Source organism: Dipteris shenzhenensis, chromosome 22 (assembly GCF_047967505.1).
Source record: "Dipteris shenzhenensis isolate YYH24624 ecotype China chromosome 22, Dip_SZ_1.0, whole genome shotgun sequence".
NCBI classification, from domain to species: Eukaryota; Viridiplantae; Streptophyta; class Polypodiopsida; order Gleicheniales; family Dipteridaceae; genus Dipteris; species Dipteris shenzhenensis.
Window position 1 is genome coordinate 4,593,551 of NC_141617.1, and position 72,089 is coordinate 4,665,639.

General features: G+C 42.8%; 1 protein-coding gene across 2 annotated transcripts; it reads left to right on the forward strand.

Moving 5' to 3' along the window:
- Positions 1-1,039: 1,039 nt before the first annotated feature.
- Positions 1,040-17,935, forward strand: LOC147887639 (RING/FYVE/PHD-type zinc finger family protein). 2 transcript variants are annotated; one of them, XM_087393630.1, is made up of 5 exons: positions 1,040-1,283; positions 2,160-3,128; positions 3,234-3,434; positions 17,206-17,404; positions 17,529-17,935. In XM_087393630.1, the coding sequence occupies exons 2-5, from the start codon at positions 2,286-2,288 to the stop codon at positions 17,711-17,713; spliced, it is 1,428 nt and encodes a 475-aa protein (XP_087249756.1). In that variant the 5' UTR covers positions 1,040-1,283; positions 2,160-2,285; the 3' UTR covers positions 17,714-17,935. The 2 variants fall into 2 exon arrangements, with proteins under 2 accessions (XP_087249756.1, XP_087249757.1); XM_087393631.1 differs by having other exon boundaries at positions 1,054-1,283; positions 17,209-17,404; positions 17,529-17,929.
- The last annotated feature ends 54,154 nt before the right edge of the window (positions 17,936-72,089 follow it).

The following is a 72,089-nucleotide window of genomic DNA, read 5'->3' on the forward strand; positions in this document are numbered from 1 at the left end:
CCACATGGTGCTAGCTCCTCCTTGCAATCTAGGGTTCCTTGGCTAACATGCTACCTCTTTCAGAATCTATGACTTGCTCAATTCGCAACGTTTGCTCCCTCACATCCTAGGTTGCTTGGCTAACACGAGGAAGGTTTGCTCCCTCACGTCCTAGGTTCCTTGGCTAACACGAGGAAGGTACCTCTTGCTAGGTTCCTTGGCTAGCAAGGTTTGCTCCCTTACCTCTTGGGTTCCTTGGCTACCTCTTTCGGAATTTATGGCTTCCTCAATGCATGAGGCTGGTTTGCTCCCTCACCTCCTCTGTTGCCTTTCCTTCTTCTTTAGAGTGCCAAGTGGCACTTCCGAGGCTTGCATTGTGAATCCCTTCCTACATCTTGAATCGCTTAGGCATCCCAAGCCCCATCCTAGATCCCATCCCAAGTCACATCATGAGGAGAGAGAGAGAGAGAGAGAGAGAGAGAGAGAGAGAGAGGTGTATACTTACATGTATGTATGTATGTTGGTATTTATGCATATGTTTTTCCCAAAATTTTAAAAAATGCCTTGAAGTTTGAGATTTATAAATGAAACCTTAAATTTTATTCTTCGAAACTAAAGGCAATCTATGATTCCAACTTTGAGACCCAGCGGAGCAGGTATATATAGAGAGAGAGAGAGAGAGAGAGAGAGAGAGAGAGGTGGGAGAACACTAATACAACAACTATTTGTGCATACATAAGACATTTTTGCAACACCTTCCCTCAATTGACGTCATGAAATTCATAAGAATTCAAGATAGTCTAGAAAGTATATTAACATTACTCCTTGTTAAGTTAATGCCAGTCTTGTCCATGAAACCAAGACCATAACTATGTTACTTAAGCATCTTTTGTAAAAATTTACACACTAAAGGTTGTCTGCTCATGCCCTTTGAGCTAGACCAACGAAAATCGGCAAAAGGAAATCTTGCGTAACACACTGCCGAACTACATATTTCAAGAATTGCCATTGTGGAGTCCACGTCCTGCTCGTCCAGAGCCTTTGCATGGGCAGGGAAGCGTGGCTGGCCAAGTTTGGGCGCTTAAAGCTCCAATACACAAGCGCTTACACCATGATGAAGCGCTGAATACACCATGCGCCTCGGCAATTTGTGCTCAAAAGCACTTTACCTTCGGTTAAGCATGATTGGTGTTCGAGTCAACGTGTTCCCGAGGATTCAGCTTGCCATGAACGTCTCAGTTTGATCCTCTAGTGTTTGAAATTTGTAGCTCAGTTGATGATTCCATCGTCGCCTTTAATCTCAGGTTTTTCTCTGATTTGCTTTTCTTCTGTTCATCGAGCATGCTTTGATTTCTCATGAAACATCGGTATTTCTGTTCTTCTCCACGGAAACTTCTGCTTTTTTCGTTGGGTGTTCTCCGATTTGTACGGACCGCGAAGCGAGCACCACTTTCGCTTAGACTTGATCGCTTTCTCACGGGCAGACACTATGGTTTTGTCCGTCTGCGTACTTTGAAATGGCGACCTTTTGAACGGACAGCGATGAATAACTCAATCTGTGGTCGTTCACGATATTGGGCTGTGATGAATCTCTGTGGTTGTTGACGGATGTGCCGCAGCCATAGCTGGCTCTTTTGTTAAGGGGGAAAAGGGGTTTGGTTTGGTAGGTTCAGTGTCTGGAATCACGTTGCATACACGCGACTTCTAAGAAATCTGTATGCAAATAATGTTCAATATACACGCAAGCAATTCCAGGAACTGTCAAACACGCAAGCAATTCCAGGAACTGTCAACTCCTGAATTCCTATGCACTTACCAACGTCAGTGAAGAAAATTGCCTGATTAGCATCAGAAAAGCAACTGCTTTGCTGGCCAATCTAAATATATATCTCTGAATGCTTAAGCTGGTAGGGAAGCGATTCACAGAATGTAATTGGAAATACTATGTGCACTTCTTACATGGAAAATTATTGGGACAATCTTCGCTAGCAAGTGGTCATAGTCAAGTCCTGAATGCCTTCATGTGGTGATAATGGTTGTCCAAGAGTTTGTGTATATGCCATGTATGTGGGCTAGGTTGGGTGAATGCCTCAGGTTTTGTTCAAATTTATTTTTGTGTTGTCGCTCTGGTTGGGTGATAGACCTCTTTACGATATGCACTGAAACGTTCTTGAAATCAGGTACACTTGCATGCTGCCGTACACTTTGTCAAACTCCTTTTGATGCAGAACTGAAAGTGGGGCTGAATTTGAACTTCAAAGGTGGATTGGAGAAGTTTGAGTTTGCATCATTAGAGCCAGCCAGGTATGCTGGAGAAGGATGTAATGGCTGGTCACCATCCTGCAGAGAGCAATCAACCCTTTGTGCCTTACAATTCCAGCCCGTATGAGGAAATGAGTTCCTGGACGTCTGTGGTGTCACCTCCAGAAGATGGAATAGATCGGTCAACACATGTAATAAATGCATTTCAATGTGATGGAAGGAATCAGGTTGAAGGCAATGGTTTTGAATTGGTGGGTAGTTCACAGCCTGGAATAGGCTTTTGGAACCTACTGAGTAGAATGTTGGCAAATATATCTGGAGGGATGCGACACACTGCAGAACAGGAGAGTTCCCATGATAACGCACTTTATTCAGAATATTCTGCTGGTTTAGATTGGGAAGCAAAGCAAGAGTTTGGAAATTTATGGGCTAGTGTGTATCTTCCTAGTGCACCGCCTCTTCTGTCAGGACCAGGGGAGGATGTCAGTGCCCTGAGAGCCACTCTGGAGGCTGAGCCACCACAGTGGCTTCCAGATAGTGCAAGTAGCAGTTGTATGCAGTGCAATGCAAAGTTTCAGCCCCTGACAAGAGGAAGGCACCACTGTCGGTTCTGTGGAGGAATTTTCTGCAGATCTTGTTCAATGGGCAGATGCTTGCTGCCAGGTAAATTCATGGAAAGAGATCCTCAGAGGGTGTGTGACGTTTGCTATGAGATGTTGGAACCTATACAATCGTTTTTGATCCACCATGTCAGTAATGCAGCACAGGTTGCAATTCATGATGTAACTGACTTTACATGCGTAAGGGGCTGGCTGAATAATCCACTTGGTCTAGATATGCAGCAAGACATCTACAAAGCAACCACCACTTTAAGGTGCTTCTGCAAGGTAAAGGAAACTTTAAAGAGCTCTGCCATTTTTTGTCACCTAGTATGCTGATATGCATTTTCTGAACGACCTGACAGAGCAATTGTTTAAAATTTTGTGATGCAGATAGGCAGAATGAAACCAGAAAAATCAATACCAGATGCTATTCTCCGAGGAGCTAAAGGGCTCGCCATCTTGACAGTAGCCAAAATTGGGATGGTATTGACATATAAGCTGGGGACTGGTTTAATTATTGCACGAAAGGATGATGGTACCTGGTCACCTCCATCAGCCATTGTTTCCTGTGGTGTAGGATGGGGGCTTCAAGTATGTGTACGCTTTTTGTTCTTTATTTTTGAAGTGTGTGATGGCTAGTATTACACTAGTTTGAGGCTTTGTACAAAAAAGCACATAAAGCACATAAACAGAAGACCTGACTTTTCAATTTTTAATATTTACTTTCAAGGTCTAGAAAGAGCTATACATATCTAGCAGGGGAAAAAGCCTGGCCCACACCTTAGGCTGCTAGTTGTACCAGGTAGGTATAGGAAGGGGCTTGGGAAGAAGAGGGATAGGATAGCAGAGAAAGAAAGAAAAGATCTAGATAGATTTATTAATGTCTACAGGAGGCCTCACAGGCCTATGAGAAATACACAATCCAAAATGAGTAGCTGCTACTTCTGAAAAACGAAAGGGTAGAGGGAGTGCATATTGTTGGGTGCGGGAAGCAATGGAATGAGAATGAATTGCAAAGGGAGCAAACAACAGACTGAAGCAAGGATGAAGTACTGCTCAAAAGCATAAGAATAAAATACAAAGGGTGGCCTATATGGCCCCCAAGTTAACCATATGGTTGACCAAAGAAGTCAACTCATAGGGTTGACCTGACCTACAAGGCTCATACCAAGGCTAAGTGCTAACAAACCCCCCTCCATGGTATTGCTGAAGTATCCTGGAAATATCTTAGGAATACTTGGAACTTCATCATGGTTGCACATATTTGTCCAAGAGGATAGAGCAACCTATGATATGTGCAGAGTGATCCCTCACGTAACAAAAGGAGCCAAGTGTAAAGCATGTCAAAATGACTCAAACTTGGGCCGTGGTAAAGCTTTCGTGAAAAGATCTGCCAAGTTGTCCTTGGTGGGAACATAGGACAACTGGATGTCTCCACCAAACAATTGCTCTCAAACATAGTGATAGTGGACCTCAATATGCTTTTTGCGCGCATGAAAGACTGGGTTTCTAGCAACTGCCAAAGCACTCTGATTGTCGGTGTAGATCGTAGTAGAGTCGGGCTGAATGATATCAAGATATGCAAGTAACTTGCAAAGCCAAACACACTCTACTGTAGCTGTGAAAGCTGCTCTGGGGGCCTTTGAACCATAGAGTAAACCCAAATGCTGTGTGGCCTTCAAGTATCGGAAGACCCGCTTCACTGCTTGCCAGTGCTGCGTACTAGGCTTGTGCATGTACCTGCTGAGCTGGGAAATGGCCTACTGAAGATCAGGCCGGGTATAACAAAGGCATATGAGGCAACCAACAGCCTGCTGATAAAGGGATGCATCAAATGGCGGACTTCCATCCTTAGAGGAGAAACAAAAGCTAGGCTCCAATGGAGCAGAAATTGGCTTGCAATCCTTGAACTGGAAGCGATCAAGGAGCTGTCCAATATATTTGGACTGACTCATCATTATACCCCCCTCAACATATGCAAACTGTATGCCCAAATAATAGTGCAACCGGCCCATATCTGTCATGGCAAAAGACTGCTGTAAATTAGCCTTGAAATCTGCAATTTATTCCATATGTGGCCCAGCGATAAGCATGTCATCCACATATAAAATCAGAATTAAAAATTTTGATGCACTCTTTAGGACATAAAGAGTGGCCTCGGTTGGGATGTTCTTTTTTTTTTTCCCAAAAAGTATGAATGAAAACTGCAAGAGCAAGCTCTAATGCGGGAGTACATTCTGGCCTAGGCCAGTGGCGCAGTGCCACGTGGTTAGGCGGGTACTGATGGGCCAGCAAGGAGAACCCTTGTAGGGCTGGTTGGGCTGAGCCAACCAGGTTGGTTGGTACAAGGGGGCCTTGTGCCCTATATAAAGGGACCTTGTGGGGCTCCATAAATCATCTTCTGGAGCAGCACTTCAGGGAGCAGAAAGGAGAAGCAGAGCAGCACCAGTTGGGCCTTTGACGAGGAGGTGAACTGGGCTGAGGAGCTGCAGACTTAGCTCAGAGAGGGCTGCCTAACTAGGCTGACACACAGGGCAGCAAGGTTGAGAAGATCATTCTGGACAAAAAGTCTACAGACGCTTGAGGTGGAGCATGCGGGCTCGAGTCTAGAGATAACCGGCAGATAGGAGGACCTTGTGGTAAGATCAGAGGAACACACCATTGGTGGGACTCTAGATCTCTCTCTTTTGTATTAGCTTTGGGCAGAAATATATTATTTTGGTGTCTTCTATATCTGGCTGGTTCATTGTCTATTAATGAGTCTGCACATCTATTCTATGCACATAAGTTTAAGAAGTTTGTGATTCCACACCCCACACCACACTGTGTGAGCTCCTGGGCTATTCTCTCAGTCTTCCGTAGTGCGTACCCTCTGTTGGGTCATTTCTAACAAACGTATTAGAGGAAGAAGAATCATCAAGAGGAGCCATCTGAGCCATGATTGGCTGAGATTCAGGAATGGAAGGAAAGAGAGCATTGGATTGAGAAAAGGTCGAAGGAGACACTATGTTCGAAGCTTTGTCATGAGAGTGAACCCGTCTCCATTCTTTTTTATGCTTTGGTTGCCCTAACTCAGCCGACTGGAGAGGAGTACAAACCGTAGGGAGAGGTAAAGTGCCCTTCACATTATTAGATTGATGTGAGAATGAGGGGCTGCTCCGAGCAAAGTGACCAATTTGCCTGCTCTTGTAACATGCATTCAGAAAGGAAGCAAAATGTAAAGGAATGCGAAATGGATAAGCCAAGCCATAATTAACATCCAAAGACAAAGGTATAGGCTGCTCCATATCCTTGAGAATGCAGATTCGAATGTCCTACTCATGAGCAAGAAATCCTGCTTGGGAAGATGCAAAACTCCCCCCAAAAGAGCTGCAAAAGAGGAAATATACTGAAGTAAAGGTACTGGCAAAGCCTTCAAGGTGACCTAGACATGACAAAAGCGCATGAGATTCTTGGTTGGGTCGAAGAGGGAATCTCATGGCATAGCATACACAAAATAGCTCACACCATGTACCCCTGCCATACTAACAAATTGATATACTGTGTCCAGAGCAGTGCAATGAGCATAATAAAATCCTTTGCCAAGAAAAACAAAAGATTCGATTTTGTCTATACCAACTGCTATTGTTGACTATGCTCTCACATAGAGGCACTCATTATTCTCCCCATGAAATAGAGGCACACCCCATGCTATTGTGCCTGATAAATACTTTGAAGGAGGAACTCAAGAGGAGGGAAACAAGACATATTCAAAGAAAACGAATCCTAATCCTTCACAACAGATTCTTCACAGAGACGCTGCAGCAACAAGTTTAGTGGCAGAGATGATGAAGGACAATTGGAAAAATCAAATTCGGGCATCTTGTTAGGCTGAGTGGAGGCAGCATAGTGAAACGGTTGCTTCTTCCTCCTTGAATCTTCAAGGGTGCAGATGGAATTCCTTTCAATAGACCGAAACGTGAAAGTGGGTTGTGGGTCAACAAGAGCAGACGATGCCTGTTGCAACAAAGGACAAGCTGCGCCACGAAATTGCGACAGGGTCCAACGAAATTGAGGACGCTTGCTTCAACGAAGGAGAAAGTGAGTGGAAGGTAACATCAGCGTGAAAGTTCGACGGAGGAGGCGACGAAGCTGTACAAGTTGAAGGAGTCAACAAGACATGAGAAGCCAGAGTTGTAGGAGGAACCTTTGCAGACAGCTGATCAGCATCGAGGATGGAAGGAGCGTCATTCTCCTTCTCGAAACCTCTGAAATAACACACACACACACACACACACACTTTTTTTTTGTGTGGAATCTTTGAGTCATTATATTACAAAAAAAGCTATCCCAGAAAGGGAGAGCTATAATACATCAAGAGAAAATCTCACTGTAGGACAAATATACATCATGATCAAAGACCCCCCACACACACACAAGAGCCTGTCCCCAATATGGAGACTAGCAAATACAAGATTAGAAAACTTAAGTAGAGAGCGTTATCTATCTATAGAACAGACATGCAATCATAAAAGAATTGCCTGAGCAACATCCGAAATTAGTAGTACATGGAAGTAGGCTCTCTAAAGACTCGTAGGTTCATCTTTCCAGAGTCCAAAGTGCCCAATATCTAAACCACGTGAAAGAAAGGTCAAACTTCTCCCTCCATGGGTGAATGTCAAAGATCCAAAAAAGCTTGCCAAAGCAAGAATTGCTTGGAGGCTTTGTTGAAGAAATACAATGCAATTCCAAACACACTTTTTTTCGGGTGAAAATTTAGATGCTTTATATCACAGAGTAACTGTCCTAAAATGGGATGTGCCAAAATACATCAAGAGAAGATCTTTGTATAGACAAGTATACATGAGAGTCTTTGGAATGAGTTTGCAGACAATCATAAAAAGATTGCTGCAAGGAGTGCCTAAAAAAAGAGAAAGTTGAGAAAGTAGGATCACCAAACACTCTATGATTTCTGTCCTTCCAGAGAGTCTAGAGTGCCCAATAGTGAAAAATAAATCAAACTCTTGCCGAGGTGGGTGAATCCCAAAAAGCCAAAGAAACTTCCCAAAAGTAGCATTTGGAAAATTGGTCCTCAAACGCTGCCCAACGAAGTGCAAGAAATCGCGGGTGTGGGAGCAATGCCAAAGAAGATGAGGCATTGATTCCCGTGGAGCCACACAAACACGCGCGCGTGCGCGCATGTGCACCCAGTAACGTGCGGGCACACATGCGTGCGTGCACGGGCACACAATAACGTGCGGGGACTAGCTGAACGGAAACATAGATGAAAAGTAGAAGAGAGTGCAAGCATGAGAGACACCAGAGATCTTGCTAACTATAGTACACTATTTTATTCATACTGATGGCGTAATTGCCCTGACTATTGTTGCACATGGTTGCCAAATCGGCATACAAAACTGAGCAGAATACTCCTCCTAACTGCGACTGAGGGAGAGAGCTATGCTGCTGAAAGTATTGGCTGAAATGCACTGGAAGTTGACTGCTGAAATGATGGGCAAAGAGCCGCTGGTACATGGGCAGACTGGCTGGTCTGTTGACTAGCCTGTAGGGTGACCTCTTTGGGTCGGGTCAATTGACCCGACTTGGTTCCTCTTGAAGGCTGCCCTTGGACGATCCAATGGGCCTGCCAATTGGCCGCTCGACTGCCCCAAAAGGGCATGCAACTTTATTGCGATTTGACGGCTATGCAGTTAGTTGTAACTGCCACCTGTGCTTGGCACTGGTGCATGTGAGATTTCCCTCTTTTGAACTTGTCGTCAGGTGGATACCTCGAAATACTTGGCCCTGGTGACCTGAACTGCTCCGCCGTGGCTTGTGACTTTGGGAACTGCAAATGGACCCCTGTAGCTACTCAGCTGACAACAAGGTCACGATGTACGACAAATGGGTCAGGCTATATGTCACAATGCTCCATAATGTAGGAGTGCATATGTTATGCTCTAGCGAGATAGCATGACCTCGGAAAGATCGGTGGGCATTTTCTCTTAGATGACCAACTGTTGTAATAATTAATGTGCGTAAATGAAATGGTCAAGAGAAGTAACTGCCAAGGTCCTAGGTGAGGGTGAAATGGCATTGACTAGGTGGTTCTGAGTGCTAAGGCCTAGGTGCACCTAAATGTGCAATAATGCCAAGGGGCAAGTGGTTTTAAATGTGCCCCAAGAGAGGGGTAAATGGTGCACCAAGTGGAAAGGCTAAAATGATGACATTTGGCAAGGGGAACCATCTAGGGAGATGAGGTCTCGTGGATATGCATAAGGAAGGAAAAAAAGGACGTATGAATGGAATATTATGCGATCTACGAGAGTAGGCTGGGAGGAAGATATAGATGCCATCGCCCGTGATCTGTGAGTGTTTTAGGGAATAGAGTTTCTATCAGTTGGTATCAGAGCCGAGGCTACGAAGTGGAGAGGAGAGAGCTGGATCGTTGAACGATCTGAGCGTCAAATTGACAGTCCGTGATCTATCAACGGGAAGCCCAGGCAGGTGACGAAAGGAAGGTTCGGAGCACAGAGGTGACGCTATCACGTGTTCGTGACGTGCGAGGGACGTGTGGATCGTTGGCGATGACGAAGGCTGTACGTGACGGGACCAGGTGGACGGGCATCTTCGGTTGATGTTCTGCTGCGACGGCTGGCGTAGGATTGACGCACATTTGCTGCAGGCCTCCCTCTATCAGAGTGTTGTCCATCTGTAAGCCTACAGAGATTCCGTGGGTTATTGAATTGTAGGCTTAGACGTCCTGGTGGATTGGCGACGTGCAGAGTAGCGGGCGATGACCTGGGCGCTACAACAGTCGTGACGTAATTTCTCACCTAGAAGCTGGTCACGGAGATTGCAAGATCTCTCACCTTTAGAAGAAACACCTCACGGTCAGGATAGGCGAATTTCCTTGCAACAGTTTTCGAAGGTCGTCGAACAGGACCTGTGGACGTTGCTACGAACATTGTGCACGTAAATCCCACGCATGTGCCTAGGTCTGAGTACTACTTTCAGGTGGAGGAAAAAGATCGTGGTTAGCCCAGGATGCTTAAAGCCCGATCGTTGAACTTGGGATCAATCGACATTTCGAGAAAGAAATCAGGGAGCACCTTCTTTCGATACAGTTTGTATATATGGTCCTGTTATTCCTGCACCATAAAAGGAACGTTCAGAGTATTATATAATTGGGAGTTTAGTGCGCGGGAGAAAGAAAAACAGGAAAGCAAAATAGAAAAGAGGTGTATATATATTTTATTTGGGTTCTAGAAAAGACTAAAAAAAAAAAACCATTTTACATTGTGAAACTATGGAGGCAGAAGGACAGAATTCTAGGGTGAATCCTAGTGAGTCCAGAGCACAGTCTACACAGCAAATGTCACATCACACAGCACCTACTTTGATCGGAAGGATTTCGATATTAGAAGATGCTTTACAGCAGATTATGAACCAGCAGCTTCAAGTGAATGCTGGTCAGAATGAGATCAGGGAGATGGTGCAAGCCTTGTCGGCTAGACCGTCTAGAATTGATAAGCGCAAGGGTCAAAGTGCCTAATATCGCTAATTATAGACCGGAGAAGTACGCTGGTCGGATGACCGAGCGCAGCTCTGATGTGATCGAGGTTTGGTTACACAAGTGGGAAGAAGCCTTCGCCATTTGTGAAATTAGATCTGATCTAAAGAAAATCCGTGAGGCCACACACCTGTTTATTGAGGCAGCGGATAGATGGTGGATAAAGCAACAGAAGGATCAAGTTGCTCCTACCACCTGGGAAGGGTTTAAAGCTGAATTCAAGAAACACTTTCTCCCACTTGATGAAGACTCCCGGGCTTGGGATGCTTACAGAAATCTTCGTCAGAGGAGTCTGTCGGTGGCAGAGTACACTGACAAATTCCGGAAATGTGTCATGAAAATAACAGACCCTCTCCCTATGTCGGTTCAGTTAAAAGACTATATCTATGGACTGAACGACAAGATCAAAATGGAAGTTTGGGCTAAGTATGTGACTACATTAGATGAATCTATTGCAGTAGCCCTGAACTATGAGGATGCCAGAGGCAGATCTGGTGGATTTGTGCAGGCAGGGACTCAGTATGAGTACCCGAAAAAAGGGGGATTTCAGAGGAAATGGACTTCAAAGACAAGTGTCTCGCAGGTGAAAAGAAAAATAACTCCAATGGCAGCCCGGGCTTGGTCAAAGTCCTCGATGACCCCTGAACAAAAAGATAAAGCTAGAAAAGAAGGATTGTGCTTCGGCTGCCTTCAGCGACATCAGTGGAAGGATTGTCCACTGAATAAAGACCGTCGCACGGCTAATATGATAATATCTGAATGCGACGTGGAAATGCAGGAGAGTCCCAATGTGGAACATATGCAGATGCAACTGGCGGGACCTTCTCAGAGGTTAGTACCTTGTTTGTTATGTGTGTCTGTTGCTAAGCTAGTGACGAGTGCACCTGATAACATCCTATCTAAGCCGCAGCAACGGGGTATACAGCCTTTAATGATACGGAGTTAATTAAAATGAAAGGACAAGTGGCCAATCATGATGTCATTGTGTTGTTTGACTCGGCGTCAACTCACAATGTGATTAACTCCAAGCTCGTGAAGAGGCTGAAATTAAAAACAAGCCCATCTGACTATGCGTATATAGTCAGAATGGCAAATGGAAGTTCAAATGAAGTATGGGACCAAAGGGTTACCCAGTTGGAGCTTCGGATTCAGGACTATGCTGAGAAGCTTGATTTTGAAATGACCAAGCTTGCTCATGCAGATATAGCCTTGGGTATGGCGTGGCATTCTAGGAAGAATCCAGCCATTGATTGGAAAAAGCACGTATATCAATTCAAGATGAATGATGTGCTTTATGTCTTGCGAGGTGAAAAAGATATATCTCAGGGACCGTTGGTTTCCGTGATGGAAATCAGAAAAGCTCAAGTAGAGTTTTTATTCCTTTGCATAGCATTGGTAGAGCCGGTTGATGATTCTTCGGCTAGCATTGATGTTATGCAAAGTGGGGAGATGGCAAGCTGGCTAATCTTATAACAGAGGAGTTCTCTGAATGTTTTAGGGATGAACTACCTTATGGGTTACCTCCAAAGCGGAAAGTTCAACATAAGATTGAACTGATTCCGGGGGCAGAACTTGTAAATAGACCTCCCTATAGAATGAGTTTTACTGAAGAGGCGGAGGTGCGTAGACAACTGGAAGAATACCTCAAGTTGGGGCAGATTCAACCAAGTTTCTCACCTTTTGCTTCGCCAGTGATATTAAAGAAGAAAAAGGATGATACGTTTCGCCTCTGTATAGATTACAGAGCATTGAATAATATCACTGTCAAGCACAGGTATCCGATGGCTCGGATTGATGATTTGCTAGATGCATTACATGGAGCCGTGATTTTCAGTAAGATAGATCTTAAGTGTGGCTACCATCAGATTTGGATTAGAGCCGAGGATGTGCATAAAACCGCTTTCAGAAGCAGGTTTGGTCATTATGAGTTTTTGGTAATGCCCTTCGGACTTACCAATGCTCCAGCGACCTTCGTCATGCTTATGAACGATTTACTACGTCCGTATATCGGAAAGTTCGTAGTACATTTTATTGACGATATCCTGATATTCAGTAAAAGTATTACTGAGCATCGTGAACACTTAAGAGTAGTGTTCAGTACTTTGAGGAAAACCAGTCTTTATGTAAATAAAAAGAAAACTATACTCTGTATGGTTAGGCTTGAATATTTAGGGTTCATAATTACTCCACAGGGGGTAGAAATGGATCCGAAGAAAGTGGCTGCGATACTAAGTTGGCCAATCTCTCAGAGTCTGACCGCGTTGCGATCATTCTTGGGATTTGTCCAGTTTTATAAAAGGCATATCAAAGGATATTTCGGAATAGTATCGCCATTGACTGATCTGACCTCAGATAAAGTACCTTTTATTTGGGGACAGAATCAACAAGAAAGTTTTAACACCATAAAACAAGCTGTGGTCTCAAGACCGGTGTTAAAAATAGTTGATCCCCAGAAATCGTTGTTCCTAGAAACCGATGCAAGTGGCATTGCGGTAGGAGCAGTTCTCCTTCAAGAGGGAAGGCCAGTAGCCTTTGAAAGCAAGAAGCTTTCTCCCTCTCAAAGGAATTGGCCAACTCATGAATTGGAGTTGTATGCTGTTATCCATGCTTTGAAAACATGGAGGCATTACTTGTATGGTTCAGAGTTTTATGTGGATGTGGATCATGATACTCTGAAACATTTTTGTAAACAGCCTGATTTGACGGGCTGCCAAGCTAGGTGGGCAGAGCTCATGCAGGAGTTTAATTTAACGATTCGGTACCGAAGAGGAAAAGATAATAAGGTAGCTGATGCGTTGTCTCGCATTATGCATAACCTGAGTTTCACGGTATTAGAGAGTGCTCTAATGACCGAGATCAGAGAAACTCAAAAGGTGGACGAGTTTGTCCAGAGCTTGTGGCCTAAGGCTCATGTGTTAAAACCCGGGGAAAGTGAAAAGGATGACCTGGCATCCATGAAAGGCCAAACTTATGCAAGATATACCATAAGGAATGGTATGCTAGTTAGAAATGGCAAGGTTGTAGTACCTAGTCAGAATGATCTCAGGCAGAGAGTCATTCGACAGTGCCATGATAGCCCGTGTGTGGGACATCCAGGGGTTGAGAAGACATATGATCTCGTGAAACGAGATTTCTTTTGGCCAAAGATGAAAAAGCATATTCATGAATATGTGACACGGTGTTTCTCGTGTCAGGTAAGCAAGGCCGAGCGGGTGAAGCCACCCGGACTTTTACAGCCCTTGGAAATACCACTAAGTAAGTGGGAGAGCATTTCCATGGACTTTATTGTAGGACTGCTTACGACGCAAGGAGGGTATGATTCTATTCTTGTGGTGGTTGATCGTCTAACCAAGATGGCTCACTTCATTCCGACTAGAGAGTCTGTTAGTGCCTACAAGTAGCGGATTTGTTCATTAGACATATATTTCCTCTGCATGGATTGCCTAGATCCATAGTGTCAGACAGAGATGTCAGATTTACCGGTCATTTTTGGACAGCGGTATTTGAGACACTAAGGACTGAGTTGGGAATGAGTAGTGGGGATCATCCTGAGACGGATGGTCAGACGGAGAGAGTCAACCAGACTTTAGAGGATATGCTGAGGGCATATGTGTCATTAAGGCAACATACGTGGGACAAGTGGTTGCCATTGTTGGAGTTTGCCTACAATGATAGAAAACATTCATCTACCGGGTTCAGTCCGTTTGAGCTGAACTATGGTTATAGACCAGTTAATCCAACTATAGTTGGAGTACCTCAGAAAGTGCCTAGTGCCGCGAACTTTGTAGTTCAGATGCGGGAGATGCTAGCACTTGCGAGAGCTAATATCCGCCAGGCTATGGATAGAGCCAAGGTGTATGCGGATGAGAACCGGTCTATAAGAGTATTTAAGGAAGGAGAAAAAGTTTTTCTCAGAGTTCCTTCGCACTCGAAGTCACTGACTTCAGGAGAGTGTGCTAAGTTATCACGTCGATACTGTGGGCCGTGGTTAATTCTAAAGAGAATAGGCAGTGTAGCCTATAAATTAGAATTGCCACAGGGGTGTAAGGTGCACCCAGTTTTTCATGTTTCGCGCTTAAAGAAATTTTTGCATACAGGTGACTCACTAATCGAAGGTGTGGTTTTGTTTCAGGAGATAGAGGATATTGCAAGGCGCAAGCCAACAAGAATCGTGGACCAAGGAACAATGCAAATACGAAATCGGAAGATACCCACGGTGTTGGTTGCATGGCATGGTCAGCCTCTATCAGAAGCTACCTGGGAATCCGTATACCAGTTACGGAGAGTGTTCCCAGATTTCATCATCGAGGACGCTGATGCTTGAAGAGGGAAGGAATGTTATGCTCCAGCGAGATAGCATGACCTCGGAAAGATCGGTGGGCATTTTCTCTTAGATGACCAACTGTTGTAATAATTAATGTGCGTAAATGAAATGGTCAAGAGAAGTAACTGCCAAGGTCCTAGGTGAGGGTGAAATGGCATTTACTAGGTGGTTCTGAGTGCTAAGGCCTAGGTGCACCTAAATGTGCAATAATGCCAAGGGGCAAGTGGTTTTAAATGTGCCCCAAGAGAGGGGTAAATGGTGCACCAAGTGGAAAGGCTAAAATGATGACATTTGGCAAGGGAACCATCTAGGGAGATGAGGGTCTCGTGGATATGCATAAGGAAGGAAAAAAAGGACGTATGAATGGAATATTATGCGATCTACGAGAGTAGGCTGGGAGGAAGATATAGATGCCATCGCCCGTGATCTGTGAGTGTTTTAGGGAATAGAGTTTCTATCAGCATATGAAATTCTCTCCTGCCTAAATTTTGGATGATGGTAGCTGCTGAGGGACTGACTGAATCTACCAAGTGAACGTGATCTTGATGACCACGAACGGCTGCTCGAAACTTGACTGTCCTCACATAGATCTGGGGAATAACAGTCTAGCACTGGGACTGATCTGGTATCGCCGCAAGAGGCCGAGGAACGAATGCTCTCTTATGCTGACACGACAGCTCAAGAAAAGCACATGAGGACCAGTACTGCTGCGAAGATTGGAAGCCGAACTGCTGAGGACAGTCATTCCACCTGCAAACTCCTAATCCTCGGGTGGTATGGCACTCTGATAGGCTTCTAGAAATATGAACTGCATGCTATCCTTGTGAATTATTGAGGATTGATCGGGCTGCTGATGTGGAGGCACTGCACTCTGGACATCCAATGCCATGAAACTGGCTACCACACCTGTTGGCATGTATTCTCCCCATTGCGAAAGATCCATGACATAGAAATGCTAGTGCTTCTCCAGGAACTGCTGGGGTGATGACAAAGCCACTGAGGCTAGGTAACCAAAACTGAAAACTTGGAAACTCCATAATACTCACCTGCACTCTTGGGCACTGTGGTACTGTTGTCTGCATGATTGCGGTGAGGGAAAGTTGAAATGCACCTGCCTCCTCTGCTGGTGCGATAATTGTTGAGGGTAAAAACAGTGTCTTTGGAACTCTGCAGTGTGGATGGAAATGTCTCCCGAAGAACCTGCATGATGCCAGGAGCGGCGGAAACTGTAGCTTTGTCTCTGAGAAACTCCGAGAGAGAAAATTGTGGATGTCTCTCCAAGGAGCTGAGCAGCGACGACTGGCATTGCAGAGCGCCCCTCAAAGAGAGTCTCCTTGTGAGAGTATTTGTAGATTGTCTTATTATGTAGTTCTATATTCATTAAATGTTCATCATACCTTGTATAGAGTAAGTCATGAATTCTATGAAAATAGGAATTCTTAAGCAAACAATCTTACTATCCACCCAAAGTCATAAATATTAATCTATAACAAATAAATATGCATCACAAAATCCATCTGGGATGCTGTCTGAAAGAACTGTGAGATGACCGGAAGTGCTGCGAACACCTCGTCTACCATGGACTGGCATGCCTCTCGAAAGTAGCGAGAGATGGCTGGCATAGCTTCTTCTTTGACGGGATATTGGAACTGAGCATGTTCTCTCAAGGTACTGAGGAAGTACTAAGGCTGATGAGCAAACCTCTGATGAATCGACCGAACTGCTGTCATCACCAAGGGAACTGCCGGTGTAGACACTGGTCACTGCTACTGCTGGTGGCTCGCGATCTAATGGAGAGGACACTGTATGACTAATCTCCCGAAGTGCAGGACACAAGAATGGGAAGGCCTCGTCACCCTTTGTGCTGACTGGTACTGCAACTGCTGCCGCCCTAAAGAATTGAGGACAGGGAGCTGCGGAGGGAACTGCATGACTATCCTCACGCATTGCCAAGGAATCAATTGCTTTGCACCTTGTAGCCTCACTTCTCTTTTGCCCCTCTAGTGCTTGCAGTTTGGATATGTTGGCCATAGTCATAGCCCATGTATGTCACGTGATGTGACAGGGAAGGACCTTTGCACTCATTTCTAATGTAGACTGAATTACTAGTTTAGTTCCATAAGGTCACATGGTGTTACTGATCTGTCATGATGGATATCTGAAAAGTTTTGGCATCATTCAAGAGTAATGAACATAATAAAAAAGGAAAGGTTTTTTTTTGAAAGGTTCAATTTTGTGGATTTTTAAAATTTTTTGATTGATTTATTCTTTTTTTGGTTTTTTTTTTTTTTTTTTGGGGGGGAGGGGGGGTGTTTGATGGTTGAAATATTCTTGGGTTGTTTATTTGCTGAAAACTTGACTTTGTGTGTTGGTGCCTTAGGCAGACCCAAGAACTTGCGCTTTGTGTTTTAGCATATAATTTGATTGTGTTAATTGTTCCAGTAAAACTTTGAACTGGGGTCATGTCATATGCTTTTCTGTTGAAGCAGGTGGGTGGAGAGCTAATTGATTTCATCATCATTCTTCGCACTTACAAAGCTGTGAAGGCTTTTAGTAGTCGTGTCCACCTTTCTATTGGAGCTGGAATAAGTGCAGCTGTGGGACCTCTTGGCAGACATGCAGGGGCAGATGTATGTGTTGGGGATGGAGGTGCTGCAGCTTGTTACACCTACAGTTGCAGCCAAGGTTAGAATTTTGTCTATTTTTTTTGCTTCTCTGTTTTGGAAGCTAGGCATTACGGCTTTCCAAGTAGTCTCTCTTGAAATCAGAGTACTATAGTTTTCAGCTACTTATAGAGGCCTAGTTGCAGGTGCTTTTGTGGGAGTATCATTTGAGGGTAACGTTGTTGCTGCCCGGGTTGACACGAATGCAAGATTCTATGGAGATGCATATTTGACACCCGAAGACATACTTTTTGGCTCTGTTCCAGCCCCAAAGGCTGCTGCTCCTTTATATGATGCTTTGCACGATCTATTTGCAAAGGTGGAACCTTAATGTCTTGAGCGGTCTACTTTTGATTGTAACATATAGACATCTTTACCATCATATTACTCTTGTAGTTTGTAGGTATTTTGTGAGGGAAATCACAGTTTACTAGGACTTAATATTTCTTATATTTGCTTAGAAGGATAATTTCCTTTTCTGTGTATGGCTACAAGTGCATTGTTAAGGCTACGAAAGTGTTGTGTACATCTTGTGTGCATAGAGTTTTATGCATATCTATGATTTTTTAAAGACTTGATAAGGGTGGTTGTCGGTCTTCAATATTACCAAGCTTAATAACTATACGAAAACTTGAAAACTAGCATTGTAAACGTGCTTAGTGTAGCACTTAGACATGGTCTACTAAAATAATCATGTTGACGGTCTAGTTGAAAGTATCGAACGAAGCCATGGTAATGAAGAGCGCAAAAGACTCGTAAAGAGGTGGGTTAAGGGCTTGATTGTAGTAGCAACAACATTAAAGGTAGATTGTACCATTGTTTGTGCATTCAATGAATGCCTAGGATCTCTTTGTGCTTTTTTGTGTACAATATGCCTTCTTGAATGAAAAGCACTTTTTATTAGGGGTTAGTTAGACCCAAAGCATAAGAATTTTAATGGCTATTTTGTCCGTCCACTCTCCCGTTGCTCTCGATCCTCTTGCCTGTGAGCCCTTGTGTAGGCTCTCTATGTACGACTTTGTCCACCTTCCCTCAATCTATATTGACATAGAAATTAAGGCAAGGTATTAGGCATTGCATACTCTTTGTAGTTGCAACTATTACAAGTGCAACTCCAACCTCTTGTGTTCTACTAGTTGTGTTCTACTAGTGTGGCTAGTGCATTGGGTACGAGATCTATAGGATGGTGTTCATCCCCAATTACAAGTCCTCATAAACCTTTGGCAACCAATGAGTTTAACCAGCGACATACATAAGGAGTAATTGGTACCATCAACCTTGTCCTCTTTAGACAAGGCTCCACCAAATAAGCTATCATTTTGAGCCATTGTAAAAAGAACTCCATAAATTGCTCCCAAAATTCACTTGAAATGAACGGTTTTTGCACCCAATGAATGCTCTCTATCACATCACCACAATCCAATGCTTGGCTAAGCAAGTGCAATCTGATTGTACCTATGGATAACTCTCCCTTGGCATGAGGGTCGATAATATAAGCAAAATTATGCAATAACCCCAAATTTTGAGGGCAAAGATAGTTTTTAAAAATGCACAAATTGGCCACAAATTTATTTGCTATGAATGGTTTTTGCAGAAATTGCCCACAAAATTCACTTGCTATGAATGGTTTTTGCACCAAATAAATTCTCTCTATCAAAATCACCACAAGCCAATGCTTGGCTAAACAAGGGTAATCTGCTTATACTTATAAATAACTTTCTCCTTGGCACGAGAGCAACAATACAAGCAAAATAGAGTGATAACCCCATCTTAGGGCAAAGATGCTCCAAATGCAAGAAAAAAAGAGAAAATCCTTACCAAAAAAACCCCTAAGTGAATGGATAGGGAAACTAAGGACAAACACTTTGAGGACTCTGAGGATTGAATGTATTGCAACCTAAATTGATAATATTGTCAAATTCTTGAGCATAAACATGATAGGGAAGAGGTCAAATCCACTCCTTTTTTATTGAATAGGTTGGGTTTGAGAGCATGCTTGAATACACCAAAAAATAAACAAAAAATAGAGATGTGTGATCAAATCATCAAAATCTAGGAAGAGCAAATCAGATACAGGTCAATATTGCAAGACAAAACAAGAATACGGGGAGTTGGACAGGATTCAAGAGTGAAAGAGGATTGGAGAGTAGAATCCAAGGTAGGATGATTCAGGAACAAAGTTCCGCAACAAAATTCAAGGCAAGAGGATCCAAGAGCAAGAGAATCGAGGTGTAGGAGGATCTGGGTGCAAGATGATCTCAGAGGAGGAGGATCTAGGTGCAAGAGTATTTTTGTGTAGAAAGATCCAAGACTAAGAAGGTATGAGAGCAAGAGGATCTAGGTGCAAGAGGATCTAGGGTAGGAAGACCCAAGACAAATTCCAGATGCAACATTTGCGTAGAATCAAGATACCTCCATTGTATGAAATTGAGTTGAAAAAGAGCACGAATAGTTCCAAAGAGGATGGCAACAAGAATAGCCACAAGAGGAACAAAAATGAGCCAAAATGGGTCCCTTTGTCTCCAAAAACAATTTCGTTTTTTTCCCCAAGAGAAATGAAACTTCTTTTAATGCTTTTAAAAACCATACAAACAGCTTTCGAAAGGAGCTGAGAATGGTAAGTATAGAAAAAAAAAACTCGTTGCCAGCTAGAGGAAAGCTAGCCCATTTCTCGATCTCCCAGTTCACTGCCTAAAGAGACAAGTGTACTAGATGATGGACGAGTTGATGGGACCTCATGGGATGGATCTGTGGCTTCCCCATGGTGCTTCAGCACACTTTCGGCTTGGCTCTACCCCATAGAAGCTGAGATAAGCCCAGGAAATAGGAGTGATTCGCCTGCCACCAAAGATTGCACTCATTCTGCCTCATTACTGGATGCTTTAGCAGTGCGCCGATCAGATCAGAGGGGTCTCTACCCATTATCCAGGCAGCTCTAGCCTAATGGTCATTGGGGGGCACACAAGACATGCCTTTCCTCCCTCTTTCTTTTTTAATGAGAAAGGGTAGCTTCTAGACTTTGAGTTTACAGATGATATGGCCCTGTACATAGAGGGTTCAACATATAGTCTGAAGAGGATCATAGGGGTTCTATCTACCTATTATGTAGCTTCCAGAGCTTGCATCAACTGGAAAAAATATATTGGTTTCTTCACACGCGCAGAGGAGGTCCAAGAGGTCCGATACTAGGGAGATGATTTTAGCTTCCCCTAGTGTCTCGAGAGGAGAGATAACGAGATACTTGGGTTGCTAGGTTGGCATTGATATCTCGGTAGAGCAGCAGTTTGCCCCCGTTTTAGAGAGTGTTTGGTGCAAGCACTTGTACTAGAGCTCAGCCATACTCTCCCTAGTAGGTAGAGTGCTGGTGGTAAACCACGTCCTCCTCGCCATGGGATGGTACATCGTCTATTGTTGGTGTTTCCACTAGGGTTGTATGGGGCATATGAGATGCCTAGTGTGTAATTTTGTGTGGGCAGGATCATATGGCACACACAACACTAGAGCTACAATAGCTTGGCAGATAGTGATGATGCTACAAGCATGTCTTGGACTAGGCATTATTCATCCAAAGATACCTATTGGGCAAGTTGGTGGTACGAGGCTCACCTTAGGAGTGGAACCCCTCCTTCTCCAGTGGTGGCTTCTTGGGAACACTCCCCGCATAGGAGGTAATTGGCAGCAATCTCACAGGTGGATCTTCTTCAAGGCTCCCTTGATAGGGAAAGGCTCTCCTTTGACGAGGAGCCTTTTAGAGTGTGGCAGAGATTAGCGAGGAGTCTCATTTGGGCTAGCCCATCCTGCAAAGGAGGAGTTTGAGAGATAGCTACTCAAATGGCACCCATAGGTCGGAGGTTGGACGAATGCATGCTAGGTCAACGGACACACATTGGATGTGCACAGTGGGGTAGTGGCCCAGCCACATCTCTCGAGGCTTAGAGATAGCTCCTAAGGGAGGCTAAGACCAAAAAGCAAGCCCTCTCTCATCTTAGGGGGACAAGCATCTAGATGGAAGAGATTGATGTTATGATCTTTGATTCCTAGTGGGAGCGATTATGGAGCCCCTGGACCCCACAGAATTGGTTGGGGCTATTTTCGTGAATAGGAATACCTCTCTCGATCCGCTTCTTTGGGAGTCTCTCGGGTCTTGTCGCTACAAATTCTATAGGGTTGGACCATGAGGCTCATTTCTAGGCAGAGACAGAGTCGGATGATGAGGCAAAGGTGACCTCGGAGGGGTTGGAGTGGCAGAGAATCAGGGTAGTGGTTCGCTTGGGTAGGACTTGGTACATAGACCCCGCCACAATTTAATCGACCTCGTAGGGAGCAGTGTTGCACTTGTGGCTCTAGGAGGGAAGACCTTTCTATGACATTTAGTGGGATTCGGGAGAGTGGTTCTGTCCAATCCGAATAGGGCGCTCAGAGAGGGTGGAGGAGGTCTCTTCCTTTTCTTACACGACTCGCATTGGGCACCGACTCTAGCTTGAGACAGTATTGTGGACCCCCTCGAGGGAACGACACTGGATTTGGCAGGATGTCCCAAGTGAGGTTATCTCTCACTTCTAACCTTTTCTCTAGACTAGTCTACAGCCACACAAGATCTCGTATTCTTCTGGTTGCTGGCGCATGGGGGTCTAGAGCCCTTGGCTAGAGCAAATGTGGGTAGATGGCAAATGTATTTGTAGTGGGCGGAGGGAGTTCTAGAGATGATTCCCCACTACCTTTGGGGATGCCAGGTCACATAAAGGATTTGGATGGCCTTCCTTAGGATCGTGGCCAGCACGCAGTGGATATAGAGGGACGTCACTTGGGGGATGGTAGCCTGGCTCAAGGAGGGAGGACATGCCTTCTCAATGGATCCAGACTCCTTGGCGTACATGATTCATGGACAATGAGTCTCCCAGATAGAGATTTACCATGCATGGCCGCCTTCCAAATCACGCCCATTGCCTTACCAAAGAATAGTGTTTGAGAGACAGTGTCCAACATTACTGCTTGGAACATTTGGGTCGCCGACTGCAATCGGGTGATGGCTGGACTCTTTGGCGGATACCCTAGTTGCCATTTGGCAGGACATCATTTTCACCTTGTGTGCCACTTGGGAGGATGGTATCTAAGATTAAGAGAGACCACCGAAAGGGGGAAGTGTTTCTGCAAGGCTTGGCTTGCATGAATATTTAATACCCTTTCCGAGAGGGGTATTCATTAGATGTATAAACCACTGCCCTAGTCCCTAGCTAAGAGATGGAGTCCACTTGTCCACACGTATGGAGGCAAAATAGAGAAACCTCTTGGGGAGAACCCAAGCTAAAAGTGTCTTAAAGCACCATGGGTGAGCCATAGATCCATCCCTTGTGGGCCCATCCACTTGTCCATCATTTGGTACACTTGATTCTCAATGATCATGTTGAAAAGAGACAGAGTCTACTTCTCCACGCTTTTGGAGGAAAACTAGAGGACCGTCATAGGGTCAGGTGCAGGATCCTACCACTCTTAGCCCCTTTTTGGGGATACAAGATCAAGATAGTCAGTCCGAGTAGCATGGGATAAGAATCTAGTATTTTTAGATAGTTCCATGGTCCTAACCTCCATAACTCTCTCGGCAAAGAAAGTTAGCTCTCAGGCGATGACCTGGAGGTTGAGAAGAGGCTCCCCCTTCCCTTGAGGCCTGCGAGGAGGCAGTGTCATGCAAGGGAGGGGAGCTAACCTGTTGTCGCATGGGGAACAGGTTAACAGGGTGGGCTCACAGCCTTGCCCTTGCTCGAGAGAGGGTATCTGAAAGAAGCATGTGAGGAAGAAGTGGTGAGCGAGCCTACTACCACAGGGGGATGAAACGAGAGGAGAGAAGGGGGGAGGGTGTGGGGGGGGGGGGCAGACTGAGGTGGGGGGAGGGTGAGAGAGATGAGGGGGTTCGGGGAGGAAGGGTCCAGTGGGGGTGGGGGGCGAGGCAAAGAAATGTCAATAGATGATGAAAGAGAAACTCTACTGCTTGGATGCATGGGGCCTCTGGGTCTCCTCCTCTACGACAAGAAAGAGTGGTCTAAGGAGGAGTGGTTTCTGAGGTGTTGAAAGCCTCCGAAGCCTACTACTACTGCTGGCACGGATGCCTAAGTAGTCAAAGTCTCGCCTTTGGGAGGGTCTGTGTGCATGTGTCCCAGTGAGTCTTAAAGTTGCCTAGTTGGGTCTGAAATAACTGGTCATCCTATCCCTGTTGGAACCATCTGGACTGGGAAGATTGATACAAGAACTCAACTCGACGGACCTCCATATCTTGTTCCAACTGCGTGCACTCCAAGTGGTCCTTGACCCATTGAGCACTTGGATCTTGCTCCCTGAGTCACTCTATGGATGCTAGATTGCGGATGAAGAGCTCTCTCCCAGTTATGAACATGATATCTCCATCTAGGCCTGGGACTGTGGAGCTCTTGGCTACTCCACTAAATTGCCTATGCCACCCATGTAGCCCAGTCTGGGTCCTTCCTTTAGTTTCCTCTGCCACCTCCTGTAGGAGATCATCTAGTATGCGGATCCCGCGACAAGGGTGCTTCAAATGAAGTACAGTAAGGGAGTGATCCGACATCATGGTGCTTGCTAGAATGCCCAAAGGTTCGCCTCTGAGTAGCTCCCAGTCCCCTACATAGAATCTCTCAAGATATTCCAATAGCCCATCATGCCTCCGCTGTCCAAAAGAAAACTATAGGCTATCGGGGAGTCTAGTAAACTCTGGCTCCCTCCATCGATCTCTGTCACTTATCACAAAGATGAACTCCCAGAAGCTCCTCTCCACAGTCGGCATCTCTGTAAAATAAGCTCCTCCCTACTTGTTGTCAAGTTGTTGAAGTCTCCTCCAACAATCCAAGAGTATCCTCTGAGAGGCACTTTGTGAGCCACCAATAGAAAGCAAGGTGGTGCTGCTTGCATGCAGGTGTGTCGTACACATTTAGAATACAAATATGGACCTCCTTTGCCCAAATACCCATCCAAATTCCTCGAGCTCATCTTGAGCAAAGACTTCTAAGGCCACCGCCTAGGAGACTGAAATGCACACCTTGCCACTCCTACCACCGACTAGATGAGGAATCAAACGTTTGGGCCCCTCAGAGGTCGGAGGTTGATGCTAGCATGTGATATTCACTCTGTTGAGAACATATGCTCTTGAATCAAGAGAAAGGCGGACCGGCTCGCCCTACATTGACCTTGGTAGCTCTTGTTAAAGAATTGAATATTGCAATTGACTACACTGATTGCCACGAAACCCGTGCATGTTCCAACTCACCATAGTCTAGATCATGAGGATGGGGTGTAGAGAACAAGGCTCACATATGTGTGGGAGGCTACTCCAAGAAACTAGACTTCTGTGACTTTGAAGGACGTTTGGAGAGAGAGTAATCTATGTTTGTGAGAGATGATATGCTTCTCATCAACTTTTCTCTCCTCTATTACTTTGACCACCCCCACATCTTCAAATTTTGGTATGTGAAGATTCACAAAACAATGCACTCTATGAAGCCTCTAGAGTTCATTATCAAACAAGTCCAAATAACATCCTTTTCCAGATGTCACACCATCAAAAGGAGACATCTCTATAGCCTTTATTTTTCCCTTATGAGCCATTATTGCAAGTCTTATCTAACAAGAATAAAATTTTGAGAAAATGCATGGAGAATGAATACTCAAAACATTTTAAAAGCATTATAAAATATTCTACTTCAATGAAAGCACTGGAGAGTCGCAATTGGCTCACTCCCTACCTTCCATTCCCTACACATGATGAAAGAAATGTCTACTCTGAATAAATTGATGCACTGCTACAATGTTCAGTAATGAGGCTGAGTGAGTGCAACATCTAGCACCAGCTGAATCAATCCTACTGCCAGTACTTATCCTTGTCTCTTTGGGGAGAAACCAAGCTAAAAGTGTGTAGAAGCAAAATGGGTAAGCCACAGATCCATCCCATGAGGGCCCATCAACTCGTCCATCATATGGTGCACTTGATGCTCCATCATTGTGTTAAAAAGAGACAAAGTCCACTTGTCCATGCCTATATAAAGGCAAACTAGAGGAACCCCTAGGGGAAAAACCAAGCTGAAAGTGTGTTGAAGCACCATGGGCAAGCCACAGATCCCATCCCCTGTGGGCCCATCCACTCATTCATCATTTGGTACACTTGATGCTCCATTATTGCATCAAAAGAGATGGAATCTACTTCTCCATGCCTATGGAGGAAAACTGGAATAGAGTGGGTGCAGGAACTTATCACACTCATACCCCCTTTTTGGGGCTGCAAGATTAGGATAGTTAGTTCCAGCAATGATATGAATCTAGGATTTTTAGGTAGTTCATGATCCCAACCTCCAGGACTCTCTTGACAAAGAAAGCCCAGCTCTCAGCTCGATGACCTAGAGGTTGAGAAGAGGCTCACCCTTCCCTTGAGGCCCACGAGGAGGTAGTGTCATGAAAGTGAGGGGAGCTAACCTATTGTCGCGTGTGCGGAAGAGGTCGATGGGGTGGGCTCAGCCTCGCTCTTGCTTGAGGCAAGGCATCCGAAAGAAGCACGTGAGGAAGAAGTGGTGAGTGAGCCTACTGTTGTGGGGGGGATAGAACGGAAGGAGGGAAGGGGGGAGGGTCTAATCACAATGGGGGGGGAGGACAGAGGTAGTGGGGAGGGTGAGAGAAAGGGGGGGGATGGGGGGGCTCGAGGAAGGGTCTGGTGGGGTTGGGGGCCAAGGAGAAGGAATGGCAATTGATGATGAAGGAGAGAAACTCTACTACTCGGATGCTTGGGGCCTCTAGGCCTTTAGGTGGGACTGAGGGGTAGTGGGTCACCGAGGCACCAAAATCCTCTAAATCCTACTGGTGTGGATGCATGAGTACTCGGAGTCTCACCTTTGGGAGGGTCTAATGGAGGACCTGGAGCCAGAGGCCCACATTGCAGAGCCCGTGGTCCATGTGAGTGGGGTCCAGCACACTAGTCTCCTAAGAGTGGGTGCTTGTGCATGCTTCTTGTGATTGGCGTGTTGTTGGTTTTTCGTGGCCCACTTAGTGAGTTTATTTTTCCCAACCCTCTCTCACAGACCTCTCCCAGGGGATTTGGGTATCCTACTACTATTACTACAATTGCCTGTGGGTCAGTTGGGTCTTGTCCTTTTGAGAGTCTCAGCGTTATCCCTATTCTTCCTATAGAGAGGGAGGGGCTTAGATCAATCCTCTTGTACAATCATGGGCTAAGTGTCCCATCTGTCTGCACAGAAGACATTGGCGTGGTAGTTCAAAGACTTGTAGCCTCTGTCGAAGCATACCTCCCTCAAGCATCTCCAAGAGAATCATCTCTTTTAGGGATTCCGGGCTCTCTACAACCAATTAGAGACGTGGGATCCATCATCTGCCACAATGGACATTGTTGACTCCAAAGGAAACACTAGGATCGTACCAAATGCCTGTCCAATGGTAGTATGGCCTTGTATTCCCTTATGAGCCTCGGGACTCAGAGCATCATTGAGAAGTAGGGAGCATGGTGAGTTGAGTCCATGTCCTACACCATAAAACCGTGGTACCAAAGGAAAAGGTACACCCGATGAGAGCCCAAGAGAAGAGGACTCTACTCTCCACTAGGGACAGGGTGGTATTTGGGGAGCTCAGCTAGAGGAGGGACATACCACATCCATAGATGGCGACCTCTGGGTTGTGGTATCCATCTAGTTCCAAGCTAGTCTGGATCCAATCTCTAATCTATCTCCTCGAGGGAATCAAGTAGACTATTCTGCCCAAAACTGCCCTATCTTGTAGTGATTCCATTGCTTGTTGTACCTATTGCTTGTTAGCTAGTGAAAAAGGAGAACTTTGATGCCTAGGGGAGTCGAGAGTGCTATCATGGAGCCCCTCTAGCCAAACCAAGGGTCACCATTAAGAGTCTCTTTCACTAGAAAAAAGAAAAAACACGGTGCTCAAAATAGAGAGAAGGGTGGAAGAAAGTGGAGGGAAAGAAGAACTGAAAGAAGGGAAGGAATAGCCACAAGGGGCCAGACAAGGCCTACAAGCACGTTCTGAAGGGGCCCTAAAATTAGCAAGGAGAGAGGTTGTCCCTTAGGAGAACAGGCCCCAAGAACTCTCGAACAATTGATTGGCAAGCATGAGGGAAACTCATGGAAAATGTGTGCTGAGAGGAGCCAATCAAGGAAGCTATTGGCTGCCAATGTTCAGCCACAATTTCTATGGAGTCATTTGAAGTTTGATTCCTAAGAGGGCTATCACTAGCAAAGGTGCATCCTTGAAGTGGCTATCCCAACCAAAAAGTAGGCTTCCTATTCGCAAAGAGAGGGGCCAAGTGCTGCACTAACAAAGCTACAATCATCCATTCTTTTTGCCAGTAGAAGATTCAAGATGTTGTACAATGGTTAAAGGGCTCACAAGGGAGGTCAAATATTTGGGTTTCAAATGGCACTAGAACAAGAGGCACACGTGCCTAGAGCACTGCCCCTAAGTGGTTGAGTATAACTATTGTTGTTTCACTTTCAAAGGGCATCATAAATAGCAAGTTTCTAGTAGTTAGAGCCCTGACCCTAATGGGGCAATGATTGGCAAAGAGGGAGTTCATGGGGGCTAGTGTGTGCTAGCCAACAAGCTACCACACTAAAGGAAGGCACATGTGTTGCCCTAGATACCATGAAGGCAGCCTCGCGGGTTGCTCTTGTTGATCATGTGTGCTGGCTAGCGAGCTGCCATGCTAAAGGAAGGCACATGGCCATGGATACCATGAAAAGAGGTGCTCTTGCTGATTGTGAACCCCCAGGCAAGGCCAACACTGGAATAGGTGGCTAAGATTTGTGACAGGAGGGAGACAGAGGTGAGGTGAAAGAAGAGAAGGAGCAAAAGGCTATGGTGCATGAAAGCTAGATGGGGGGAGCAACATTTGAGCAGGAGAAGAAGTCCTTCGATGTTTGGATTCTAAATTAAACATGAAAGGATCCTTACTTAGGCCCTGATTGAGCTTCCTATCACTACATCAGCATCAACTAGCCAAAAACACCCACAACTGGAGGAAATTTCGTTCATGTGCCCAGGGTGAGTGAGAGAAGAAGGAAGAGAGAGAGAGAGAGAGAGAGAGAGAGAGAGAGAGAGAGAGAGAGAGAGAGAGAGAGGGGGGGCAAAAAAACAAGGGGATGCAAATAGCAAGTGCAACTTAGCCCAATCATAAAAATCCAAATTCTAATTTTGAAAGCACTTCTTTTTCTTGTCTCAAACTAGAACCTCCAATTAGACCTTCCCATGAGGGCAGGCAAAAAAACATGGTCATTTTGACATATTTACTAGGAAGAAGGGCCGTGAATTGTGTATGAATAAACAACCTATTGGTAGCCTATTTTAAGCTCCAACAATGACCATATCTTGAGCAAGAAGCCTCGACAATGGCCCACAAAATTTGTGTCTTGTTCCAAAACTAAGTCGTGGCTTGTTCCAAAAATAAGTTGAGGCACACTCCCTCCATCATGAAGATGCCCACTAACTTGATGCAAAATACCTGGGATACCAAATCCCTTTAGTAAGAAAACCTATCAAAATCTTGAGTATGAGATGTGGGGGTTTAGGGGCAAGAGCCCTTGAGGCGATGGTATAGGGAATTTTTTCTTGAATATTTGATGGATGACTAGTTGGTTCCATTGACTAGGTTGACTGGTTGACTTCACCGACTAGGTTGACTGGTCGGTTCCACCGACTATGTTGATCCGACTATCCCCCTTATAGCTATAAAGAGGCGACCTCCCCAATCCATTTGACCAAATCAGATCTTCTAGCTAGTAGCTCTTCACCTAGTATCTATCTAGATCTCCATCTAAGCTCCACTGTGGGCGTGCACGGGTGGGCGGAGCCATCATCTGTACTACATCAGTATTGAAGGAAAATTTTGTTCATCTCCAGTTTGTTGGGTACTTTCTATTCTTTGTTCAGTTTTTGTTCCATTGCGCCGTGTAATTTAACATGGTATTAGAGCCCAGGCGGCTCTAAGGATCGAAGAATAGAAGAGAGGTGAGGGCTTCAACAACATACAGAGTGATGGTAGCAGGAAGCGGCCAGCAGCTACTATTGCACCAATAATCCAGGCGTTGAGGATTCACCCACCAGCCTTCACTGTGAAGGCAAGCTAGATGGTATGAACTACACTCTGTGGAAGTTTAAAATTACTGCTATTCTGGATTCATATGAGCTTCTGGAGATAGTACTGGGGACTGACCCAGAACCACAAGGAACCCCCGACCCAGCAAATTCGGGGAGTACAATACCTCCTAATGCCGACCTTCTACGAGCTTGGAAAGCATGAATGCAAATGCTCTATGTGCCCTGGTTACAAGTACTACTGATAGTGTTTTGACCTTGATTCAGCATACATCTAAGGAAACTGCGGCCTGGAACATATTGAAGAGTCAGTATGAGATGCAGGATTAGACAAGGATCCATAACCTGGAGAATCAGCTCGTAGCTAAGAAGTTTAATGAAGGAGAGACAATAAGGTGTTCATAACCCGAATCAAAAATCTGCGTGACCAGATGGTTGGTGCTGGGATACAAAAGACTAGCAAAGAGCTAGCTCGATGGTGTCTCTGGATATGTCCACCAAGGTTTGATGGACTGGTAACATCGCTTAACACTCAGGTGAGACCCCAACCATTGTCATTTGAGGAGTTTCGTGCTTTATTTATGGAGGAGGAATCAAGGCTTAAAGCTCGAGATGGAGGCGGCAATGGGGATGCTGCATTCTCTGCCACTGTGAAAGGCAAAGGTGGTTCCTCCACGAAAGGTGAGTCCTCTACTAGTGGTGACAAAAAGAAGAAGGGTGGCAAGAAGAAGTTTCAAGGAGAATGCTTCTACTGCAAGAAGAAGGGCCATGTGATTGTAGATTGCCGGGTCAAGAAAGCAGATGAAAAGAATGGTGCCCTAAAGAAAACAGATACGGGGAAAGAGGCAGCTAACAAAGTGGAAGTAGAGTTGGATCTATTTCTGGCCATTGAGGAAGAGTGTTCCTCAGTTCAAGAAGCATCAACCAATGATTCATGGGTGTTGGATAGTGGTACCTCTCGTCACATGACCTACAAGAAGGGTCTATATTGTTCCATGCAGCCTCTATAGGAACCCATCACCATGACAGTTGGAAATAATGCAAAATGCCCCATTGAGGGTACATGTATGGTTTCATTTGTTTCTTTAAATGGAGATGTTAAGAAACTATCTAATGTGCTGTATGTTCCACAAATCAAGAGAAATTTGCTATCAGTTGCTTCCATAACTGACCTTGACCATGAGGTGAGGTTCAACAAGACAGGAGTAAAAATTTTGGATAGTGCGAGCAATCTTATTGGCACAGGAGTAAGGAGGAAAACCTATATGAGCTAAGTGCTCTTACAGCCCACCACTGGAGTGGGCACAAGCAGACTTTGGCATGAAATATTCGGCCACATCGGATTTGCAGTTCTGAAGGAGATGCAGAACCAAGGTATGGTTGCTCACTTACCTGCAGTAGCAGAAATCAAAGAACTATGTGAAGCTTGCATGATGGGCAAGCAATAGAGAAAGGCATTCCCACAAGAAATCAAGAATAGAGCAAACGCTCCTCTAGAGTTTGTGCATGTTGACTTGTGCGATAAGATGCCTACACAGGCCTTGGGGGGATCTTCCTATTTTTTATTGATTGTCAACGACTATAGTGGGAAGATGTGGGTGTACTTTCTTTGCGAAAAGGCTCAAGCTTTTGGTAAATTGAAAGAATGGCTATAGCTTGTTGACAATGAAACAGGGAGAAAAGTGAAGAAAATCATATCGGATGGTGGTAGTGAGTTTGTTTCTACGGAGTTTGGAGATTTTTGCAAGAGCAAAGGGATCAAGCAACAAATGACAACATCACATACGCCTCAGCAAAATTCGGTTGTTAAACATCGAATCTGGACCATCGTGGACATGGGGAGGTGTATGTTGAAAGGAGCTGGACTACCAAACCACTTTTGGGCTAAGGCTATCAATACTGCGATTTACATCCTTAATCATAGCTATACAAAGGCACTCAAAGGTAAAACACCACCTGAGGCTTATAGCGGTGGTAAGAAGCCATCTATCTCCCACTTCAAAACGTTTGGGTGTGAATGCTATGCACATGTACCAGACAAAGAGAGAAACAAGCTACAACCAAGAGGCACCAAATGTATCTTCTTAGGCTATTGTGATGAGAAGAAAGCCTATAAGTTGTATAATCGAGAGGAGGCAAAGAAGATCATAGCAAGCCGCGATGTGGTGTTCAGGGAGTAGCCACATGTAGTGGAGGCAATGAAGAGCTCTTCCACTTTATCATCAAGCAAAGAGGTAATTCACTATGGACTTGTCCCAGGAGCTATAAAGGAGGAGGAAATATCAGATGATGAAGGTATAAGTCACCAACCTATTGTTATACCACCAGAAAAGCCATTGCTGCGATGGGTAAGGTAGCTCTATGACCATGATAACCAGATGCGTATGTCTATTGAGCAGCATGCAGATGGACCAAGGCGGTCTCAGAGAATCAAGGAGCATGTCAGATGAGGTCTATCAATGAGACCGTTGATGGTAGAAAGGTGATTGTGTGGGAGCCCCTTATTCTTGTTGGGGCCAGTGGCTCCCCTGAAATCATTGTTTAAATCAACTACAATCTGAACTATCGGTGAACATATAACTGCAATATATATCATCCAATCTGTTACAAGGCTTGTGGAAAATGATGCCAGGAATAGCCAAGAGGCTTTGCAAGGCTCAAATAAAGTGCACAATGCCATAAAAATAACCGATAGCTTTACAATGATGGCATGCCAATGCAAAATCAAATATTGAGCAATTTTTCCACTAATCAATTGACCAATGCCTTTGAAAAACTATGAAGTCTCTCTCTCTCTCTCACACATGGATGGAATTATATGATAGAATTTCTCTCAATGGAAGATACTAAAATGAACTTGTAGTCACTCAAGAACTCTCAATCAATCAATCTCTCACACTCTCATATGGATCGCAATGCCTCAGCAGAAGGTAGGGGAGATCTGATACTATGAACAAATATGGAGAGAGGAGAGGAGAAGAGTGGAGATAAGGAGAGAGGGCACAGCTAGAGAGCACACCACAAATGACTAACTATACACTAGTATTAGCTAAAAATGATGAATATATACAAACCCCTTTAGGGTTAGGGATAGGGTTTCCAACCCTTGTGCCATTTTAGTAGTCTATGTGTTAGTGCTATGCACATATGATAACACATGATGTTGAGATGAACCCTCAATAGTTTTTGCACTAGGAGTCAGGGAAAAAGCTACAAAAATTGTGTAAGAAATCTTGCTAGCCAAGTAAAACAAGTCGGTGTGCATGGTTTTCTATGGTCTCCCAGTTATGGCCCTATGTTGGACAAGTTCCATTGTCACTGAATTTGGTTGTGCCTCCAATTTGTTGAACATGGAGGGAAGGTCACCAAGCTTGATTTGTGCATCAACACGCTAGTCACTCTATCATGTGTCTCACTTCAGACCTCTGTTTTGTTTCTCCCCATGCCCTTGCTAGTCCATGTTGCCTGGCTGGAAAGACTTAGTGATCAAGATCTAAGTGGGGTCTAGATGCACACCTTAATTTCAACATGTGTCCTAAACATATGCTTTCTGTGTCAAATGGCCTTATGAATGAAAGTTTCCAGGCATCTCTAGTGTTGATAAGACAAAAAATTGGAGAGGGCATCTAAAAGAAAAGTGCTCCACTGACTCAATATCCTATTGGTCACATAGAGTATAGATGCAACCCTCTTTAAGTATGCCCTCACTGTCTATTCTCAATGCATAGGTGGTGTGATGAAACATGAAATTGGTGATCTCTTCAAGGAGTGCGGTAGGTGGACCCTTTTATATCCTAGTGGATCAATGCATCCCTCCTCTAAAATCCTTAAGCAATGGTCCTTGTAGAAGCTAAGCTTCATAGGAAGCTGGCTAGGTGCAAACCAGGTCCTATCACATGAAAGAGCCACTTTGCAGGTTCCAAATAAGGTAGTTCCCTCCTCTATTCCTAGAATTTCATTCTTCTAGCCTTGACCTCTATAAGGGTGTGTTCAAAGGAGTATCCCAATGATAAGGAGACCCCAAGATTGGTTCTACAACTGATTCTATTGCTATCATCAATTTTGAAGATTGTACAATCCACATAATGTTGCTAGCAAATAACATATTTAGAATCAATGAGATCATGTCTCAAATGTAAATTCTACATTATATACATAAACACAGCGTCAATTTGTCATCATGACTCAAATGATGGCTCTCAAGATAGGAGGATTCCAAAGAATATTGATTTAAAAAATGACCTTGGTACTGTTTCTCTTTTTTGAAGTATCAAATCTAGCAAATTTTAAATCACTATTCTCTCTCTCTCTCTCTCTCTCTCCCCACAAGGTATGGGCCTTGCCTAGATAGAGGCTATCAAGGTTGGCATTAGCAACATATAGTCGATTAGCTGAGAGTGGGGTTAGCATAGCTTGGTATGCACGCATCTCAAAATGGTTTTATGATCAAGGCAGTCAGATGGCCCCCTTTCAGTACAATCTAGATGCCCCATCCCTCCATATGCCACGAGATCATATCAATCGTGTCACAAAATTGGACCTACTATAGCTATGCACATCATTGACTTGGGGGGGGGGGGGACTAGGAGTTCCCCACCAAGATCCAGTTCTACTGTGACCACTTCCTAAGAGCATCAGAGGAGGGATCAATCACTAGGCCCTATTATTTGGAGGATAGATGGGCTACCATGCATTGAGGATTACCATAAGACAAATGTGGGCCTCATCTAACTAGCTAAGGATGGAGGCCCAGAGGGCTCTAGGCACACCTGAGGAGCACTTCCTATGTAGGCCATGGATTCTGGCAGTGATGGAGATAGAGGAGCAATTCCTATGAATTTTCCCTACTTACTAAGGATGATACCATTGCTTCTTTAGGAGGGGTTTGGACTACTCTCATGTCTCCTGTTTGATCCATTTCCATGACCAAGTGTGCTTTTTGTCCTCATTCTAATGGAGGTGTGGTGACACAGAGAGACCCTGTTACACTAGATTAGACAGAGGTATGTCACCACTTCCATGCCCTTGAGTCAGCAGCCCCAAGACACATTGGGGTAGAGGAGGAGGAGATTGCAAACAAAAGGGTAGCATGGATCAGTGGTGGGAAGAGATGTCTCAGAGCAATGGAGTGTGTGATACAAAGGATGAGGAGAGCACTCACAATAGGGATCTAGCCCATTACTACTCCACTTAGAGGAGATAGACCGACCATAGGTGTTCACCCTTGATATGTCTCATCGACTACATAGATATAAGAAACCACACTCTTTGCCATAGTGAGAGAGAACTTGATAGCTACAACTATGTGACATCTTTGTGTCTTATTGGAGGGCTACCACAACCCGAGTATGTCCGTGGAGATTCTCTTGAGAGTTTCTTGAGAGTTTCTGAGATTTTGAGACTTTGAGATTGGCTTAGCTTAGCACTCACCAAGGACCTTAGCAAGCCCTTTACTTTAGCCCATAGCATCTTGTCACTTGTGCTGATTGTACTTTGTCTCATAGGCCCACAAGGCCTCCTGTGAAGACGTTAATACAACTCTCTCTCTCTCTCTCTCTCTCTCTCTCTCCACAAGTTATGGGCCTTGCCTAGATAGAGGCTACCGAGGTTGGCATTAGAGACATCTAGCCAATTAGCTAAGAGTGGGGTCATCATAGCCTGGTATGCATGCATCTCCAAATGGTTTCATGACCAAGGTAGTCAGATGGCCCCCTTTAAGTATAGTCTAGATGGCCCATCCCTCCATATCCCACGAGATCATATTAATCACGTCATAAAATTGGACCTACTATAGCTATGTACATCACAGACTAGGGGGGGGGCAGGAGTTCCCCACCAAGATCCACTTCTACTATGACCACTTCCTAAGAGCATCAAAGGAGGAGGGGAGGGGTTTTAGTGTTTTGATGCTTTTAGGGTTTGGATACCTATATATTGACTCCCACCCCTCCCATACCTTCCATCACTCTTTCCTCCATTTTCCACCCCTCCCCTCCCCTCCTTTCCTTCTTTCTCTCCCCTCGAGCATACATTGCACGAGTGGAATGGAGGCCATGTTTCATTGAATAGGTTAAACATCATGTGGTGCCATTAGTTGGAGTTTGCATGCATAAGTGGCTCATGTTCTAATGCTCAATAAAGACTCTACGAGCTCTCAACTACACTACAAGTGGGTAGTAAAGACTCCACAATCTCCCCACGAACTCTTAGCAACACTACATGAGTGGGTTGTTTAAACCCCCATTTTAATAAACTACACCAAAGTTTGCTGGAGGCGTTGAAGCAAAGGTCAAGCTCTACTTGTGGGTATATGAGACATTGGTGGGTGGAGGATCTTGTGATAAGAAGGCCTAACAAAGAACGTGAGAGTCATGCATGAATCTACAACACTTTCCCCATTTCCACCACGGTGATGCCCCACATGTAGGAAGGAATTGAGAGCGGCTAGCCATCCACTCGAACATCCTGGATGGCCACATAGTAAAGGCTCAGTGCAAAAGGAGATTAGAGCTTCAAGGATTGATGTAATGTCATTGAGCAATAACAAAGAGCTATCATGGGTGGGAGTTTGAAAGAAATTTACAATGCACTACGAGAACTTGTTGCCTATTGTGATCTCTGAAGGGAAGAAGATGGTTTTCCCTTGAGGCCAAGAACACTTGCGAACAGGTCAACCATCCACACTCAAAAAATGCATTGAATGGTCCATGTTAAATATATAGAATCCAACGTCGGGAAATTCTCCAATCATCCTAATGTATAGAATATATAGATTATGGCTTCAAAGAGCTTTCTACTTTTCAACAACACCTTTTGATTTTAGTCTGAGCAGTTGTGTGCAGCACCCACACACAATAGAAGGGCATCATGGAAAAGCTTCTTTTGAGTGATACCTGCTGGGTCCTTTATCAAATATCTCCCTTGCAACATATTTTCCATGATGTGATAGCTCATGCTTAGCAAGTCCATAGCAAGCCACTTCACGTCTGACTAGTGGAGAGACAAATGACATCATTTTTGGGAGAAAAGATGATGGAATAATGAGCCAAGGTTGTGGTTCAATTGCGAATGGAAAGAACATGGTATACACATGATTGCCTACACTTTCCACCCCCTTTAAACTGTACAAAGGGGGCCTCCACGACTTCTCCTTCTGCTTGCTTGCCCAATCCCTTGCAAGTCATCTTACTTGCACTTTGCAGTCTCATATCATAGTATTATATATTGTATGGTCCATAATGTATGTTGTCGCATCGATGAAATTTTCTTTCATCCTTGTGGATTGTTGCTAATATGCTTGTCTTCTCTGTCTCATGAGATAAGTAAACCTTGCCATAAGAATTTCTCGAATTGTATTTCTTCCTTCAAGAGCACCTTCTTTTGTTCTTGGAAAGAGTCAGATCCACATACACATTGCCCCTATGCTATAGCAATCCATCCTCACCAATGGAGATGGACTTGTGGAAGCTTTTGCTGAGTTGGTGGTGCCTGTTAACCACAACAATTAATAGTTCATATAAGAGGAGAAGTAGGAGAGGGCGTGAGGATTATAATATGCTATCTGCCTTGGAGTTGTATGGGCCCAAATGCTTGTAAGAAGAGATTGAGAGAGGTATAAGAGAGTATAAGGGTTAGCCCTCCCTTCAAAAGGTGGAATGTATTTAAGGCCAAAAGCTTGACTTTGGTCTCCATTGTGTACTTGCAACTTTTGGAATGGAAGTTTTCGCATTCTCTTCATTCTCTTGTACTTTGAGACTTCTTTCTTCCATTGTTGCCTTGTGATTGCCACTCCCCCACCTTCACACTTCTCTTCCCCTTCTCTACTTTCCCTTCTCTTCTTCCATCTTCCCCTTCTTGCTCTCGTGGAATCACATGAACACAATCGGATAGATGCTTGCATGACACAAGTGTGATCTCATGCATACAAAGCTCCCACAAGGAGTTGCTTGGGAGTGGAGTCTCTGATGGCATTCTAACAAGATCTGCACAAGACGTGAGTCACCACCGGCGGAGACTACACATATTTAGCACCGTTGCCGGGGAATTCAAGGTATGCTTTTGTATTGCATAAGCTTTCTACTTCAATCACCCATTGCACAATGCTTTCTAGAGTAGCTAGGAGTATTGTTAGTGGAGTATAGGATCAGATTGAAGGGAGAAAGTGTGTGTTTTAAGTAGGAAAAGTGAAAACTACATTTCTATCATAGAGTGTATTTGATGCATTTGAGCTTGTTTTTCAGTCACGTTTTTTGTTGGCAAATCATAGGAATAGCTAGCTTGGGTGATTGCTAAAGTGTGTGTGGTGTCAAATCTCACTCAAAAACACTAAAAATGAAGTTGAATTAGGTTTGGTTGAGGTGTGAGTGAGTTCCCAACCAGCCCCTTCAAAAATCTCCCATTTATTGCTTTTAAGTTGTTGTTTTTTGTGATTTTTTGATTTGAGTAGGTAGAATAGTTAGCGTAGCACCCCCTAGTGTTCATAAACCCTGCACAAAAACTCAAAAATTCACAAGGAGCCCCAAAAACCAGTTGACAATATAACCAGACTCTGAGTCGTTGCTTAACAATTAATGCAACGACAACTGACTGAGTCGTGTTATAAAACAGCAGTGACTGACACATGGATAGCTAGATGGCCAACCACCCCCACCTACCTCACCTAATTACATGTGGAATTAAATGAACTCACAACTATCACATCAAAATTTGAACCATTGCTTTAAAGGTTAATGGAGTGACTTTGAGGCTATTGCGTTAGGAGTCACTGTTATAATTTAACCGCCGCTACATTAATCACTCATTGCATTCCCACTCATTGCATTCCCACTTATTGCTTTAACCCACCCAATGCATTAAAATTCACTACTATAAGGCTAGCACAATGGACTGTTGCTATAAGGCTAGCGCAATGATGACTAATAGTGTAGTGACTCATGAAGTCATTGCTTTAGGGCTAACACAAAGACTACTACTTTAAGGCAAGAAAGACTCAGTTTACTAATTTTTGACTAGGCAGCCAGGTTGAGTAGGCGACACATGCACTAGAGGTCTGGTAGGGTGATAGGTGTTGATCCAAAATTGGAAGATAGTGCTTCAAACAACATACTGACTGGCCCATCAAATGCTACATTATTAGTGACATCTGGGATCTCAACCTTAAGTTCATATTCGGTACATGGTCCCACACACACGGAGTCCTTGAGTTCAGAGGACGCTATGAGATTTGACTCTAAAATGGGGGAAAACCCTAATCTTGGGGCTACCATGGCTCCTAATTCCATGCCATCAACCACAGCCTTGCGAGACTGAGGCAGTCGTTCTCAAATTTTACAGGACGGTTTGGCTTGTCTAAACCCGTCTTAGTCAACCCTTTGCTCGGCAAACTAGAGTATCTGAAGAGCAACAAGATCCTCCGCCATCTTCTACATCAGATAATGCTCAAAGTAACCCCATGCTCACTTCAATTGTGGGACCTTCAGAAGTCTCAAAGGACAAGGGAATGATCAAATGGATTTTGGGGAAAACACCTTGCCACACCTAATGGCCCCTCGTCCCAATCCATACTCAACTTGGGGAGGAGCTCTAGAAGGTAATCATTTCCCTATGACTGCACCCTATAGAATGTAAATATGCCCATGCTAGTGAGGCCAGTATACCCGATCTTGCCATACATGTTAGCTCCAAGTCCTGTTAGGTCAAGACTAGCACACAATACCTACACGGCCAACAACCTTCTATAATCCACTCCAAGGGCCACCCAATTATGGTACCATGCCATCCTCTCAAGTGCATCCGCCTGCACCATAGACAATACTACTAGATGAGGCCATGAGGATCCTAGTGCAAGCACTGGGAAGGGGGCCTATGGCATAGGCTATTATGGGGAGAGATACTAATGCTTCACAAAGATGCCCAATCACCATCTCCAAGATCATAACTAAGTTCTTAGGTGAAGGAGATCTCGTATCCCATGTTAAAAGGTTTCGAATAAATCTGTGAGACCTTCAGAGACATTGATGACTTAGATAAAGTGAATGCATTCGAGCAGGAGTCTAGATGGCAAGGCATGCCAATGGTATAAGGCCCAAGGAGTAGAAGAGAAAATCAACTAGAAGACAATAAGGAAAGCCTTTGTAGTGTGATTTTCTCCCACTACCCCAAAATGGAATCCAATTAACTAGTTGTATGAGGTCAAGCAAAAGGAACATGAAACATTACAGGAATATATTGCAAGGATCAAACATCCAAATTCTCACTGTGAGCCTCATGAGAGGATGAATGGGCTCCTACCTCGCTTCCACATTGGGTTAAGGGATGCCAAGTTGCATGATCATTTCTACACCTTGAATTCGAGTTGAGCAGCAAGACTGTTGTACTCTTGGATGATAATATGAATGATAAGGTGCAACCAAAATGTCGTCTTCAACTCCATCTGTAGTTTCCCATATGGGCAAGCCAATTAGTACAGGTGAGGCCAAGGAGGAAACTCTCTTGGCTAGGGGCACGAACATAGAGGAATTAGCCATGGATTTACTGAATCGAGTGGCTCAACAACTCAAGGGAGGGTTGGGCAGAGAAGGCTCTAGTAATCTCTTGTTCCCAAGATGAGACAATGTGTGGTGTGGGATATGCATAGGAAACCACCCTACAAATGAGCGCCCTCACCTTCAGTCTAGACTCAGAGCTCTATTGTGCTCACTCTGCTAGATGGGGAAATCATAAGACTTCTCATCGTTGATATCCCAAGACCATGCACTTGGTGTATCAATAGAGGCAATTGTTGTCCTTGCTACACCACCAAATTAGTACAACCAAGTCCAACTAGCTATGCACAGAGCCCCCCGTTGGCCAACCAAGGGTTGCCTAGGGTTAAAAACCTACCACTACCATCACCTATCCTCTAACCGAAACCCTTGCCACCATGAATTACTGCTATAAATCAAGTTATTATTGAAGAACTATAGAGTGAGTGGGAGAATCCTGACTATGCCATGATCCCTTGCCATACGAAAGTCTTATATATCAAACCAGCCAAGTAAGCCATTACATCATGCAAGATCAAGGATATATTCTGGTGTATCAAACTACTCCCATGATGTAATGAGCTAGGGATATGAACACCTTGAATTGTAGGCCCGCTATTCAATGTTGTACTTGTCAAGGTCTGCATTGTGCAAGTGAGTGTCCTTACAAGGCAAGTGCCAATCAACCCATAGCTTATCATAAGTGTCAAGGTCCTCACTTCTATAAATACTGTCCCTACAAGGGTGAACAAATCTTGCTTGGAACATCTGCTACCACCAACCTGGATGTTGCATTATGTTTAGGTTGTGGGATGAACCATCTATAGAATGGCTCCTAACCCTAAAATCAACATCAATTTGATGAGTATTGAGAGAGGCTAAGTGTCCTCGATGTCATTAAATGTGATTACAAGGGCCCAAGCTAGAGCCATGAGAAAAGAATGATGAAAACATGCCAAGAAGGAAAAAGCAGCTACATATCAATCCAAAGGTAATGGCCACACTGTTGGTAAACTAAAAGGAAAGAGTAGAGTGGACACAAATTCAGAATACTTACATTATGGAATGAAGAAGAGTGAGGTCCTTATGTAGGCACCTCTTACATGCTCATGCTCATCACTGATGACTTCAGAGCTCCACAATCATCTCCTCAATCTGCTCCTAGATTCTCTCAATCATCCTATGTGGCTTTCCACCACCTAACTGTGCTTATGGGCACCTAGTTGTGCCTCTAGCACTCACACATAAAACCAAGGTGTGCCTGAGGCATACACCTTGAGATATTCCATCACACACGAGTGCGGTCAAAGTAGGTAAAGGCATCATTCAAAGTGGGTTGGATCGAGTCATCATTCAAAGTGGCTTGGATGAAGAGACTACTACGATCTCCACATCCACATCTTTGGGACCCACCTAAGCAACCTTGGATACTACAACACTATGGCCTGAGGAAAAGGGTAGGGTAAGTGAGGCACAACCACATAAATGGGGCTTAATTCTAGTTGGCCCTAGTGAATACCCTAACCCTGTTATGGAGAAGCAAAGCCTTATAGAGGCACAACAATTAGTTAGTGAGTTCCAGGAGAGATCTGAGCAAAGTCTTAGGACTAAGACATGGACACCATCCACCTAGACTACCAGGCCCTAAAAAAAGCTCCCAAACCCTTGCCTACCCTAGAAAAGGTAGATGAAATATTCTCAAATAGCACATCGGCACAATGATCGCTCTTATGACATAAGATGTTTGAAGAGGATCCTATCTAGCACTAGGCTACAAACAAAGTCCCTTAGTCCTTCTATGGGTTTGAAGAACTATAGTCTGAAGGCCAAGAACCGATCGCCCAACTTGGGGATGTGGCAGGGCTTGTCGCATTCTTGTCCATAGAGGTAAAGATGCTTGTACTAGCCCTATTAAGAGGGAACCCATCCTTTGGAGATGTCTCTCTAACTGGATGAATGGACAAATGATCACCCCTAATGAAGTGGCCACTGAGGTTGTTGAAGCCCCTGTTGATGAGCCAAATTTGCTAAAGATACCAGTCAACAAGGTGGGCTAGTACTTTGAGAGTGAGATACAAATGATGTGCTCTTGATTTCCTACCAAAATAATAATGTCATGGCAATATTGGATGGAGCAGTGGGTGTCAACATTGACACTAAGTAGTGTTGGACTAAATGGGAAAAGCCTATGGAAAGCACCAATTTGATTGTAAAACTAGCTGATGGTGCGATAGCCCAATTAGTGGGAGTTCTGAAGAACATAAAGATCAAGACCTTTGATCTTACTTCCCTTGTTTGGTTTGTGGTGATGTGTATTTCCTCGAGTAGCCAGATGGCTATGATGTCATCTAAGGGAGATCCTTTATGTGTGCCATAGGTCTACTCTATGACTAGGCCTCTAATAGAATCTATCTGCACAAGGATGATCAGATTGTGAGGTTCGATCTACAAACATGGAACGCCCACCCAGTAAAGACTGGCAACTTATTCACATTGATGAGTCAGACACTAATCAATGTATCTTATTATATTTTGTGAAGATTCCATTCTTGGACACTACATGTCCAAGTAACCCTATGTTTCACCCAAAATTGGCATCTCAAGGGATTGAGGGAGGTCCACTAGAGACATCTTTTTAATAAAAGTCTCAAATACTTGAGGTGATAATCCCAATTGGAATGAACACACAAGTCATCTTTAAAAACCCATTAGGAAATCCCTTAGATATTCCTTGAAGGCCGTGATCATTAACCTTTGGAATGTCACGGGAGCATTTGTGAGCCCAAATTCATGGCAAATGTAGTTTTGTGGTGATCTTGTGGTGCAATAGACACTTGGTTGTATCTAGAAAACCCATCTAATAAGCTATGAGCTTCCTTACCAGAGCGATTCTCTGTAGGACATGCATTGTAAAGGGCAGTGGATAGTGGTCCTTATGCATTGTGACATTAACTTTTTTGAGATCTATGCATACTCTAATCTTGCCATTCTTTTTCAAGACTATAATGATGGGAGATACTATGCTCCAGTGGATGAGAATTCATGGTGTGTTGTGACTGCACCCACGTTTCTCAACCAATGAAGGTTTGTTTTTACTTTTTGTATTCCCTAGCCATCCTCTAGTGCCCTCAAGATGTTGATCATGTTTAATGGGAATATAGTCTTTGGCACCTTGGGACCATGGGCCTTCATTTTTGTTCTTGTCCTCTCGATCGCATCTATGGTCGTTAGGACATGCATCCAATTCTATGAACTTGGGTTTTGGTGATGGAGCATACCAGTGTTCATCCCAGTCCTCATCCAGGTCCTTCTCATTACATTCTTGGAACACATTACCAAACTTTTACCCCCATCCCTATGATCATCTTTCACTAGATAGAAGAATGCCATTTTCCTATGAGACCCTCTTGTCTTTTTGTGAGCACCTAACTGGGACTTGATCTTTCATGTCATATTGATACTTCAAAGTTCACAATAGGGTGCATGTTGGCATAGCTAGGTGAGTTCAATTTGGACTACCCAATATACTTTGCAAGCCACAAACTGAACGATGCAGAAATGAATTATACTACGACGAAGCAAGAAGGACTCGCCATGGTGTATGCAATAAAAAGGTTTAGGCATTACTTGTTGGGGAACGACTTTGTCTTGTTTATAGATCACCAGGCTTTCCTTTGTCTAGTTAATAAGCCATGTATGACTAGACACATCACGTGATGGATGCTCATCCTTTTAGAGTTTGATTTCACCATCGCTATAAGGAATGTGTAAGAAAATAATACAACGTCTGTGCTCAACAGATAATAGGATCTCGTATGCAAGAGAGAAAACAAGATAGTATGGAGAATCAAAAATTTGATTACTGTAGAACTGATACAATAGATGGTGCTGCCTCCCAACCGTGCGCTCCTGTGAAAGAAGCTTCGATGGCATGCTGGAAACAGTAGAATACGGAGGCTGAATGATAAGGAATCAAGGTTGCTGTAGCCAGTCATGAAATGGGCTTCACGGGCTTACTCTTATATAGCCACCAGTTGTAGTCAGTTAGGCTCAATTGGCTGGCTGACCCAGTCTACCCAAAATGGTCAGTCCCAAAATAGGCCACTGACCATACGATAGAACCGGTGCACAAAACAGAGCAACTGACCTACGATCACCGTTCGGCCCATAGCCATCCGTGATCATCTGAGGCTCCAAACGGGCCCCACAACCCGAGAGTGGGCTGCCCCGAGAAATGCTCCATCTACCCTCAGTGCGATCAGTCAAGGGATGCCTTCCCACACTTGCATGTAGCCTGGTTGGCGGTGTGCCAACTCTATCTAAAGCCATCCAGCCATCAGGCCACATGGCTCCCATTTGGTATCCAAACCAGGACCTACCGGATAACCGAGCTACTCAAATGCCTTCTCCTCATATGGGGGCTTACAAGTAGAGTTAGCTGGTTCGTGCGTAGTTATGTGAGAGTGGAGCATTGATATCTAACACCCCCCCTTAATGTACACCCGTAAGTGAACTTACTTTTTCGGTGCAATGCCAAGTCGATGAAGATGCCTCTCCAACAAGTCTCTTCCAAGAGCCTTCATGAAGATGTCCACAGCATTCTCTGTAGTCAGACAGTACACCAAGTCGACCTCTCCATCCATGACCAGCTCATGTACAAAGTGATATTGAATCTCAATGTGTTTTGTGCGAGCGTGGCTCCTCAACCACACTGCCTCACAAGAAGCAAAGCATGCAGATTTGTACTCGGCCTCAGTAGAAGAAAGAGCAACTGTGGGTTGCTTCTTGCTGACCCATGACACAACTCCAGATCCAAGTGAGAAACAGTACCCTGTCACTGATCTCCTGCTGTCCACGTCTCCTGCCCAATCCGAGTCACAGAATCTGGTCAAGATGTTACCCTTGGTATAGGTGATGCCATAATCAAGTGTGCCTTTGATGTATTTCAGCACCCGCATCCCTGCCCTCCAATGGTTCTCCCGGGGCTTATTGGAAAATATGCTTAGTACACGAGTCGCAAAGCTGATGTCCGACCGTGTGTTGCACAAGTAGATCAAGCTGCCCACAAGCCTTCTGTACTTCGCTTCGTCCACTAGTGGTGATGAATCCTCGTTTGAGAGCTTCACATCAACCTCCATAAGGGTACCAACTGTCTTGCACTTAGCCATTCCTAATGCCTTCAGTATCTCTCCAGCATACTTCAGCTAGCATACTTCAGCTGTGAAATGAAGATCTGTTTCGGCTCCTACCAAACTTCAATCCCCAAACAAAAATGCACCAGTCCGAGGTCTATCATTTCAAACTCTCTTCCTAGCAAATGCTTCGTCTGCAAGATCTTCTCTTCATGGTTCCCTGTTATGACAAGGTCGTCCACATAAAAGACCACAATCATACACCTGCCTCCTTCTCTGAAGATATACAAATTTGCATCAGATGGGCTCCTCCTAAACCCGTTTTGTAGAAAGTAGGCATCAATTCACTGGTACCATGCTCGTGGGGCCTATTTCAGCCCGTAAAGTGCCTTCTTCAGTTTGCAAACTTTACCTTCTGAACCAGGGATCTCAAAACCTGGTGGTTGTTCCACGTATACCTCCTCCTTGAGATCTCTATTCAGAAAGGCAGATTTCACATCCATCTGAAACACGGGCCAACTTCCCTGGGTAGCTAAAGCCAAAACACTGCGAATTGTGGTTAGTCGAGCTATGGGAGCAAAAGTATCTTGATAATCAAAACCATATACTTGTGCAAATCCTTTTGCCACGAGCCGAGCCTTGTACTTATCCAACGTGCTGTCAGACTTGTACTTGATCTTGTACACCCACTTGGTTCCAATTACCTTGTGTTTTGGTGGTTGATCCACAAGGTCCCAAGTGTTGTTCTTCATTATGGAGCCATACTCCGACTGCATAGCCTCCATCCACCTATCATCGCCCTGTGCCTCTTCAAGACACTTGGGTTCATCAGCATGGATCACTTTTGTCATCAAAGCATAGTTGACCAAGTGTTCCTGTGCCCTTCTTTGCTCCTCTAATCTCTTGGACCGATGGTGTTCGGATGGTTCCTCCTCAATGGCTGGAGGTTCTCTACCGTCCAAAAGCTGCTTTACCCACTTCGGGAATGGCCGTTGCCATTGTGGTTTTGCAGGCTCTTCTTCATCTTCTTTGTCTTGAATCCTCCCAACCACCATTGGGGGAGTTTGGTCTACTGTTGGTGGCGGTACTGGATGGATATCCTGGTCTTGGTTGTCTAGGAAGGAAGCATCCTCCTCCAATTGATGCGGCTATTCTGAGAAGACCACATCGCAACTTACAATTACCTTCTTGGTAACAGGGTTATAGAGATGGTAACCCTTCGCCTCTTCACTGTAGCCCAAGAAAATACACTTCCGGCTCTTCAGTTCCCATTTGGTCTTAGTAGCATCAGGGACATGCATAAAACAGTCACATCCAAAATCTCTGAAATGTGCAGTCGAAGGTTTTTTACCAGAAAAGGCTTGCAATGGAGTCATCCCGTTCATAGCCTTCGTGTAGCTACGATTGAGGATGTAAACTGCAATGTTACATGCTTCAGCCCATAAAGTCTTTGGCAGATCTTTCCCTTTCATCATACTCTGACCCATTTCGTAGATGACGTGCATCTTGCATTCTGCTACTCCATTTTGCTATGATTTATGTGGCGGGGGTTTCTGCCTCTTGATTCCGTGACTTTTGCAGTAACTTTCGAATTCAGCCGATGTGAAATCTCCACCTCTGTCTGATCTCAGCTTCTTCACCTTCCTCCCCGATTCTTTCTCGACCATTACATGACATTCCTTGAACCTACTGAAAGCCTCATCTTTTGTCTTCAGGAAATATATCCATATTTTTCTACTATAGTCGTCGATCAGCGTTATGAAATAGAAGGAACCACCCAAAGGTTCGGTCTCCATCTTTCTGCAGAGGTCCATGTGAACGGAAAGGGTTGCCGATGCTACTTGCCCATCATGCAAGCTTCACATACATCAAGCAGATCTGAAATTTCTAGTAGGTGTGCAATCATTCCACTTTTATGCATCTCCTTCAAAGAACTAAGGTTTAGATGACCAAACCTCTCATGCCATAGCTTAGTGTTCTTCACATCCACTCGAGCACTGAAAGCTAGGAGTTCATAAATGTTGTTGCGCTGTGTACCTTTACCAACGACCTTTCCTTGAAGATCCAGGATTTGTGCACCATTCTTATCGAATTGAACTTTGAGGTCCCGATCCATGATCATAGAAACGGACAACAAGTTCCTCTTGATATTTGGCACATAAAGAACATCAGACAACTGTTTTACAACTCCATCTGACTTGAGAGCAATCGTACCTTTTCCTTTTGCTGGACATTTTGCATCATTGCCGACTGCTACCATGATGTCATTCCTTATCGGATGTAGAGAGGTGTACCAATCCTTCCGACTGGTCATGTGGTGTGATGCACCATTGTCAATGATCCAAGGTTCATCTGCACGTACATGAACTGCCTCTGTGCAAATCTTCTCAATTGCTATGAACAGCTCTATAGGTACTGTCTGCGCGCTGTTGCTGGACTCTTTCTTCACTCCGTTCTTCTCATCTGCAATCTTCTTTTGGCACTCATTCTGCTTGTGCCCTGCCTTGTTGCAATAGAAGCACTTGATCTTCTTCTTTCTCTTTTTATCATCAGAAGAAGATGGGTTACTAGAGTCCTTACCCTAACCTTTCTTTGATCCGGTCCAGAAAGCCGAATCTTCTCCAGTCCTCATCTTTTGACGCATCTCCTCCTCCAGAAGCATAGCACTGAAATCCTCAAAGTTGAGGGGCGGATTTCTGTTCTGCATATTCAGCACCATAACAAGACCGTCGTACTTTGGTGGGAGAATCCGTATGCACCTTTGTGCTAGATTTTCGCTGGTGATGGTGATGCCAATCGCAGTCATCTGATCGCGCAAATTCTTCACCCTAGTGATGAACTTCTTTGCCGCTTCAGACTCAAACAACTTCTCATTTGCGAATTGAGTATCTAGATTCTGAATCCGCATCTGATTCATGGTCTCGTACTGATTTTTCAAGACCGTCCATGCCTCCTCCGCTGTGGTGACATAGAAGAGTTCAATCCAAGCAACAAAGCCTCGTTAGCCTTTCCACCTTCTCTTACTCCCTCTTCTTCCCAAACACTTTCTATCCCTCTTCATTCTTAGATGGAGCCCAATCCTTTAGCCCAACAAGCTACCCATGAGCCTGAGCCATCTCCCCCACAATCCACCAACCGCACCCTCTACAAGTGCAAAATCACAGATAGAGAGGATGTCCAAAATTACTCCAAGCATGCAATGTAGGTGACCACATTCTTCCCATTGGGACAGGAATAGCTGGATAAGCTACAAGAAGTGGCCACTCATAATACAAATGTAATGCTAAGGACTACCACCTCTACTATCATAATGCATAGATGAATGAGGAACTTGAGAAGGAAGAGAGAGGCTCCTTTATAGAGTAATTCTCACCCTCCTTTACCTTGTTACATTTCCAACCATGTATTTTTACCCCTTGGTGACATAAGGGCATGGGTCACCATCCATCTTTCTTTTGGGCGCATTTTGACTAGTGTGCCATCTCAAGCTACACATTACTCTTTAAGAATTGAGAAAGTCAAGAGTCTTCCCTTGTGGAGCCCATAGGGATCCTCTCTTTTCCAAATTTCCACATCCTCCCTATTCCACATAGGAATTCTAGAAGGATTCCTTCTTGAGCCCACTCTCCTCCACATTTCCTCCACATTCTTAGCATATGATCTCTGTTATGTTATTGAGCAATCATGGACATAAGGCGCACCTCTGTACATGACTCACTTTCTTATTTACAAAACCCCATAATATCTTACTCACAAATAACTCTCACCCTATACCAAGGTACTTATCATTTCAGACACATGGTATTTACAATAATTCATTCCACCCATCCTCTCAATCCCTTACAATACCTTGGAAAAATAAATAAATTGATAACTAGAAGGTTGTTGCTTGATCCTCACAATCCTATCAAGCATACATACAAGTGATACTGATATCAAATAAAAGATATCAAGCTTTTTCATCACAATATATTACCAGGATATCCTATGGGCTTGACCACTCTTCCAACATACAAAGGACCATTGTAGTGATCCCACACCACATCTTCAATTCAACTTCAAGATCATCTACAATTCTAGTTTTTCTCATTGAAATGCCAACCACTTGTCTGACATTGGACAGGAAACCCATTGAAGGGATAGATGATGGCCTTCTCAATGCCAGACATAGCACAACAAGATCATATAATTACCTCTCCATGGTAACATTTTTCAAAGACACAACCATATATTAACACTGAGGGAATGCACTCAAACCTTGGACACATTGATAGGCATCCACTTATACAAAAAGGGGGGTCCAACGATGCATCATTGTCATGGATGTAGAACATCAAGGGGTGACTAGTGTTAAATTTTCCATCAAATTCAGAGTAAAAAAAATACTAAGTGTAGGGCTATGGTGGAGTACCATCTACACAAATGTTGCAAAACACTACAAGAATTGTGATGCATGCCACTAGATATGAAGGATCACCTTAAAGTGAGCACATTCCATTAAGATCAACCTACCCATGGGAGCCCTTCCAAAAGTAGGTACTGGATTTTGTTAATTTGTTCAAAGTTGCCACACACCTAGGAAGAAAGAATACATCATGGTGGCAACAAATTATGTCACATATGGGCTAAATTGAAAGCATTTTGGGATGATTAAACCCAAGTCATAGCAAGGTTGAGAATATCATCTACAGATTCAATATGTCCTAGTGAAATCATGCCCAACCAAAGAATTCACTTTATGAATTTGGTGATTGAGATAACGGTGAAGGAATTCTTTATTCAACACAAGAAATTGAAAATGTACTACCCAAGAGTATTCATGATCAATCAAAAGCAATAAATAAGGTACCCAAGATAATTCTACACAAGATGGTGTATGAGCACTAAAATGATAATGACATTGACAATGTACTACCCAAGAATATTCATGGGGTCAATCCAAAGCAATAATAAGGTACTCAAGATGATTCATCACAAGATGATGTATGAGCACCAAAATGATTGGGACCACAAGCTCCAAATTTCCCTATGGGCCTATCAAATGGCATTCAAGGCCACATCAGAGTACAATCCCTTCTACATAGATTCAGTAAGTCATACTAGTGGAATTCCTTATGCCAAGTCTAAAGGTGGTTGTCCCACATATGAATGGCCTAGAGAAAGCCTTCTAGAAATTATTGGAAAATTTATCCAAGATTGATGAATTATGGATGAGGAAAGCTTGGATGCAAAGCATAATTTAATGGAGGAGAAAGGCAGTCATCGCCACCACATCAAAAGAGAGTAGTTAAAGAAGGGATGCTTGTATTGTTGTATGATGCTCCACTAGCAATAATGAAACACTATATTGTTGTATAGTTCCCCTCTGGGAGCAATCAAGCAAACCTCCATTGGGTGTGGGTTGGGCCATACTAAATCAAGAAGTGCTTTGACAATTGGAGATCATCACTTTGGAAGGCATGGAAGGAAATGAATTGCCAAAATCAATAAATGGGATGAAGATCACACTATTTTGGCTACAAGAAAAAATTGTTGGGAAATAATTCATTGAGGTACTCTCACAAAGAGTCACCTAGTGGTCATTGATTCCAAAGGAATGTTACACATCAAATCGAAATTCCTAGTGCAATTAGGCAGAATCATGATTGAGAGAAGTGTTGGATTAGACCATGGATTCCCAAAAAATGTGTAGCACTACACAATGAGGGAGGATATCATGATGGAAAGGATGGGCACAAGGGTGAACGTGAGATAGCCTTAAGAATAAAATGTGAAGGGAAACCATACATGACCAACTACATAATTCTTCCAAAAATTTTGGGCTCACTTTTCTCATTCAAGCTCTTTGAAAAACTCATGCTCTTGCCTCCATAGCTCTCATCTTCACCTCCAACTTCTAGCAAGACATCAACGTCCTTTTTCACACCTAAGAGAAATTCATCCCTCTTAGAGTGGTAGCATTTAAGACTAAAAGGACAATTTAGGAAAGCATATGGCTCTAGTTGACATGTGTCTTGTTCCAAGATCAGGCGGCTCGCATAGCAAGAGTGACTCATGTACGTTCACTGGAAGGATAATTTAAATCACATTTTTAATAGAAATATATTTACAAAGGGGTACCATTTTTTTTTTTTTTTTAAGGCTATAGATTTATATAAAAAAGGGTTTCTTTTAATCATACAATATTCATAGACAAGGCATTTGAGAAATAGGCCTTATAAAGGCACATGATACATAGGGTTTACATACAGTGGCTCCTCTGAGGTCCCAAGAGGATTAAAAATACTACTGGTTGAGATGGCATGAGTAGTTAAAGAAAGAGCGATAATAGTGCATGATGCAAGTGAGCCCAAAGTGAAGAAAAGTCACTAAGGAATGAAGTGAAAGCATTAGAGAAAGCTTGGAAAGCATCGAGATGAAGCAATGATTGCAAATAACAAACTGAGTGGAATGAGAGGACTTAGAGATAAAGGCCTAGGTTACAATTCTAAAAGCACAATTTGACCTTGTTATAAGCATCATGTTACAAGTGTATCACATGATCATGTAGGAAATAGGATGTGGCCCTTTTTAATCTAGTTAGTGGAGCTTTTCTACTTCTACCAATTTTTTGCTTAGTTAGAACACTACATGTGACCATGGGTGTGCTACGTATCTTTGTACTTGTATACCTTGTGATATAACTAGTTGTCACTTCGCTCAATATAATTGAATCCAATTTGTTTCATACTTCATGATTTTGTGTGTACTTGCTCTCAAAATCCACAATTGATATGAGAGCTCACTTTGGATTAAGCCTACCACTTTACTCATGTTGAGTTTCCCTATTTCTGCCTTAGTTCCAAATCTAGTCACCCTCTTTGTGGTGACATTTCCTCAGCTACTTGAATGCCATAATAATTACATTTAGCTCAAATTTGGTTTCCTCATTGAGGATAGGTTGCTACCTTGTTATTGCATCATTTCCTATTACTAGGTGACATTTTCTTGCACTTACATTGCCTCAATTTCGGTCACCCCTTACTAGATTATCATGTACAACAAATTGCCACCCTTTTTTGAGGTCCAACACTATCCTTGTTGATCCCTATTTAGCTCGTTCCCATTCTCAAGGAGGATTATTCTACCATAAAACTGCATCCACTCTCATGGCCTTGTCCATTTCTAAAACAAGTTAAACATTGTTGTTAACCCTGTGGAAACAAGGGCCAGAAGTGCAGTCTAGGACAACAACTATGAGAGCATTGTGTGTGTAGAGTAGTGGCAAATCTCCACTTGTAATATCTTGAGCCTGAAAGATGGTATAATAAATCTTAAAGGATGAGGATAGCCAAAATCCTCTCTAGAAAAGATCCAATCATACTTGCAAAATTAGGATCTAGAGAGAGAAATACTAAATCTAGAGAGAGAAAGATTAAAAGCCTACACTTTCGGAGGTCCCTCCACTTTGTGTAGAGACCCAAAAAGTCCCTCCACTTTGTGTAGAGACCCAAAAGGTCCCCCCACTTTGTGTAGAGACCCAAAATACCCCCCCCAAAAGTGGAGGGACTCCTATCCAAAAGGTCTCCTACAAAAGAGGTCCCACCACGGAGGTACAAACTACGGATTGTGGAGAGACCAACATGTATAAATATCTCTGAATGGAATGAAGCTCCCACTCGTTGGGGTTCAGTGTTCAAGCTCACTATTATGTTCATGCGATTGATCTCCATTGCATCCATGCTATCTTACACTGTCGTGTTCTAGCATGCCCTTACCCTTGTACTCCCTCCTCCTCCTCCTCCTCCCTCCTCCTTCCTCCTCCTCCTCCTCCTCCCTCACCCTTCTCCTCCCTCCTCCTCCTCCTCCTCCCTCCTTCTCCTCCCTTCCTCCTCTCTCCTCCTGCTCCCCCCTCCTCCCTCCTCCTCCTCCTCCCTCCTCCTCCTCCTCCTTCCTTCTCCCTCCTCCTCCTCCTCCCTCCTCCTCCACCCTTCCCCCTCGAATCCGTGAAGGAGACTAGCTCTCCACTCCTCAACCTTGGACTGCTCCTAAACCCTGCAACCCCCTTTGAACCTTGGAACTCCTAGTTAGCTCTCTCAATCATGTCCCCCTTTTGAACCCTAAAATCTCCTTCTAAACCCTTGAACTCTCGTGGAGGCAAGAGCCTCCATCAATCGTTATGATCAAGCCCTCTTTCTCACCCACGCATGCATGAGATCCGCTTTCCACACTTTAGCCTACATGTCTCACCCGAACATGACCCGAGGACCTATGCTACACTTGTGAACAGCTATGCTACAATGAGCAATGACATGACTATAGGTGACCAACACCCTCGGAACCTGCACTTAGAAAAATAGAGACAATAATCGTGGAGAAATTGCCACCATTTAGGATGAATTGTCACATCTTCTAGAGTCTCGAAATCTCTACAAGACCGTATTGCCATTATTCAAGGGTTCTATGTCTAATGGTCTAATCAGGTTTGAGTATTTTTTATTTTTTCCACCATTTGCAATGAATGGTTGCCTATTTGTGAGGGGTAATTCTCCTATTGTACTGCGGCTGATTCCTACTCACTTAGGCCATTTCAAAATTCCCTGTTTACTTGTCAAAAATTTCCCAACTATTGGTTATTGCTATCATTCTTGTCCTAGCAAAAAAATTTGGTGAAAGAGCTTCTATAGCAAGTCAAAACAATGTGAAATTATGACTTGGTTACCTTTATGGTCACATATATCAAATTATTTGCAATATTGTGTCAGACTCTTTGAAGATTTTTTATAGCATTTATAAGGATTCTTGGCTTCATTTGCTGCATATCAACTTGCAATGTTGATTGTGCAACCATTTTGAGTTGACCATTTACTACATTGGTAACATTTTAGTAGGTTTTGGGTTCTCATAGCTTGTGAAGAGCTACCTACTAAGAGTTTGAAACTATTTTGGCCCCACTTTGGTGCATTTAGCCTTGAAAACTTGCAACTTTTTCTCCTATTTTATTTGGATTAGGCCCTCAAGCCTAAGGGATTTATTTTAGGTACATATGCTTGTAGTATTGAATGGGAGGCTTATATTGGCACATAAATTTGTGTAGGTAGTTGCTTTTGTGCTTGTTTCAGTGAATGTTTTTAGGAAATCATGCATTTTTTCTCAAAAATTGTTAGGAAACAATGTTTTTTGTATGCTTATAGTAAATGATAAGCTTGATGGGACCATGTTGAGAAAATGAAAGTATGGTGCCTGCAAGAGCACATGTTGATGATGGTGGCCTTGAGAGGGATAGTAGAGTGGTATGTGGAGAGAATATTATGATTGGATGGTTGAGATTGTACAAGCCTATGGTTGGCTAGAAGTATCTAGAATGATGTGATGGATGATGTATCTTTGCCTATTTAGAGGCACTTCTAATGGAATGATCCAGTACTTGCATTTGGCCTATCTCTCCCTTGTCATATTGTTATCTACAAGGCCCCATAGCCTTCTACCCTCAACAATTGGTATCAAAGCCAAATCCTCTTAGCTTCTTTGTGTTAGCTATCCACTATGTTTCTCAGGCTACCATCTCTTAGTTCCTTGTTTTCCCTATGGAGACCATAGTATTGCTCTAGTCAAACCAACAACACGACACGACCCCAGTTTGCTCCTCTCACACTACGCTAGCATCCGAAGTGCTACCATTATACATTTGATTCCATCCATTGTGGCTGCTACCTGCCTTTGCTAGTCACCCTCATAGCCTACTTGCTTGCATTAATTAAGTCATTGAATGCCATCAGTTCATTGCGGACTCATGAATCATACTCTGTCTTTTTTCTTTTGTGGCAAATTTTGAATTAGACTCTCATAGACCTAGAATGAAGCAATGCTGAATACTGGCCCACCAATGAGTAAACCTCGATGTGGTTATTGAGGCCGACATTGAGCCTCTTCAAGCTGGACTTACATGTAGTGCATTGTATGATACATAGATACTTGTCAATAATGAAGAAGATGCATAACTTTGATGTCATCCTCAATAGTTGCAAGCTTGGAGATGTGTTGTGCAACACATAGAGGTAGCTCAAGCTTCAATGGACTTAAACATGGAGCAAGGTGCCTATTTAATTGAGTTTAGTAATACATACAAGCTAGCAACACAACTAGCTATAGAGCTTCATCAAACCCAACAAGCTTTCACTCAAAGAAAGGTACCTTATGAGGCCATGTGGCATTTCCACGTGCCACTTAGGTTACTGAGATAGGTTGGTCTTACCTATGGTTTTAAATTTGCCATGTGGCACAGCACCTCTTGTGAAGCAAAATTTGTATTTTGCATATGAACATGTCTTGCCATGTGAGCAATGCTAGCCAAGCATAGCTACCCCCTACTAAGCACAGTCAATGAGTAGCATGTGAATGCCACTTACATGAAAACTTTGTTATGTCATAACTTTTGATCTAGGAAGTATTTGTACATGGGCCAAAAGGCAAAAATGCTCAGCTTTTTAAGATCTACTAAAAGAGCTAGACATTATTGAGTAGTACTCAGCAATTCCCCTCATGGAGCACATGGAAGTTATCATTGCAAAATTCAATGGGGATGGGTTCTATACATGGCAAATGAAAACCATGTACACCTTGATGAGAAAGGGGTTATGGGGAGCTAATTGAGATGAGTGAGGAAAGTGAGGGTGCACCAAGCACTCCAAATAATCACAAGTTTGGGATAATAGCCCAAGTGCTAGGAGATGAGGTTATACATCACAATGTAGGGATCAAATATGCAAACTAACATGGGAGGAACTCAAATAAAAACTTTGGAAGTGAGAAGAAAGCTTAAAGGTGAATCTCCTATTGTAGTCCTTTTGGTTGGATGAAAAAAGAAGAAGACACAATGATGGTTCATATCAACAAATTCAAGGCATTAAAGCAAAAATTGGCAGGAATGAATAAAAATATTGAGGAAGATGAAGCTGCAGCTATACTTGTTAGCTATGTCAACAAAAAGCCATATGATACTCTTGCATTCACGCTAATTTTTTTATATAAAAGTATCAATAAAATTGAAGTAGCACTTCTTAAGCCTGAAACAAAAGTAAAGGATAAGAATCTCCCCACCACATCATGTGATCAAGTCTTCTTTAATAAGTCAACCAAAAAATGTCACCACTATGGAAGCGTAGGACACTATAAAAATGAATTCAAGTTGAATGACAAGCCAAAGTGCAACCATTTTTTGAAGCTAGGACACAAGGAGGAAAAATATCACATAAATAATAAAGAAGCAAACTACTTGGAGTCGATAGAGGACAAAGGAGCTGGAGGCCACCTCTTTTGAGCTACTACATCGACAACCTCGGTACCTCTTCAATAAATTGTAAAGGTCACCAAATGAGTAGACCTATCTTTGGTTTTATCACACATGACCACATTAAGTAGTTGTGTTGGCACTAAGGGGTGGTGATGAAAGTTGTAATACTAACATATGACCACCTTATAGTAGTAGCCGTGTTGGCACCAAGGGGGTGTATGGCAAAAAGTATGGCGCCTACAAGAGCACATGATGATAGAGAGGGGTAGTCAAGTGGTATGTGGAGAGAATATTATGATTGGATCCTGTTGAGATTGTACAAGCCTATGATTGGTTGGAAGCATCTAGAAGGATGTGATGGATGATGTATATTTGCCTATTTACAGGCACTTCTAATGGAATGATCAAGTACTTGCATTTGGCCTATCTTCTCCCTTGTCATGTTGTTTATCTATGAGCCTTCATAGCCTTTTGCTATCAATAGGGCAAATACCCATTGTGGTCATAAATGATGCGCTATGTGCTTGTTGCTAAAGGAGTGTGGGGTTTGGTGCTAAGCTCAAGGTAGCTTCTCCATCCACTAATGCTACTACCACTAATACCTCCACTTTTGCCTTAGGACCTTTTACTATTATAAAGGAATATCTGTGTCAGTAGTGACACATGATGTGGTTGATCGCGTTGGACTGCCTAATCCAAAATAGGAGAGAAGGGATGCACATAATGCAAAACACATGCTTTGATTAGTATTTTTTGTGATATGGACCATCATTCCTCATATTCGGTCATGTAGGATAGCCAAGGAGGCTTGGGACACACTTTGCCAACTTCTATTAGGCATGCAATGAAGAAAGTTAGAACACCCCAAGATGTAAGATGGATACAGTGTGGATGAGTTCCCGAGTAAGGTGAAGGCCTTAAGGAAGAATCAGGTAGTGTGGATGAGTTTGTTGCAGATGCTTTATTAGTGTCCACAATATTGAATGCTATGCTAGATTCATAATTGGGATTTGGCATGACTACATGGATGCTTATGGCTAGTTGCATTGAGCTTGTCAATTTACTCCTACAAGAGGAGCACTCTAAGAAAAACTATAGTGGCTTGATGGCTATCCATGACATAAGGGCAAAGGGAAAATCCATGGGTAATAGATGCAAGTTTGCTTCCTCTAGTACTTATAGCAAGGATTCCAAGAAGGGGGTGAGAAAAATAATAAGGGAAAGTGAAATTATTACAAGAAGCTTGCACATTGTGGACATTGCATCCACGAGTGTAGGAAGCAGATTGAGAAACTGGTAAGGGAAAGTGAAATTATTATAGGGAGCTTGGACATTGCATCCACGATTGTAGTATGCATATGATAAGAATTGAGCATTCTCTATGTTGTGTAGCTACAATCCTTCTTTCATGATACATTCCTTTCAGTATCAAATGCCGATGATTGGTGTTTTGCTAGTGGTTCTAGCAAGCACATTACCTCATTTAGGATGTACGTATGGCAGTGAGATTGACACTACCTCATCTAATGGGGAGGAAGGAATCTGCAAATTATACACACACTCATATGCATACAATAAGAATTGGGAATTCTTCGTGGTGTGTAGGTAAAATCCTTCTTTCATGATACATGCCTTTAGTATTAGATAACTATGATTGGTATTTTGATAATGCTAGCAAGCACATCGCCTCAAATTAGAGTATTTTATACCTCGATTGGGAATGCATCTCTTGGATGGAAAGCCACATGTGCAAACAACTTCTCACATCTAGTGAAAGTACTTGCAAAGGTGTTTCTCACTAGAACTAAAATGGGACAGTTACACCCTTTGATGTTTTATGGGTGCTTAGAATTAAGAAGAACCTCTTGTCAATTTTAGCTATTGCTAGGACTGGTCTAATTGTTGAGTTTGTTGATGGACAGATGCACAATGAGATTGTGGGGACATAAATTGTTGCTTTAGGCACATCATGTCATGGACTATATAGGGTGGATGAGCATAAGAGAGTGGAACTTGATGCTTTCTTAATAGCTACTATGTGATAGATGATAGATGCAAATCTTATGCTCTTTCTCACCATGTTTATGAGGGGTCTATTTTGGGGAAAATTGATTAGGAATCATTCCCAAAATATGGATCCGTTGGAGCTATTAGAGAATCATAGCTCATTCACAGTGATATATGTGGTCCCAAGCCGACATCATCTGTTGGGGAATACCTCTACTTCATTTTATGTGGTCCCATGTGGACACCATCTATTGGGAAATGCCTCTACTTCGTTTTATTAATGATTATTTAACATTCACATGGTTGTATCCAATGAAAGGAAAATTTGAGGTATTTATGCACTTTTCACATTTTGTCTCAATAATAATAAATCCTTCAGGCTGAAAAGTTGGCACTTTTTGTATAGCTTGGGGGGAGAGTATATGTCAAAGAAGTTTCATGTACTATATAGCAAAAAGAGGCATTGTTCATCAATGTACTATGCCATACACACCTCAATAAAATGGCATGGATGAGAGAAAAAATAGAACTCTCTTGGAGATGGAAAGATTCATGTTGAAGTGTTACGGTTTGCCCAATTATAGGTTTTGGTTTGAGGCCACCATGTGTGCAACATATGTGTTGACTAGGTGCCCCATGAAAGCCTTACAAAGAGAAATTCCTTATGAAGCTTGTTAGGGCAAGAACCCCTTAGTGGTACTTTTGAGTGTTTGGATACTTGGCATATGCACTTGTGATAGAACCAAGCTTGATGACAAAGCTATAATGGGGTTATATTTCAAAAACACTAGGTGGATTACTATTATTATTATTTTCAATGAAAAGGATTCTATCAACTATGAAAAATACCCCAAGAGCAAATATACTAGTAGAAATACATCATGCAAGGTATAAGATATAAAATACATTGATTCGGCAAAAGACATGCTCATCATAGTGAAGAAAAAAGCACCAATGTTGAGGCTAAAAATGTTACCTCAAGCTATAGTAGAATAAAAAAGACGGGGAGCCACTCCACTCCCTAAGGAAAACTATCGAGAAACTACCCTCTTCGAAGAAGCTACTCGAGAGGGCCCTTTTATGCTCACCCAAATGACCATCAATGTGTGTAAATTATCTTCCCAAATAGTACTCATTGTGTGTGAAGGGTGGATTGGAGAGCCATCTAAAGCATGTGTGCACCTGGATCTTTACATATGTCATGTTGAAATGCTTGCCAAACTCTCGCAAAAAGTATCCATTAAGGAATGCGTAGGTTTGTAAGGCAAGTGGGGAAAATTATCCAGGGAGCATGAGTCAACTAAATGTCGTTGAACCAAAAGAGCCCAATGATAGTCATGCCTCTCATAAAAGACCTAAGGCCCAACCGAGCGAATCCCAAGTCGTGGATAAGGGAAAAGGAACAAAAGTGATAAGAAAACAAGCAATCCCTTCCATGTAATCTTTGCTTGTTTGTAATCACAAAGACAATGCTGAAATGGAATCCTCAATAGAAAGGCAACAAGGGCAAGTAGAGACTACCCCAAAATAGGCAAATTATTGTTAGTAGATATATTTTATTTTTGGAGAACTTAGTTCCAGCCTTATTGTCATGCTCAAAGTAGCATGAAATCTATCCATGAGATGTGTTGTGTTCCTTAATGTCCCTATAGAATATGAGTCAACTAGATGTGTAGATTTCTAATACACATCAAGCTGCTAAAATGTAGCCTATACTAGAAAAATAGTAGCCTATATGGCAAAAAATAAGCTTTCTACTATGCCACATATCAGCCCATAGATGAGGCCATTGTGAAGGATGCAGTGCATGAAGAAATGACAGTAATTCAAGCATCAAAATGGATGTCCAAATGGCTAAATTAGATGCAATATATGATATTCAGATGGTTAATTCATTACCTTATAGGAAACAAGGAACATCTCATCATCCATTTGGATTATTTACTAATATGCTTTTGAGAGCACATGTAATGAGGAGGCACTGAAGATGGATAGGAGGATGAAAATTGGATGGCTCCTATATAGACGATCCATCATACCAAATGATTCCTAGTCTTGCATTTTGGCTAGAAGGTTGTTGGTACTAAGTGGGTGTACAAGCTAAAACAAAGTTAATAGCTCAGCAAACCGTTTTAGGGCAACGCTTGTGGCAAATGGTTATGCATAATCAAAGGGTAATGAATTTGAGGAGACCTTTTCTCCGACCTCTAAGATAACTGATATCAATTAAGAGAATTGAGAGAAATCCTATAGACCTCTCAAAGACTATTCTAAGGTATTTAAGGTGGTCATCCCATACGGAATGTACGCATAGGTAATCCAAGAACACCTCTAGGAAATCTCTCAAATACTCCTTGAAGGCTGTGATCATAGATGCATGATTGCTAAGGAAGCCAATCATGAGTGGGATGTACATGAGTTTGACATAAAGATTGATTTCCTGCGTGAATATTTGCATGAGGAGGTATACATATCTCAGCCTCTACATTTTGTGCAGAAGGGGCCAGAACATCAGGTTTGTTGGGGCTAAAGAAAGCTCTATATGGGCTTAAGCAAGAACCTAAAGCATGGTACAAGAAGATACCACACTTATCTTTTGGCACATGGCTTCTGCAATAGTCTAACAGAAAGTACCATCTATGCTATAAAGACTAGAGATGAAGTCTTTGTCAATGTGTTATATGTTGATGACATTGTATGAGTAGGAAATTGCAACTTTTAAGGCTAAATAACATGTCTCATTTGAGATGATCTGTCTCAGCCCATGGCATTTCTATTAGTGGATACACTTTTCATAGTGAGAAGATGGTATTGTCATAAAGAATACTAAGAATATAAAAAGTTACCCCTAGGACTTTTTTTAAAGGATTGCAAGATTGTTTCACACCCTTGGAAACATCTTTTAGTCTTGAGGACTTAGGAGATACATTTGATCAGACTTTATACTAGTAGGCTATGGGTTGTTTGATCATAAATACTAGTAGGCTATGGGTTGTTTGATTTATTTATGCAACATGAGGCCACCATATATTATGCAGCATCACATTTGAGTAGGTTTACATAGCATAAGGAGACACATTTGATTAGACTTCATACTAGTAGGTTGTGGGGTGTTTGATTTATTTATGCAACATGAGGCCACCATATATGGTGTCACAGTTGAGTAGGTTAATGCATAGCCTAAGGAGTAACTATTGACAAGTTGTGAAGTGGGTTTTTGACTATGTGTGGGGTACTCAACAACTTAGTTGGTTCTATCCCAAGGGGGATAATCTAGAGCCGCATGCTTTTGGTGACTTAGATTGGGTTGGTTGTTTTGACACATGAGTGCCCACTTCAAGTTTTTGCTTCTTCTTGGGTAGTTCATGCATTTCGTTTTTTAGCATGAAGCAACCTTCAGTGGTCATTTCTAGTTGTGAGGCTAGATATAAGGCAACATTCACAACTACCTTTTAGTGTGAATGGTTGAGATGGTTATATGCTAATTTGGGTAAAGGACAAGCTACCTCTATCTTCACTAATAGCTAGAGTGCTTTGGCCCTTGCAAAGAATTCTATCTTTTATGCTGACACAAAGTGTGTTGACGTACAATATCATTATGTTAGGGAGATAATGTTGTAAAAGAGATCAATATGATCTATGTGGCAAGATATATTCATCAAAGCTTTGCCTCATGAAAAGTTCAAAGGTCTTTGCAAGCTTTTAAATCCTTTTGGTGATTAGTTCACATTATTACCTTGTGCTTGATCATCACATAAATTTAAGGGGGCTTGTAAGCATTATGTTACAAGAGTATTAGGTATCATGTAGGATTTTTCTCCCTACTAGTTTTGTGCTTAGTCAATACAGTCAATGTGGGCATGGTTATGCTACATATCTTTGGGCTTGTGTATCTTGTGATGTGACCAGTTGCCACTTCACTCAATCCAATCAAATCCACTTCATTTCCCACTCACACTTGCTCCCACAATCCAGCACCCACCTTGAACAAGGTATCGATATCATGATTTGAGCCAACCAAAGTCTAGGTGTGGATGGTTATAGAAGGGATCACCATCTTTGATGGAAATTCATGACAAAGAGATGAAATATGGGTCCTCTTCACATGACCAATGGAGCATGTTAAACCAAATCCCAAAGACAAGATGACCTTTAAGGAGAGGAATGAATTGAAATAGCACATGAAGCATATGCAATGATGACCATCGGAACATCTTCAAAGGAAGACCCCGTCAACAAGACCCCAACCACTTGAATGAGCAAAGGTGGAGGCAACAAATGCAAGTGAATGAAGTGAAGATGAAGCTAGAGCAGCAATAGGTGTAGGCCCATTACTCAAGCCGAGTCAAAGTGACAATCACGGATTTTGATCCCACCCATCTAGTCACAATTCACCTGAATGGTAAGTAGGAATTTCGAAGGCCCATAAGGGTCCAATAGCAAAGTCATAAAAGATCTAAGACGTGGTAGCAAATCATCAAACAAATTTTCTCAATACCATTGAGTAGATCTCAAGTCCACATATCTAGAATGACTAAGGACCAATACTATAGGATGCACCATGTCTTTAAACTTGAAGCAACACACATCTATGAGCTAGTGAGCCTCTCATACGATCCAAGCTATGAGGACATGGGTTGACTATCAATTAGGGGCACTATGAACCCCAGAAGAAAAGTGATGGGGTTTCCATTACCAAGGCCAAAGGAATGAAGGACAAGCTTGAGCAAAGTATGAAGCAAGAGACAAGGAAAAGTGGAAGGCAAGCCCTTCATACAAGTCAACATTGTCTTCATCAAGCCAAACCCATGATATTCATTACTACAAAAAGTTAAGGGGAGATAGTGTGGGTTGTAGCCATTAGAAATTTGACGACCATGCCAAGAGTTTAGGGATGTTTCAATTCCCAATAATGGCACCTACCCTTGTGACAGGTATGTGCAAATGCTTGTAAATGCAAGTGGGCAATACCCACCATGCAATGCTAGAAGTCTTCTATAAATCATAGAGTCCCATGGAGTGACACTCATCTTGTTGTGAAAGAAACTTGTGTCCATAGAGTGTGGTTAAAGAGAAATTTGTATATTTCTTTTCTACCTGAGAGGTTAAGTAATAAAAGAGAGTTTCCTTTCCAACACATTGTGCATTCTTTCTCTTTGCTCACATAATTTGTTTCTAACAAAAGAGAGTTCCCTTCCCAATACATTATGAATTCTTTCTCATTGCTCACACAATTTGTTTCTACGTAAAGAGATCCCCCTTGCACCTACATTTTTTTCCACACTCTATAACACTAGTGCTCATTGGGCACAAAGATCACCATCACTTGGTCTTCCAAAAATGGCTATCTGTTCCACACACCTAGAACAAATGTGAAGGCACAGAATTGGGCAGAAAAAAAGCATCTACATAGCACACCAAAATTTGAGCATAATATAAATGATTACAATCAGTAGCTATACACACTAGGGATTTTGCAAGAGACCAATCCTTTGCTATTTTTCTTTAGGATTCTAATTCACTACATAGGAGTGTATATTATCCACCCCTTGGGATAATCCTATAGTAGAGGTAGAAATTCCTATAGGGGGTATACATGATTGATGAGAAAGTACATTAAGTTAAGCCTTGGTAAATCACACCTTTGTGCTATCAGGTGGCCCTGTCCTGGAAACCGGATATATACCGATGGTAGTATCAATACTATTAGTGGTAGTCTTTTATTGGTGGTAGTATTGATACTACTACCAGTAGTTTAACATAATACTACCAGCAGTAGTATGCACAATATTGCCGCTAATATTATTACTTTTGGTAGTAGCAATATTCCCGCCAGGAATCGTGTTGCTATCCATGGTAAATGACATTAGTACTAGTATTACTGAGCGATAATATGCAAATTATCACTAGTAATAGTACCGGCCCAAGATATATGCCAACCATCAAGCTCATTCGCACCAAAAGTGGATTGAGAAGAGGTAAAAATCCTCCTCTCTCCAAGTCTTGGCCGAGGGGCCTAGTCCATGAAGTGGTGTTTGGTCCCATGTCCTGACCAAGATGGGGGCTAGTTGGAACCACGACCTAGATCTAGGTTTCCTCGGATCTCCACATAATGGGGGGGACTGTTTTGTCAAATTTTTTAAGAATTTACTTAGCATTTGTTGCATGCATGCATGGAAATAATCATTTGTGCATTGAAAGTTATTGGCTTTAGGAAATCTTCAAACTTTTACATCAATGCATGATAATTCATTTGCATTTCATGTAATTAAAAAATTAAAGAATGCATAGGGTGGGAGTATTGTTAGATGCCTGCCTGCTCACTATTGTGTGGCAAATGCAACTCTTTACTAGTGTCAAGTGATAAAGCTTTCTGCATACATAGTAAGATCTATTGGCAAGCATGGCCTCGACCGCCCTGGCACTAAGCAAAAAGTAGGGGAAGAGCTACATAAGGGCAAGCTCAAGAGAGTGATGAGAAGCATTCGGGAAGCCTTTTATATTAGGGTGTGCAACATGGAGTGTCTAGAGAGAGTTAGCACTATGAAGAGAAGGATTCTTCATGATGCTAAGAGCACTTTGCAGTCTAAAGGTCATGATGACCTTGCCAGTCAGGCGCAATGGGCACTAGACGCCATGCTTTGGGTTGACAACTTTATTGGGAATGCAGACACCCGCTTCAACGAAGCATGCAATGTAGACCCTACTCTTGCACAAGATTTTGATGCCTTCAAGTTAACACAATGGAAGGGTGTATGTGCCAAGCATAAGAGTAGGGTCCTTGCATCAGATTGCCATGTCATAGTGGCTCAAAGCTGGGACAAGAAGGTTGTAGCAGCTTATGAGCGAGCTACGTCCCTCACCGCAAGTAAAGAGCAGCCATCCTCTACATCCTCTCAACCTTTGAGAGGTGATGAGGTTCAAAGGGCACAACACGTGGCCAGTAACGTAGACACAGTGTCACACTTGGCATATGTTACAGAGAGGGAGATACAAGCTAGCGAGAAAATTGGCTCAGGAACCTATGCCACGGAAACAAAGGCATCAAGTTGTCAAAGAGATCTTGGGCATTAACAATGGGATGTTTTGATAGTCCAGCAAAGGAATAGTGGAAAACTCATCAAATACAACATCCTACTAACAAAAAATTTGCCCATACGGGGTTGGTAGAGCTTATAGCCCTTGCTTTTTGAGCTATACCCAATAAAAATGCATTTGATAGCTTTATCATCCAACTTGGTGCATGTCTAAGAAGGCACATGTGCATATGCCAAGCATCCAAAAGTCCTCAGGTGAGAAATCCTAGGCTTATGACCTATCCAAGCCTGTGATAGTCGTCAATGCCTTTGTGGGACATTTGTTCAAAATGTAAATAGTTCACATAACGGCATCCAATCACAACTTGTTAGGAAAGTGCTTGCGTTTCAACATACACCTAGCCATCTCCATCGTTGATCTATTCTTTCTCTCAGCCACAGGATTTTGTTGAGTCCAGTGTAAGGCACTGTGCACTGATTATGATGTCACATATGAGATTGCTCCTCCTACATTTGTTGGTCATTTACAGTTAGATGTGCAGCATCTCTTCAAGCAACAATGACAATGTGCTAAATAAAGATCAAAGGAACGAATGGAGGCCAAACACCAAAAAATTGCTAAATAAAGATCAGAAGAACGAATGGAGGCCAATGACAATGTGCTAAATACGGATCAGAAGAATGAATGGAGGCCAAACCCTAAAAATATTTTATTACTAACAAATGAGAGGCAAACATCAACTCCAGGCTTATCGATTATGAAAAATCAAGGCAAAGATTGGAGAGCAAAACCACCAAAACCTACCTTAAAAAAGGTAGAAGCACAAGGATGTGCTCACATAGACAAGGGAAAAGCACCAATACAAGAGGATCACACACAAAGATCATCCTCTACCTCCTATTGGGTAGTTACACAAGAACCTATCTCAGAAAGAGAGGTAATAACATAAGAACCTATGGAAAAGCCATTGAACTCACTACATCATCTTCAAGGCAAATGGCAATTGCACAAGAACCTATGTCCCAAAAAGAGATAATAACACAAGAACCTGCTAGGAAAAGAATGGAATCCACTTTGGAAGCTACACAAGAACCTTCCTTAGTAAGAAATTTGGCATCAAGCTTTGTGATAGCTACACGTGTTACACCAACCATGCCAGACACAAGAACCTTCCTTAGTAAGAAATTCGGCATCAAGCTTTGTGATAGCTACACATGTCACACCAGCCATGCTAGACACAATGGAAGTCGCATAATAACTTCCCATGAGAATGATGAATTGTTTTCACTGGCAACTTTCTCAGAAGCAACGCTCAATAAAAATAGAAGATCTTCGAGACACTACGGTCCTACTCACACTTGCTCCAAAGGACATATATTACTTTATTATGGTGAGACAATGGAAGTTGAATAGGCTAGAGGATGTAATTGACAAGGGCACGTGAAAGATGGGATCAGGAAAGACAACTATAAGCTCAAATATCTTATGATGGCAATGTGGATCCCTAAGCGTCATCAACATGGCAACCCACCTTCTCATGCTTGTATCATGGCCAACTTCACCCTAGAGCCACAAAAAAGAAGAGGAGAGATCTGAAAGGTTTGAGTCTACAACATCAACAACAAAGAATCAGCTACACAAGAACCTGCTCGAACACAAGAACCTACTGCAAGCCCCACAAAGGACAAGACAATGCTAGTTCAATGCCTTCATCAATTTTCCCATGAGGATATACAAAACCACTCCTTCACTACAACATTCAGTCCAACCCCATAGCAGTTGATCCACAACAACCTACTCTCATAAAAATGGAGTAGATCCACAAGAACCCACTACGAAAAAGATACTGGAGTCCTTCACAACACGTTGCTACCATGGAAGAACGTGCTGCAACAAAAGAAACTGGAGCCCTTCACAACACGTTGCTACCATGGAAGAAGCTCCTCACTAGCAAAGGTCTAGGGCTACTCAAAGACATGTTAACCCTCGGTATCCCAAGGCACTCCTCCACATATAGAACAACAAGTGATCCTACATCAATAGCTCTATAGGATGAGTTTGATTGTAGGGTGACTCTGATGACAAAAAAAAAAGGGGTTCGGATGAGTTTCTTGTGACCCTCAAAGCTTTTTTTGCATTCCTGTACTAACACCACCATTAACTATCTAACTCTGAATCATCCTCTTCTCTTTATTTTGCCTTCCTCTTTTCTACCTTAGAAGCCTTTCCTAGATCCCAAATGCTACAAACCTCTTCAACCATAGTCCTCATTTTAGGAGTTTGTATAATGTATTATCAAATTCATTTAGATGGATTTGATGACTTAGATAAGGAGTTCCAGTTCTAGAAGAATCACTCATCCATACTTCTAGCAACAATTAGGATCCACTACATCCCTCTGCTGCAATGTAGCAAAAGAAGATTCAGCCCAGTGCACAAGAAAGACAACTTTGCATGATCTTCATTGACAACACTCCAACAACCATGAAATTTGCATGATCCAAATGATTGGATCGAGATGAAGAAAGGGGGCATGTTAACTAATTGGTTAACAGCCCAAAATGGTTGTAAAAGAATGAGGAAAGAGAGTGGTATAAAAGGAATAGGGTTGGCCCTCCCTTCAAAAGGTGACATATATAAAAGGCCAAGTGGTTGACTTTGGTTTTCATTGTTGGATGCACAAGTTTGGAATACAAGCTCCCTCTTCTCTTCCAAGAGATATATAACGGGATTATTTTCAAGTTGAATGCACGTGACAACCTTCCTATGGTATTATGTAATCCCCTCGAAACCTATACACGAGGAGCACATTTTTTAGCAAACATGGTAAGTTATAATTACAAATAACAAAGTGAAGACCTTTGTGTAGTCTCAATAGTGACTCATGTGTCATGGGGATCTTGAAGGAATGCTGATGGACTCCACTCAAGCTCCACTCCAAGCTACTCCTTGTGAGAGCAATGCAAAGCACGAGCCATCCATAAGTGTCACTCAAGCAGCTCCTGGATTGTTGCAATGTGTTTCCATGAGAGAAGGAGGAAAAGGGGAGAGGAGAGAAGAGAGGGGGAATGATGGGGATGGAGTGGCAAACATATTGAATTGGTAATTATTGGAGGCCTTTCCAATATACCTTCACCCATATTAATGCTAACAAAAATGTGATTTACTTATTGCAATGATAGCACATTATTGTTAAGTTTGTATTCACTTGTACTTGCAAATGATAACAAATTTGGTCACCATTTACCAGGCTAGAAAGTGTTTGGTCTTAGAGCCAACAAATTGTAGAGGTCACATTTGTTTCATATATTGGCTTTATTATATAAGTCATAGTCTGGCTTTCTTCAAAAAAATATTTCATATCCATGTTGATTTAAAGGCTAGCATACATGATGGACAAGTCTACTTCATTCTTAAAGACAAAGATTGTAGTAACTGCAAGTAATTTTGATAAATCATGCATACATTTCTCATCTAGGTTTTGTGTATTTGTAGTAATGTGCCTTTTTGGGCACCTTGAAGGAAGGTGTATAATCATATTATTTATTTCAAAGTGAAAGTCACATAATTAGATAATCACGTTATTGTTTTTAAAGTGTAAGTCACATATTTAGTAATTGTCACTGATGAGAAGGCAATAACTAGCTAAACATATGCCCAAAACATTATGCTATACAACTCACTTTAATGTTCTTCCACAATGACTCCTATGATAGCTTATGCGTAGGCTTTATTGAGTTGGAAAAGAATGTATGGTTAAATGTTAGCATATGTTTACCTAGTAACCCAAGTATACATGTTTGTTAACATCCATGGCAAGCCCATGGCCATCAAGGGGAAAAATTAGAAGCTCGTAAAAAATCCAAATCGTTTAATATAGGCTCTTAGAATTATTAGTTGTGGTCAAACTGTATGCACATTATTTTAAGGGGAAAGTCACACCTCTTGGGCTTCCATGGCAAGTAGGTTTGCAGCTCTAGACCTTGTAAGGGTGTGATTTTGGTGGATGGTTTATAGTTTGATCATTTGCCATTGTCTATAGGAAATAATGAGAACAAGTGGATGCCTACAAATTTTGGGTAGTTTTTTATAAGTTCTTTGAATTGTCAACCTTGGCTCTCGACTTCTTGTAGTTCATGCACCCTTGGTTCTTGACTCCTTATAGTGTTTGATAGGTTCTTTTAATTGCTAACCTTGGTTCTTGAGTCCTTCTAGCGCACACACCTTAGTCTAAGGATAGAGTCGCACCTCATTGGCTTCCATGGCATGTAGGCTTGTAGCGTGTAAGCTTGCAAGCATGAACTTATGGTAGGTTTTTATACTCCTACTGCTATTGTTGGAATATTAACTTGTGTAATACGAGACCTTGCAAGAATTAAATATTTGTATGGCTTTCATACTCCTACTACTATTGTTGGAACTTCAGATATATGAAAATTTGGTATTGTTTTCATAAATTGGATGAGGTTGGTCATCATGACTTAACTATTGTGTTATAATTTATGTCCATGACAAGTTGAATAGAATAAAGGATGTTTACGTTTGAGAGTGGATCCTTTTTCCCTTTTCAAATTTAGTATCTCTCTTGTTGATGGACTTGTCTTAGTGTACAATCACAAGTTTAGAGCTTTAATCCTCATAGGAAATGTAATCAACAATGCCAAGTCAAAAGCCTTTATTAGAATATGCTTAGCACATCAATAGTAAAAAAGCAGTAACCCTACAGATAAGAGGATTATATGAAGGTGGGGTATGCTTATCTCATCCTAGGTGTTGAAAAAGCCTAATTTATATATTAGTTCCCTGCTAGAGAAAAAGGCCCTCAAATGGATAATTTCAATGTTCAAGTCGAAGATGCATTCCCGATGTTAAATAGTCAAAGAAATAGATGATTGCAAGAAGCAGAGAGTAATCTCTTAGCGACTTTTCCCTTTGCTTGGACTAGGGTCAAAAATTAAGCAACACCCTCTTTTTTCCAATGAAAATCGATCTTGGTTGTCATTGGCCCAAAAATCTTACATGATCCTTTAAGTAATAGAAAAGTTTATACTCCTTTTTCATTTGACAAATTTGTTTTGGGAGCATTAGTAAATGAAAAAAAAACACACCCAATGATGAAGATGTCATCTTCAAATTTTGTCTATTGTTTCAACCCAAAGACAATCTTGTGTGGAGCCGAATCCCGATGGAAGCCAAGTCTATTTTTTATAATTACATTACACCATACATATGACAATGGCCAAGCGGTAGAGAGGCCAAGTCCCAATGGAAGACAATAATATTATTTCATAATTACAAAACACACTAGGAATGATAGTGCTCAATTGTGAATGTGTTAATCCTCAACCAAATAAATGATTTCATGGAGGAGAGAGTCATCTCTTTGAGACTTTTCCTTTCCGTTTCAGAGAAAAGGGAATATAATGTGGGGGAGCGAGACGAGAATCTCCTGGGAGGATAAAGGGATATTTTCGCAATAACATAGCACCATATGTAGGCAAGTGGCAAAGTCGAGCGCATAAGTTCTAGAAGGTGGACTGCACCACATGGGACAAAGTATGAAAACTTTCAAATGTGAGAAAGGGAGAGAGTGAAAGGCTTGAAAAGCGAGGGAGGCGATGAGATGATCCATAATGGGCCATGGGCCATCATGGGCAACGATGGACAATGCATGTGAACATAGGAGGGGGGACATGTCGCATATACGGGCGTATACAGCGGCCAAGATCGTACACCGCGTTGGGCGTACGCCAGGTGGGCGAGGAAAGGGGGTCCACGCGGCGTTGGCTCTGACTTTGACCGTAGACACTTGTCGGTGAGCTGTAGTGTGAACGGACAGCTAAGGCTGTCGGCAAGCCATTTACGTTTCGCCACGTGGTCCACGATGACAGATAGTGGTCGCAGCTGCAACCACACATCACCTGAAAGTTGTCGGCTGTTTCCTTTCTAAGTTTGAACCTCTGAACCTTTGACCTTTGAGCTTCACCCCGTACCCTCAAGACTATCCAGAATCTCTCCTTAGCTTTTCCTTTCATCGCACCTCCCACTTTGTTCGCCCCACCTTTGCGTTCGAAAAGTGGCCTTCCCCAAGACAAGGCCTCCACGCCCGTACCCCAACTCCATATGGTGGCAACATCGAGGAGCCAACGCACCAAAATAAAGAGAAGGCATGCATAATATAGCTAGCAACTAGTTCAAGCTGGTGCATTGATGGTGGTTTTACGATCATTGAACTAATGACGTGTGACGTTTTCTCTCGAGCCATTCCAACCTCATTCCACACATCTATTGTTGTACCTCATCATTTCCATGTTTTTTGGGCTTTTATTTGACTTAGGTGTGGCCCAAACAAGTGCAAAGCTCCCAAAGACCTTTATGATCCTTGCAATTCTCACCACCGATTCTCTCCAACCCAACTACACATTTTCAACCCCTTGTAGAGTTTCAAGACCTCCTAAGTATAGTGATTTCCAATATGGGTACGTGTGCTCAACTCTAGGTAACATCACAATAAAGAAGCATTAGTGGGAGTAAATACATGTGGGAGGAGTAAATAAGAATCATCAATACATTGACCAATAATGCCATATGCTTTTGAACATGGCCTATTATGCTAGAAATGGAGAA

Coding starts and splice junctions, on each gene's coding strand:
- LOC147887639 (XM_087393630.1), top strand. CDS start 2,286: ATGCTGGAGAAGGATGTAATGGCTGGTCACCATCCTGCAGAGAGCAAT. Junction 3,129..3,233: donor CTTTAAGGTGCTTCTGCAAG/GTAAAGGAAACT, acceptor TTTGTGATGCAG/ATAGGCAGAATGAAACCAGA. Junction 3,435..17,205: donor GTGTAGGATGGGGGCTTCAA/GTATGTGTACGC, acceptor TTTCTGTTGAAG/CAGGTGGGTGGAGAGCTAAT.